Source organism: Protopterus annectens, chromosome 1.part0 (assembly GCF_019279795.1).
Source record: "Protopterus annectens isolate FY-2018-M chromosome 1.part0, PAN1.0, whole genome shotgun sequence".
NCBI lineage: Eukaryota > Metazoa > Chordata > Ceratodontiformes > Protopteridae > Protopterus > Protopterus annectens.
In genome coordinates, this window is record NC_056725.1 from 1,236,993,127 (window position 1) to 1,237,065,215 (window position 72,089).

Here is a 72,089-nt window from a genome sequence, read left to right on the forward strand (position 1 = left end):
TGGAGAGGAATGCTCACTTGGAACAAAAAGGTATACACCCAGAATTTTCAGATGGTTGGTTTTCCCTCTCTCTCTCCAGATGCCCAGTAAGACTCCCCACTGGCACAGCTATAGAGTTGAGTCCTCAGCTGAGTGTCCAAGCTAAGTCCTCCACCACTCTCTTTGTGAAACCAATGCTTTGTCTTCCTGCTGCAAGCAGCTGACACATGCACTCTTTGAGATTTTATTTTCACACACACACACACACACACACACACACACACACACACACACACACACACACACACACCTACCTACCTGGGAAAGGCTGGCACAAATTTACTAGCTATGTCCCTTTTTGCTCAGACTATAAGGTAGCTACACTGCCACCAGACACTCCAAAACCATAAGGGTCTTAAAAGTTAACCCAATTATACTGAGTGAAATTAATAGTAATACAAATGATAGTGTTTGGCCAATGCAATAAGACTTTCAGGAGTGACCACAGTGTCATCAAATAGATATATGTACTCTCAAAGGTTAAAATATTCTCTAAAGACCAGTCATAATGAAAAGTTTAAATATATTTAATAATAAATAAGAAAAGGACATGAAAATACTAAATATCTATTTACAATAAATGTCAGAGTTTCCTTAATAGGAAATATTAAAATTAACACAGGTGGACAGGTTCACACAGTTACAGAAAACCAATACTTAATTAATGTCACTATATTTTCCTGACTGATCTTAATAATTATTATTCCCTGGTTACTTACTAGAGCAAGGCAAGATGAAGTAGGTGAGAGATCCCTTTTTGTCAGGTTACAAAAACAGACTGCTATGAGACTTCAGTCTCAGCTAGTATTAAAACATTATTTTAGTGATGGATTACAGAATGACTTTACATACATCTGATCATCTGACTTCTGGTTCCCGTGCTACCCTCTTGGCTAGAAGCTGTCAGGGTTTAGCACATATGTGCCAGTAATGCACACACACATAGAGCTTGCTAAGATCTGTTGCAGTTTCTGGAAGTCATAAAACCATAAAACAGTTCCATTCTTCCAGAGTAGCAAATAGTTCACCCCAAAGACAATACAGAAAGCTTCCTAGTACAGACTTTTTGTCTCTGGCTGCATTGAGAACTGTAAGATACAATTGTTATGGCCTAGGCCAGGTAATTTAATTTCAAACTATTTTTTAAAATTAGCTGTGATGAACCCCTTCTCTTCCAGTATCCTTTGTTACAATATATACATTTTCGACAGTTACAATAATAGATGTATATTTCTTCCTCTGTCCAACAGGACACACTGTTGATACATTTTTAGCACAAGCAACTTTACAAATACATTTCAACACAAGCATCTATACAAATCAGTTTGATATACAAATGACATATAATTCTTTACAAAATTCCAGCTAGCTTTGTTGGCATATGTGACACATCCACTGCTCTACTTCGCCTGGCATAGCTGGCAATACCTCATATTGTCACATCGTTAAAGATACTAAAATAAGCAAGTGCCTTTTTTCTCTTTTTTAGTTTTAAGAAATGTAGACATTACAGTATAAAAAAGAGAAGAAAGGCTCGACAAAAGCATGTTTAAGTTAATATGCTGTAACCTTGGGTTGTTGAGATGGGGTACAAAAGTACACATTACAATATATGTAGAGTGGATATGATTAAAGCCCTTGGCTTAATCTAATATATATATGTGTGTGTGTGTGTGTGTGTCTCTCTCTCTCTCTCTCTCTATATATATATATATATATATATATATATATATATATATAGTTTCACTTCATAATCTCAAATTACTGAAATCTTGAAATTCAGTAACCTGAGACTATGAAGCTGAAAATCAGAATGCTGAAAGTATATAAGAGCGAATTTGAATATCTCAAATCCGAGTTTATGCATTGCTGGTACATTGCGTGTAGTGTTATGGTGCCTGAAATCACAGGTAAGTGAGTGTTTGTGTGTGTTTTTGTATATTGTGTGTGTGGGTAAGGGTAGGGAGGTGTAAGTGTGAGTGTTGGGTTTGTTGGTGCTTGTGTATGTGTGATGTTCATCGTGTTTCACTGTTGCAGTCATGACTGTAGGGTTCTCCCCTGCCGGCAGGCAGCCCTCGGTCGACCAGAATCCCAAAGTCTGGGTCCGGTGTCGGCTGTTAAACCATGCTCCCTGACATCAGAGTGCCAGGAGTATAAAGCTGTAGTCTTTTTACAGTGATTAATAATGTTTATGGTATTAATTCTATAGCCGAACTTTTGACAGATTTGGATGTCTCTGTGAATAAAATAGAACTCATCAAGGATTTGTTAACATTAGTGCTGGATAACAATGTTTTTTTGGGAGCAGGCTCCACGTATAGGCAAGCACAGGGTGTAGCCATGGGCACACCCTGTGCCAATACCTATGCGAATCTGGTCCTCTCTAAATGGGAAATGATGAACATTCTGGGAAATGCCACCTGGAAGGATTACATTTTGATGTATGTTAGATTTGTAGATGATATTTTTATTCTTTGGAATGGAGAACATGACATGTTTAATAGTTTTCTGTCATATCTACACACTACCACCACCTTCCTTAAGTTTAGTGCGAACATTTCCTATCTATCCATAGATTTCCTAGATGTAAAGGTCACACAACATCAGACAGGTTTTCATCCAGCCTACATAAGAAGGACTGCTGGAAAAACACCTTGCTGTCCTTCGACAGCATGCATCCTCGCCATATTTTCCCAAATATTGTCAGGGGACAAGTGAGTCGTGTCTCCAGGATCAGTACAGATGACAAGCAATTTGAACAAGAGTTAGTGGACCTAACGGGGCATTTTGAGCAAAGAGGCTATGGGAAGAATATGGTAAAGAGAGTCATAGATAATGGTAAGATCCAGAGACAAACCAAATTTAGACCTTGGCTCAATAGGAACCAGCTCCAAACTCCCGTAGTGTCAGTGCAGGATACCCCTACACAGAGAGGTACTAAGCTGCTGTTCACATATGGGAGCAATATCAGTGATATCCGTAAAATTGTTAACAACTGGAACATTCTCACCAGTGACACCAGTTTAAAGGGATTCATTGGCAATAGACCTTACTTTCAATATAGAAGGAATAAGAACTTGAGTGACATATTATGTAAAGAGAATGGTCTTTTTGAGAGCAGGCCATTTAAGAGCAGGGCAGGCACACTTCCATGTGGTACATGTAAAGCTTGTAGCTTTATCAATAAAGAGGTCAACTTTCTACATAGAACCACTGGGAAGATCATCACTTTCAAAGGTAGAGCCACTTGCAGGACTTCAAATGTGGTCTATTTGGCTGAATGCATAAAATGCCCCAGTTTTTATGTGGGCATGACCACAAACATGTTCAAGGTGAGAATCTTACAACATTTAGGAAGTATAAGGAATAAGGATGATAGCAATGCCCTTTACAGGCATACATGCATACATCCAACACATAGTTTTACATTTAGGGTTATTGTCAACATTAGATTGAATAATCGGGGTGGGGATGTCAGGTTGCAGACTGCTTTGGATGGATTATAGACCTAATGGCACACCTACCCCCAGGTTTAAATGATGTTGTTCCTTTAAAGCCCACACTCTTGAGGAGGCGTGTTTTTTATTGAGTTACAATGTTTTTATTGGCTGTGAGTTATTTTAAAAGGAATGTGCACAGAATGTCTATTGTCTGATGAAGGGTGTAACCCGAAAGCGCTAACCTTTTTATTCTGTCTACACTTGGATTACTTCGTTTATTTGTTACTAAAGTTTTTATTAAATATTTTATTGAGCAGCAGCAGTGTCCTGCCATCTTTTTTTCTGTTTTGTATATATTTTGGATTCGCAGGACTTAGGCAAGGCTAAGTGGATTTTTTCTGTTTCTCCACTCAAAGCTAAGTACCCCGTTGGGGAAACTTTTTTCTTGCTCCACTCCGATGTCAGAAAAAGTTAATAATTGTATTTCATGTGGGAAGCAAATACCTCATAAGGATTTTCATTCTTACTGTATTCCTTGCTTAGGCCCTGACCACGACGTAGCTAGTTGTCGGTTTTGTGCTAGATTCAATCAACGTACCATTAAGCAAAGGTACGATTTTGCTTTTCATTACTTCGGTAGGCGCTTTAACTACAAACTGTCGTCGGATACGGTTCCGACTACCGGAGTTCACAAACGTCGCAAGGATAAAGACAGGCCTCCGAGGTCCAAATCTGATGACAGCGCACAAGCGGAGCCAGCTTCAGGTTCGGCCGTCATCAATGAGGTGCTTTTGCAGCCCCTGTCATCGGCCATTTCAGAACTGACGGCTGAAACAGACTCTCATGAGGAGCCAACCAGGCCTTTAAATATTTCTCTTGCAGGACCTTCGGACAATGCTCCTTCGGATGGGTCCGGAGCCGCTGTGCAGGTACCGGCTTCCGAAGGGGTTTTCAGGCCTACTCAGCCTCTAGTAAAGGCAAAGCCAAAGACAAAGGCAAAGACTCCTTCTAAATCAAAGACTTCAACACAGGCCTCTTCTGAACCAGCTCCCAAGTCACAGAAACAGTTACTCAAGATGGCAGAGGATTTACTTACTATGATTAGGGGTTCACATCCCCCTCCAGACAAAAGGCCAAGGCAGGATGTTTATTATGATTCCTCTGATCAGGCTTCTGTTTCCTCTGTTTCTTCTTCTGATCAGGAATATTCTTTCCCTCCTTATGAGGATTCTGATGCTGAAGAATCCATTCCTTCAGCTTCTCCCCCTGAGGATTTCTCTTTTGGGGAAACTTTGCATGAAATGAGGGAACATTTCCACTGGGAAGGACAGGAGTATTCAGAATCCAAGAAAAGACTGAGGGATTTCCTTCTTCTTCCCCAACATAGACCCCTGGCTATTCCTCCTGTTTTAGATATTGTGGATGATGCCTTTTCGGAGGCTAACTTAACCCCTGACTCTTTTCCTCCTGCTCCTGTTAAGCCTGATAGATATTACAGGGTTCCTGATTCCCATCAGTTTTTATACAAGAACCCTGCTGCTGACCCTGAAACCATTTCTCAGGGTCCTAAGGGAGCTAAGGCCGCTTCTGCCAAAAATCCCATTCCTGCTGAAAAGGATTCTCGATCCTTAGAAAGATGGGGCAAAAAGGTGTACACTTCTGCTACTTTGTCCATTAGGGCTTTAAACTGTCAGTTCCATATGCTTAAATACCAGCAATTTATCTTGTCTGTCTTAAAACAAAAGCTTACTTCCATTTCTGCCTGTGCAGATGATAAGGAATTACATGACTTACTGCATGCCACTTAACAGGTTGGCAAACATGGTTTACACTGTGGATTTGATGCCTTGGAGGCTTCTTGTAGGGCTGCGGCCTCTGGCACAGTCATCAGAAGGCATGCATGGCTAAAGGAACAAAATTTACCTGAACAAGTAAAGGCAAAATTATTGGATGCTCCTGTTCAGCATAATGTTTTGTTTGGTTCAAAAGCTGAAGAGGTGATTAAAAAGATGGAGGATAAGGTGAAATCCATGCAAACAGTTAAAGATTTCTTACAAGTACAGCCACTTAGATTTAGCAGGAATTGGCCTTCAAAAAATTGGTCCTTTCCCACTTCAGACAGGCCTCAGAGGGGTAGATATAGACGTTCCAGAGGGAGGCCTCAATCACAAGCTGCTTATAGACCAAGACAGTGGACTGCTTCCACCCCTAGGGGAGGAGAGGACAGGTCACAATCTCAAAGGAAACAAACTCAATGACTCCCTCTGTTGGGCTACAGGAACTTCTTGCCTGGAAGCCCCTCTCGGAGGAAAACTCTCTTTTTTATCAAAATTGAACTCAAATAACCCAAGACAAATGGGTTTTGGATGTGGTTTTAAGAGGTTACAAATTCCATTTTCATACCTTGCCAAGGTCAAGCGGATGGCCAGACCTTCCAAAACATCAGTGGACGGAGGCCTTAAACCAGGTGGAAGCTCTTTTGGCTATGAATGCCATAGAACTGGTTCCTCTTTCAGAGATGGGAAAAGGTTTTTACTCAAGGCTGTTTCTAGTCCCAAGAAAGCAAAACTCATGGAGACCCATTCTGGATCTGTCGGTCTTGAACACCTTTCTAGAGATTCCAAACTTCAAGATGCTTACCCTACAGCAGCTACTTCCAATGCTGTCCAAAGATGCATGGATGGTTACTTTGGATTTAAAGGAGGCATATCTACACATTCCCATCAGGCAAGATCGCAGAAAATACCTCAGGTTCAAGGCTGGATCGAGGCACTTTCAATTCTCTGCGCTGCTCTTTGGATTGTCTACTGCGCCCAGGGTCTTCACCAAATGCCTGGCTCCAGTAGTAGCTTACTGCAGACTCAAGGGAATTCAAATTTACCCTTATCTGGATGATTGTCTAATTCAGGCAGACAGCAAGGATGTCTTACTCCAGCATCTAGAATTTGTACAGAACCTCCTCAAGTTCCTGGGATTCTCTGTAAACATAAAAAAGTCAAATTTGACACCATCACAACAGATAACTTTTCTGGGTGCACTTCTAAACACCACAACCCAGATGGCATTTCTGACATCCGAAAAACAATTACAGCTGGCTTCAACTTTCAAAACCTTGGCAACTCTAACTCAACTATCTGCAAGGAAATTCCTGCAGGCTTTGGGTTACATGGCCTCCTGCATCCTTCTCGTACCATATGCAAGACTACACATGAGGAAAATACAGTGGTACTTAAAAAGTGTATGGTCTCAGCATTGCCACAGTTTAGACATACTGATCTCCATCCTTCCTTGCCTTCAAAAGGAATTTCTTTGGTGGTCCAGGGCATGTGCTCTAAACAAAGGGAAACCCTTTCGTCTGCTTCCTGCCACTCAGATTCTAACCACGGACGCCTCGGATTATGCTTGGGGAGCCCATTTTCAGGGCAATTGTCTGCAGGGCCTTTGGACAAAGGATCAGAAGCACCTGCATATCAACTTAAAGGAAATGTTAGCCATTCAGAAAGCTCTATTGGCCTTCAGGAATCTTTTACAACCAGGACAACTACTAATACGAACAGACAACACTACAGTTATGTGGTACATAAACAAGCAAGGGGGATCTCATTCCTATCCCCTTTGCAGACTAGCCATGGATTTATGGAACACAGCTTTAGCTTGCAATCTGGATCTTCAAACTCAGTTTGTACCAGGAAAACAAAACTTCCTGGCAGACAGTCTGAGCAGAAACCTTTCGGATCCACATGAGTGGATACTGGACACCAAAATATTCAGGATGATAACAGCAGTCTGGGAATGTCCTCACATAGACCTCTTTGCATCCCATCTCAGTCATCAACTACAGAATTTTTGCACCAGGACTTTTCACAGAGAAGCTTGGAAAGTGGATGCCCTATCATTCAGTTGGAGGAACCTCTCGGGATATGCCTTTCCGCCTCTTCCTCTTCTTCCACGGGTTTTATTGAAGATAAAACAGGACAAGCCTAAGATGATAATCTTGCTGGCTCCAAATTGGCCTCAGCAGTTTTGGTATCCAACTCTAAAAAACCTATGCCTGGAGCCCCCTTGGGTTTTACCTCCATCTCCGAACCTTCTGTCCCAGCATCAGGGTCAGGTTCTACACTCTCATGTGAGAACTCTCAGCCTGGCGGCCTGGTTAATCCAGGGCCTTTGATTTCTTCTTTACTGCTCAAGCAGGTTATGGATGTCATTTTAGAAGCCAGACGTCCTAGCACTAGAAAATCTTATGCAGGAAAATGGAAAAGATTTTGTTCCTGGATGCAGGCTCAGGATTCTGATCCTCTTCTTCCTAACATTACTTTAATTTTACTTTACTTGTCAGATCTCTTACATAAGGGTCTCTCTTTTTTTTCCATTAAGATACATGCCTCTGCTATTTCTGCTCATTATAATACAGACCCTCCCATCTTTTCCCACCAGCTCATGAGACAGTTTCTCAGAGGAGCTAAGAACTTAAGACCTCCTAGATCTCCTCCCATTCCTGCTTGGGATCTCAACTACGTTTTGGAAAAACTAACCTTGCCTCCTTTTGAGCCTGCTGCCTCTTCTGACATCAAGTTTTTATCTTGGAAGACAGCTATTCTGTTAGCCCTAACCTCTGCCAGGAGAGTTTCAGAGTTACAAGCTCTTATGGCTGTGGAACCTTATATTATTTTTCATCAAGACAGGGTATCTTTGAGGACTAATCCTACCTTCATGCCTAAGGTGGTTTCCAAAGTGGCTTTAAATCAAACTATCCACTTGCCAACCTTTTTCCCCTCTCCTCAAAATAAAGGGGAAAGGATCTTACATTCCTTGGATGTACACAGACAACTACGTGTTTACCTGAACAGAACCAAGGACATCAGAAAATCAGAACAATTGTTTGTTTCTTATGCTTCAAGTTCCCAAGGTAAAGCCATTTCAAAACAGACCATTTCTAAATGGATTGTTCATGGAATCAGATTTTGTTATTCTCACCATGGAAAGCAAATCCCAGGGAGTATTCGGACTCATTCCACCAGAGCTGCTGCCACTTCTGCGGCCTTCCTCAGGGGAGTTCCTACCAAGGACATTTTGGAAGCTGCAACTTGGAGTTCAGTGCATACTTTTTCTAAGCACTACAATCTACCTCTCTACTCTAAGTCTAGGGCAGGCTTTGCCTCTGCAGTCTTGCAGGGCCTTTTAGCCACCCCTTCCTCTTTATGACCACCTCCCTTTCTTTCAGCTTTGGGATTCTACCCTACAGTCATGACGGCAACAGTGAAACACGATGAACATAGTACAGTTGTGTACACCTACCATAAATGTAGATGTTCGAGTGTCTTCACTGTTGCAGTCTGGGTTTCCCTCCCTCCTGTCCCCTCTTATTTTTACTTTTGTGTATTTCCTTTTTTCACCATTCTTCTGAGGTGTATTTGCAAAGGTTATGGGACCTTTTTCATTTTGGGACTCCTGACATCTGGGGCAAGAAAAACTGGAGAAGATGGCATCGGCTGTCAGCTTTATACTCCTGGGGCTCTGACGTCAGGGAGCATGGTTGAACAGCCGACGCCGGACCCAGACTTTGGGATTCTGGCCAACCGAGGGCTGCCTGCCGGCAGGGGAGAACCCTACAGTCATGACTGCAACAGTGAAGACACTCGAACATCTACATTTATGGTAGGTGTACACAACTGTACTTTTGTGTGCGAGCGAGTGGAGGATGGCGTGGTGTGTGGTTTGTTTTTGTTTATGTTATTTGCGACCTCGGAGTTGGTATAAATTAGTAGGGGGTCTGGGGGGCACAGGGGTGCTTGCCTCCTGCTTATATATAGTGTAGGGTTGTGTGCTTTTGCTTGATGTGGGTGGAATGGTGTGTATGTTAAGTGGTGTATGGGGTATGTATGTTCGTGGTTGTGTGATTCGGGATTGTGAGTTTCGGTGTTGTGAATGGTTCAGCTTCATAGTCTTGGGTTACTGAATTTCGTGATTTTAGTAATTCGAGATTATGAAGTGAAACCGTATATATATATATATAAACTGTGTGTGTGTAGCTAGATAGGTATAGATATATAGGTATATATTTCCATAAGCAAGTGGATAAGAGAGCACTGAATGCAATGAAAAGTTTTTCTTTAACAAATACATTTTCACTGTGAGTTAAGACGTCTCTAGCTGTGAGCAGCTGTACATTTTGTTCTTATGTTTCAATGGATGCAAGTTGAATATAGAAGCAAGTAAGAAAGGCCAGAGCACTTTTTAAGTGTAAAAGTTAGTATTTTTCTGAAAGAATATAAGCTGTTTTTCACATCTGCGAGGGGAATAAAGATAAGACAAGAACAGACAGCAATTGGTGTAAGTAGGAACATAGGCTGTAATGTATCTTAGCATGGATAACCTTAATTTTAGGTTAGGTAATGTTTGTGTGTGCAGCTGTACATTTGGGACAATTGTTCCTATCATGAGGGTTAAATGTCATTATTTGAAGATGTACATAGTTTTATGTGTTTGTTTTAAATTAAGAGGTAATGGGGATTTCCTGGGGTGTGTTTGGGTTTTTCTTTGAGGGGTTTTCATTAAAACAAAAATTCTTCTAAAATGTTGCATAAGTTCAAATGGAGATGACAAGAAACAACTGTATAAAAAATCAACCTACCTAACATTAGTGGGTGTATATAACACAAATGCTGGAAAGAGACATTTAAAAAACTGCCATATATAATAGGTAGGAATAGTAACTTCTTATCAGAATGGCTATACTGTCCATATTATTTTGGAACATGAATGGCCTCACAGGTATAGACAAAAAGGAAAGAGTATTGAATTATATTAAGAAATGCAGAGTGGAAAGAGCAATGTACAGGGTACATTTTTGAAAAAAAAAGTGAGCATATGAATTAGATTAAAAAAAAGGATTTCAGGAGGGATATTCAGCAGAGTGTCAGGGACAAAGGAAATGGAGATTAATTATACTAATTGCCAGAGGAGCTCCAATAGTGATAGAAGAGGAAAAAGGTAATGGTAGATTTGTGTTAGCTAGAAGTACTGGCAAGGGAGGAGGATTACTCTGGCATGTGTTTATATTCCACCTAAACTGCTATTATTGGGTTTAATAAACATTTTGGGAGAAATAACTCAACAGGGAAAATTACTTATAGGTGGGGACTAGAATTTGATTTGCAATAGTGAGGCTGTATCTGGGGGACTTAGAAGTGAAAACATAGCAAATGAGGGTAGATTTCTTAAGAAATTAATTAAAATAATTGGTATGGAAGATGTGAATTCAGTAGTAGGAACTCAGAGAGAATTTACATATTATTCCCAGAGGTACAATAACTGGGCCAGACTGGACAGAAATTATATTTCACAGAAATATGTGCATTGAATTGAAAGCTTCGACACACATCCAATAACTATTTCACATCATGCACAAATAACAACTGAAATAAAAATGCAAGGTAATGAAGTAAAAATGAGACTCTGGCACTTCATCTACATTTTAAAAAGAGGAATTCAAGGAATGGATAGTGGAAAATATTCAAGAGTTATTACGGAAGATAGAATTTTCTTTAGAAGTTATAGCTAGTGAGTGGGATAAAATGAAAGAGGAGTTTAAAAATATGGTAAAAATAAAAGACAAAGAGATATAGTTAAGAAGTGACAGGAATTATTTAGAGGGGCTGAGAAAGGTTAAAGTATTGAAGAATAAGGGGAATCCCACAGAACAAGAAGAGATGCAACTGCAAAGTGCTAAAAAGAAAATAAGGGAGTATCTGGATAATATGCATGGATTTAGAAAAACTGCTGTTAAGAAACTTGTTTTTGATAATAAATCCAGAGAAAAATAAACTTATAGCACAATGACTTAGGCAACAGATAGTAGAAAGGGTTGTTGCTAAACTTAGGGAGTCTATGGTATTAGAGATATTTCAGAAATGTAATGAAAAGTTGTATAAAACAGCGAAATTTGGAAATCAAGGAAGAGTACAAATGGAAATATTTATGGGAGATTTAAGTATGATAAGGTTAGAGGTAAATAAGGCTCAGCAATTAACAGTTAAGATAGATGGAGATGAAATAAAACGGTGTTATGCAATCAGTCTGCATTAAAGTCTCCAGTAATAGATGGCATTCCTGTGAAAGTTTGGAAGCTATGAGGGAAAAAAGTGATAAAGATCTGGAAAGGTTTTTTTTTTTTTAAAGTAATTTAAAAGGAGGGGAAGTAGCAGCATCTTGGTAGAAAGCTGTGGTGGCTGTAAAACCTAACAATGGTAAAGACCCATCAGACCCAGCTTAATTTGGGGCACTCCACCCAGTCCAGTCTCTTTAGCTCATTCTACCTAATACAGAGATCATTTGGGAAGTTCAAACCCCTTAGTCCCTTAACCCTGAATTATCTTCTTTTCCTGCTCTCTCCCTTGTTACTTTATTAAAAAAAGACACTTTATTCACCTGCTTACTGTATATTTTCTAATTTGTGTTTCTTCCTACTATTCTGTTACTTCATCTTGCTTTGCTTTTTCCTGCTACTTGCTGCCTGTTTTCTAAACTGTTCAACTGCATCTTTTATTGTGCATTTATTACTGCTTGTTTATAGCCTGTCTAAATTAAGTGTTATTCTTAAGTGTTATTCTAAGCTCTTAGTTTTGGTTTAAGCACCTGGGCTTTAGGCCCACCCCTTAGCTCTCCCTGGCCTTTCTCCCTCAGATTCTAACAAATATGAATGGACAGTTTCATACAGTTTCTCCTGCCAGTCTGGTTGATATGGGCATCATGAGACAGTGTAGCAAATGCCTCATGTACACAGACAACATCTACTGCTACCACCTAGGAACACAATTTGTGAGAGATGCAATTACATTAGGAACCTACAGTCCAAGCTCCCTCCCCTTCAAGCCAGTATATCTGGCACCAAAAAGGTTGTCAGCACAATTACTACACCTCAGACACCACCCACACCTATGCAATACACACCTACATATGCATAAGTCCTCCACATAAATATACCCAAACAAAGGAGACCTCCAAGGCAAAAACCCATGTGATTTCTGCAGCCCTCCATACCACATACCATGCATAGTCCACACACCTGTGCCTCACAGCCACTAAGGCTTCACCATAAACCCAACATATTAGTCATGGGAGACACCATTGTGAGAAACACAGATGTGCCTCTCACTAGGCTGGATAATGAGAAAGTCATGGTTAGTTGTCTGTCAGGTGCCAGAATCTGCCATATCACATACACACTCAAGTCTCCCAACAACAAGTACTGTTATGACTCTGTCATAGTCCATATTAGTGTGAATGACTTGAGTCGTACTGGACTACATGAAGAGAGATATGATTGAGCTCACTTATTATGTGTCCCAGGGCGGTATGTCCCTAGCTTTAAGCAGCATTCTGCCTTCACCCAGAATGATGCCTCATTACAAACAGAAAATGGTTGACTTTAACAATTGGCTTAGTTTCTGGTGTCATTCCAGGGGGATCCTGTACCTGACAGGCTGGGAAGATATGATTGACAGACCATGATGCTTTGCCAGATGGCCTGCATCTGTTTCACCTGGGCTTCAGGCTTCTGGCAAAGGCTATTGCCTCCCCTATAGTGCCTTTTGTAGGAAAAGTGATGAGGTTAAAACTACCAACATAAAAATTTCAACAAAACAGAAATTAAAGGTCATTCTGCTAAATGCTAGGAGTCTAAACATGAAACTGCACTCATTGCATGCATTCCTAACCCTGGAAAATGCTGTCATCTGTGCAGTCACAGAAACCTGGCTTAAAGCTGCAGAGAGCACCCTAGCATTACCTGGCTACTCATCCTATCATACATTCAGACCCCAAACTGTGGGCAGTAAAGCCAAAGGAGGTGGAGTTACAATATACATTAAAGACATACACACCTCCAGGCTGGTCAAACAGTATGACACACAGGAAACACTTCAGGTGCAGTTAACCATTGACAAGACCCCTATTCAAATCATAGCTAGCTGCCAGCCTCCAAATCTGACTCAAGATGTCCAATCTGCCTATTTGGACCTGTTTGAATATATCAAGATTCAACCCTTTACCCTGATCCTGGGTGACCTTAACTTCCCAAACATAGATTGGATGAACTACCCATGCCAGAACACAAATGCCCAGAGATTCCTTGATTTTGTCAATACAACTGCCTTGGAACAACTAGTTGATACCCCTGCAAGAGGTGATAATATGTTGGACTTGGTATTAACCAACATGAGTAACCACTGCAGCATCCCTGTAGTATCATCCTCCCTGGTAAGATCCGACCACAAAGTGGTCACTTTTGAAGTCATCATCTCCCTCAATCCCCCTCTAGCTAGGATCAGACATAAAAACCTCTCCAAAGCTGATTACAGCCTCCTGAGGGAGGGTATAAATAGCTTCATAGCCCCCTTCCCCTCTGTAGGAACTGACACCAATATCCAAAACTACACAAAAGCACTATACAAGCATTTATATAGATGCATGGAATCAGGAATACCCAACAAGACTAAATCATCCTCTGCAAGGAAGCGTAAACCTGTTTGGTGGACATCTGCAATAAATAAACTCTATAACAAAAGGAAAAAAATTGCTGTCCAAGACCAAGAAGGAGCAGGTGCCTAATTGGAAGCAATGTCTCCTTAGCCTGAACAAGAAAATAAGAACACTAGTGAAATCCTCCAAAGCAAACTTTGAATCCAAATTGGCCACCTCTACTAGAGACAATCATAAAGCCTTCTTCACATATGTCCGCAACATCAAAGGAAGCACCCAGATTTGTTCAGAACTGGTAGCCAAGGACACCACATATACAGATGCTGTAGATATAGCAAACTTGTTGGCTGACAGATTCAGTGAAAACTTTACCCCGCTGTCCCCCCATCAGTAAATCAGGACATCCTCAGTATCTGCCCCCTTCCCCTTATATCTAGGGAACAGGTCATCAATGCTCTCTCAAAGGCAAAAAAATACAGCCTCCATGGGAACCGATAACATCCCAGGCTGCATCCTACATGAACTCAGGCAGGAACTTGCAGCACCATTAGGCACCCAATTCAACCAAAGCTTGAGCACTGGTTTCATCCCAGCTGAGTGGAGGACAGCCACTGTCATTCCTTTACCCAAAGGTGGAGCACCCACTGATCTGGGAAATTATAGACCCGTCAGCTTTACTAGCCTGATATGCAAGGCCATGGAATGGATTATCATGGACCTTATTAACAAGGACATTGGCAACCTCCAAACACTTGATCCCACAAAGTTTGGCTTTGTCAAGGGGAGGTCATATCTGCTAAATTTGGTCGACTTCTTTGAGACAGTCACCAAAGCCATGGATGAGGGGAAGATGGTGCACACCACCTACCTTGACCTGGCCAAAGCCTTTGACACTATTCCCCACTCAGGCATAATAGATAAACTCTTTCAACTAGGCATCAATCCATATGTTACCAGATGGGTAGCAAACTGTCTCACTGATAGAACCCACATAGTCAAAATAGGGGAAGCCACCTCAAACAGTAGACCTGTAACAAGCAGTGTACCCCAGGGTTCGGTCTTGGGGCCTCTGTTATTTGGGATATACTTTTCTGAGGTGCAGGCCAAAACCAGTGGGCTATGGCTATCCAAGTTTGCAGATAACTGCAAGCTGGGTGCTGTCATCAGTTCCCCTAGTGATGTGGGCATCCTCCAAGAGGGTCTCACTCAGACAAATGACTGGTGCCAGAAACATGGCCTCAAGTTGAATATCAAAAAATGCATCATCATCCCCTTTGGGGAGAGTGATGTCCCCACAAATTATCACATTAATAACAATGTCCTAAGCACGCAATCAGTCATGAGAGATTTGGGCATCCAGAATGATAGCAACCTGACTTTTAACCACCATGTTGCTTCTGTTGTACAGAAAGTCTTCTACATGGCCCACCTCATAAGTAAGGATATCTCATCTAGGAACAAGGAGGTCATAACATCCCAGTAGTCTTCCCTTATAAGGTCCATTATTGAGTACAGTGCCCCTTTCAGCATGTACCTCGCAAAGCACATGCAGCAGATAGAGACACCACAGAAGTTCCTCACCAAGAGATTCCAGGCATCAAACATCTACCATACACAGATAGACTAAAAGCCCTATCCCTCTACTCAGTTTCATACAGACTCTTCAGAGGTGACCTCTGTCTGGCATACAAGGCTATCACAGACCCCAACTTGATGGGACTGCTGCATAACCGCAAGTAAAGCTCCACTCGAGTAACCCACACGCTCGGCCTCAACCTGGTCTGTGACATCAACAAGACTTGTTGGTGGGACAGATTTGTGTCCCAGAGACTCCCCCATCTATGGAATAGACTCCCTTTCCACATCAAGCAGAGTACCTGTTTACCCCTTTTTTAAGCGCAATCTGGATAACTGGATGGGAAACAGAAAATATATCCCTGGGATTCCACCTGTGTCCAGGAGCATCAGGTGCTGATTTCTCTAAACATGGGCTAAACTCTTGGCTAGGCTTATAAGGGCCTCAAAGCCAAAAGCCTAGTAATCTCCTATGATCCTATATAGGCCCATTTCAATTTTAACCATGATAATAAAGTGTTTATGTCTATAACAGCAAAAAGAATGGCAAAGATGTTGCCAAAAATGATAGATATGGATCAGTGTGGTTTTGTGGAGGGGAGGCAAATAATTGACAACATATAGAACACTGAAGTTGTGTCTGAGGAGAAGAACCAGGCATGAGTGCCCTCTTTCTGTCTTGCTTTATATTTAGGGCCACTGGCAAAGAAAATAAGAGACTCAGAGATTCAAGGATATCATTGATATGGTAATCAAGAAAAGTTAACTTTATTTGCAGACAATATTATTTTGTACCTAATAAAACCAAAAAAAGTATATCTTAGTGTTGTGGAACACCCTGAGACCATTTCAGGTATTTTTGGGATATAAAATGAATGAAGAAAAGCTATAACTGTAAACTATGTACCCACACTTGAATTGCTCCAGCAATACCTATATTTATAGGGACACAGTAAAATGAAGTATTTAGGAGTATGGATTTAAAAGGATTCTGTTATGGCAGCTAAGCATGTGTGGAAAGAGATTAAAGAAAAGATAATTCAAAAACTAAGAAACCTGAATCTATTGTTTATGGATATGGACAGCAAGCTACAAGCAGTGAAAATATTTTTACTTCCTTTAGTTTAGTTAATATACAAATCAGGCACATTTTTATCAACCAGAGGAGAAGTCGTGGACTATAATTAATAAAGAGTTGAAGGAATTTATCTGTTAGGGGAAGACGGCAAAGATCAAGTGGGATAGGCTGATCATTCCAACAGAACAAAGTGGTTTAGGATTACTTGATTTGAAGGGATATTTTAGAACTACACAGTTAAGGCTTCCAAATGGAAATGCATGATGATAAAATGGGAGAGAATTCAAGAAAGAAGGGGATATTGTGATTCTGAATGCAAATCCTTAAGGAGAATAACAACAGACATGCATAATATTATATTCATAAAGTAGCAAAAAGTATTCTAAGAACTAAGCCAACATGAGAATGGAGAAAGGAGATTTTGCCAATAAGGATGACTGCAAGTAGGGGTACAGAGAATAGGTAAGAGGGGGTTGTAATTTATGGGAGAAAATGGCAAAAGGACCAAGGTATTGGGGGCAAATAACTAGAGTGGGGAAATGAATATAATGGGAAAAAACCAAGAAGACATTTGGATGTAGGCTAGAGATTGCCTTCCCTATCAGGGATTGATATCAGTGTATAGTCAAAGAGAAAGGGATATGGGAATCTTAAGTGAAAGACCTGCTTTGGTAGAGTTTTTTGTTCACTCTAGAATAGAAGTTGTTGTTAAAATTGGATAATTAATAGGGTGTATAAAATATTGCACAATAACTATATGAATCAATCAGAAGAGGTTAGAAAAGATTGGGAAGAGAGACTGGATAAGCAATTTACAAAGAAATAATGGGAGGACATATGCATGGCTCCTAAATATGCAAAAAATCTAGAAGATTTAGGATTTTTGCTTGGAAGGGTTTGCATAAGTATTTTTATACTGCAAGCAGACTGCAACAAATTATTCCACAGGTAGATGGCAAATGTTGTAGGTGTGATGGAGGAGAAAGAGGTGATTGGGGCCATATGTTTTGGAGTGCAAACAGCTGGTACCCTTCAAAAATTCTGTACAGAGTACTCTATCAAAAATATTGAGTTAGTAAATGGTTGTATCTAAGGAAATCAAAGGGACAATACATGCAGAATAATGTTTTAAAAGAGGAGTGAGATTTAGGGGAAGTCAGGAATTGAGCAACTTATATAATGTGGGACTGATGACAGTTATAAAAAACATATGTCATGTATAATGTTTGTAACTAGAAATGTGGAAATATAGTTTGTTTTCTTTGATATAAATGTATGTTTGTATATGTCTTAAGTGATAATTCAATAAAGGTGTAAAAAAACAGAGTTGTAGAACTTTTTCTCTGATGTTATTGGATACTCCAGTACTCAACCAGGGTTCAAATCTATGTATATCTCACCTGTGGAATGCTGATAACTAACATTATGCAGTAATAGTGCCATGTAAGCATAACACTGTAGTAGTGTGCTATTCCATCTGACTGATTTCATTCCTCACTATGACCTTGCAGTGATTTATACATTGTTGGCTTTCATTCTCCACCTATGTTATGCATATTTTCCCTGTGCATTTTATTTTCTGCTACATTAATTCTAACTATACAACTATTGTGTATTCACACCTCTTCTGAACACCTTCTGTTATGGCATATAATAGTTGTGCTCATGGATTTCCATTATCAGTGTCAAGGTAATGGTTTTGAACACATGTAAGTACATTGTCTTTGACTGAAATGTTGTCTATTATCCTGAACCTTATTTGCCAGCCACCTCGCTCTTGAGTGTTCTCTTAGCATGCCTTGCTAATATCCTATACTTGTGAATGTATCCTTCCACAAAGTCAGATGTTCAGTCCCTGCCAGTTGCATTTTTTACTGTTATCAGGTTATCTTTTTCTCTGAAATGTATTTGACAGCCACCTCTCTCTTGAGTACTCTGTTAGCATGCCTTTCTAATAATCTATTCTTGCGACTATATTATTTAACAAAGTCAGGGATGGGTTCAAATACAGTCATATGCATTTTGTTTGCTGATAGCAACTGTTGTGTACCCTTGAAATATGTTATTCCACTCACCTCTGCTCCCAGTACTTCTGTAGCATATCCTCCTGCTCCAGTGGTCTGGCACATGTTGGTGACATTGATAGAGGTTCAACGTCATCTCTAATTTTGTCTCTTTTACTGCTCTCACGTGTTATCTTTTCCACATTGTTAGCTATCTTCTCATGATTGTGTCCAATATGTGGATTACATTGGCATTGTCTTAACATAATTTATTTATGTGGATTATTATTCCAGTGTTGTGATGGCCATTTGGGTGAAATGTGTTATTAATGGCTATGTAACTGATCCTTGTATAGCTATGAGGACATATAATATGCTGTGGAGGGCGTACATAATGACAGATTTATGGGTAACCTTGTTAAGGTGTATGTATGGTCAATTTGTTGTGAGGTAGTTTTGGGTACTTACTTCCCTTGGGGTATGATACTTGCTCTGTTTTATTGCAATCATCCTGCAAATGTGAAACATGTCTTTATTTGTGTTGCTATGACCCCTTGGTTTAATTTCTTTAAATGCTTAGGTTTTTATATGCCTTGATGGGAATGGACCCCATTACTGAATCAGGGTATAATTAAAGTTCATTAAAGCTGTTTTGCTTCAGTCTTTGATATTTGATATGACTGCTCTTCTCAGCATCCACAATGTACCTAGAATTACATGTTTTCCAGTTCACAGGGGATTACTTTTATTGGAAGCATATCTAAATATTTTTTGAAGATCCTTTTTTATTAGCCCAAATGCTTCTACCACAACTGGAACTATCCATGCTGTCATTATTCCATGTTGCTTTAGTGTCTGTTTCAAGCCTTGATATTTTTACAAATTTATGTCTTTCAGATTACAGGACACTGTAGTCACTGGATGTAGCTATTTCAATAATCAATGCTATGTCTGTCCTTTTCTCATGAACTGCATTCACTTGTCTGCTTCTGTCTTCTAAGCTGCTGACATGGAATAATTCCATGTAATCATCAATTTATCATTTTTAACAATCCTTTGCAGTTTATATTTTCCAATGTTTCTCAGCTGCCTCTATGTTGTAATGTTTACACAGTCTGAAGGGTAGCAACCTTGCTACATTATTATAACTTTTTGTATACAAACATTATTATTAGGAGATACTTCAGATAGAGTTAGTTAACTAGGTAGTTCAGACTGATAAGCAGAAAATCATTGCAGTGCAGCCTTCAGAAGTTTGGTACAGACATCCAACAGTGAGTGCAGAAGTCAGGCCAAATATCCAGGATTCCAGTATATTTATTATATTATTCAGGAGGAAAGAAATATGAGTGCAGAAGCTACTGTACATACACAGTAATTCAGTCTATTTCAGTTTATCAGCACTGTTATTGGAAGCAGTAAGATTTGATTTGGATATTGTTGACATCTGCCTCAACTGTATATAATAAAACATTCTTAACTGAACTACAGTATATGCAGATTTTTATTCTGAAAGGTACAAGAAGACTTTGCACATAAAGGAGAGATTGGCACCTGTTCAGCACTGTTCTGGGTAATTAAAAGCTAAAGATATTCATTCCAGTCTCATTCCAGTTTCTTTCAGTTATTTTCAGTTTATTCCAGTATTCTACAGTTCTATCAATTTTTTTCAATTGCAAGCCACCATTGACTTGGGGAGGGGGCAATAGTTATAGTTAAAATAAGTCCCAAAACCCATAGCAACCTTGCAAATCAATCAGCACAGATCACATATATTTCACAGAGCAGTAGTGCTCTTTGAAAATATTATACTTCAGAAAATCTACAATAAAGTCTCAAAGAACTTCAGACTCTCCATGGTACCAGTGTAGAGGACATTATCCACTTAACAGAACTGCATCAGAAAACTTCACCATCTCCAAAACAGACAACAGACTTTCAAGTTTTCCAATGTGATGTCCCAGAGCCAAGGGAATCTTTACAAGAAAGAGTTTGACAAAGTTATGAGATGCCTGGCCACCTTCTTAAATCAACTTCAACTTTCCTTTTGTGAGCATTCACTTTTTATTACAATGAACTTTCTAGTTAAATCAGACAGTAAATCAAAGAAAAGTTTAAATATATCAGTAAATGTAAATTGTACAGATATGTCAAACAATACTTCTACATTAAAGGCACCAGTAAATGTATGATTTAAAGTTAAAAATTGGGTGAAGCAGTCTAAAAAAACTGTGTTCCAGAAATGTTCACTTAAATTTCATAGTTATTAGTTTAGGAATGTTAAATCTTTCTAGGCACAAAAGGTTTAAAACACAAAAGCACACTGTGATGAGTGAAGTAACAGACATAGTTTCTCATAATTTGCAGTATGATTCGGCTTCTAATGTCAGAATGGTTCCGGACTTAAACATGAAAATCAGGGCCAGATTAAGAGCTTTAAAGGCCCTAAGCAATTAAAAGATTTTGGTGCCCCTATATATGTATATATATATATATATATATATATATATGTGTGCGTGTGTGTGTGTGTGTATATATATATATATATATATATATATATATATATATATATATATATATTCAAAATATAAACAATAATAAACCGTAAAATAAAATTTTATTTTTGAAATGTAACAAAATTTACAGTAAAATGGAAAATAATATTTATTTTGTATATTTTCACTTAACTTATATTTGAAAAGTTTTCTCCTACTTTTAGCTAATTGCAAAGTGTCTGGTCAGACCCTCAAAACTAATCTTATGTAACACATCTGCTTTTATACTTAGTAGAGATAAGGCATCCAGCCTGCCTTGTTGAGTAGTTGCTCTGTTGGGATTTGTAGTATACTTCAAATGAGAAAATTAATGGTCAGCTGAGCAATTTGTGACCATTAATGTTAAAAATATATGAAAGTAAATGTCTACATTTGGAAAGGCATAATCAATATTGTCTTCTACAATTATGTTATAAATTCAACAGGATTGAATCTTGTTTTTACATTTTTTGTTGCACTGAACTTATGATGCACATATGAAGGAAACTGCTGAAGCTCAGCTGAGAAATTACTGCTCACATCCTCTGGGTAAGCATCAATCAGCTTTTGACAACGCTGAAAACACAAAATAATTGTAGAAGACAATACTGAGTATACAAATTGTACAAATTCTAGTTTACAGTCTTCAGAAATCAGTGTAAATGCTACAGCACATATAATTAAAAATATGGAGTTAAGTTGCAGTATTGCAGATACAGACATAAAACAGTCAGTGTACCTAACATGCAGATTTCCAGACAAAACCCAAAGCAAACATTTGCAATGTCTCAAGTTCACATTATTTCAAATACAGATGTTCAGAATATAATAAATTGTAGTTTATTGTTTTCAGAAGCCGAGAGAGAGAGAGACAACAATATGTCATTGTTAACAGAAATAAAGTTAAGGAATAATGTACTGTTAAATAAAGACACATCAGTTTCAGTTGCAAATAGACCTCTACTGGAGGATACAGACGCAGCTCTGTCAGTATTTGAAGGATGAAATGTTACAGCAGTGAGTAGTTCTGAGTGTAACATTAATGTACTAGGTATGGACATGTCTTCAGAGTTGCATGTTGTTTTAGACTTCAGCAACAAGATTTTATGGAAAAATGAAAATGCTACAGAATGTACACTAGTACACACAGATGACACCCGTAAGAATTTATGTGCAGTAGGTTGTGAAATAATGTACAGAAGTTGAAAAATTGGTTATGACAGGAACACACAGATTCATGAGTTAAAGATAAAATAAATTCCCGTTCCATTGCTACAGATGAAGTGGGGGTACTTAAGTTACTGCATTTTCAGAAAGAGTATATTATTCTTAGAAAAGCAAAGACAGACTGGAAAGTAAATTTCAATTCACTTTTATGACCAGTAAGAAAAAAAGTAACAGTTTCAGGCTAGTACTAGATTTAAAATTGGTATACATATTTACCATTCTGGAGGCATGTGTGGCATATGGTATACCAGAAATGACAGTCAGGTTAATTCACAGAATAAATGGTTTACAGTTACAGATCTGGCAAATATTTTTGTGTTACTGTTTTTAACACACATTGTTAATACCTTTGAATTATGGTAGTAAAGTGCTGCAATGCATAGATAATGGGCCAGATTCAGGAAGCCTCCGTGTAAGAGTTATAACTCTTACACGGAGGCTGCAGTGAAACTGTGTGATGTCAGCATGTCATGCATATGCATGAGGTGCATAAGGCATGCTGAATCACACTAGTAACTCTTACACGGTCCGTGTAAGAGAGTAGGGGGCGTGTCTGTAGGCTAAGCCCTGCAAGCGGACACGCCCCCGGAAGACTAGAATGGCTGAAAGTAAACAGCCACGAGAGAGGCCATGGAAATGTGCATAAACACACTACACAACACATGCCTCGATAGACCATCACTGTATAAAGTGAAGAGATGTAATAAAATTAAATTAAAACCTTTTTTTTTTAAAACCCCGTAAATGTTTGCTACTGTGTGCGCGTGGTGTGCTACTAAGCGCAATCACAGTTAGCAATCAGTGGAAAAGGATATAAGAACTAAATATGCAAAGTAAGCCAAGAAGTAATAGCTTAGCGGTAGAGTTGCCGGCCTAAGAGTAGGCAGGCAGGGTTCGAGCCCCCACAACAACCTTTTTTTTTTTGTAAATAAGCACTAAAAGCCCCTGACAGTATTGTACACATGTAAATGTATTCCCTTTTGTAAAATGGAATGAAATGGAGCATATATTCTGAAGTAACACAATAACAAAAATAGTCAGAAATGTACTGATAGGTAAGCTGCTGTGAGACGGAGTGCCCGTAGCTGAGTAGTGTTTAAAAGCTGTAAACTGCGTGCCTGTTGCTAGGCATCGGTTTAACAGAGTGAAACTGTTTGCAACTAGCTGTGCTTAGCTGAACATGTGTGTCACTAGCCAATTAAGGTTTATCCCAGCACACACCGTTTGCGCGGCGCTCCCACAAGCTAACTGCCAGTGCGCATGCGTTAGCTCCGCGCAAACGAGCGCAGACCTGGTTTTAAGTGCTTAAAAGTGCTTTTGGCATGTTTGATTGACAGGTCTCAACTCATTTCTGTCAGGAAAATCAAAAATCAGTTGCCAGATTCGAACCCAGGATACCATGCACTAGAGTCAAGGTACTAAACCACTAAGCCATGACAGCAATACCTAGAAATGCAGAAATAGCATATATATGGGATAAAATCCAGAATGGAGCATGATAAAGCATTTTCAGTGAAGTAGATACAATTCCAAAACGGCCAATCAGAGAAATGTGCGGGAAAATCAGCATATATAAGCCCCATAGGCGGGAATACACAGCAGAAACGATTGTAGATCAGAGCTGCAGTCAGAATGAGTGGAGTAGGTGAGGGACGTTGCTTTCGAAAGCACAGCGTTGGGGCGTTGAGGAGTCCAGATACATGGTCTGGCTCCTTGTCCACCATCACGAGGCCCAACTCATGCAGGGCCAGGTCTCATGGGGAGCATATAGGGCAGAGGCATGGGACCAGTTGGCTCGTGATCTGACCAGTGCTACTGGCATTCCACGCACTGGTGAGCAGGTCCGTCACCACCATGCGGACTTGAAACGACGCAAGCAAGACCAGTTGTCCGAATGGATCCAGGAGGCCCGGATATGCCCAACGCCCCACTACTGAGTAAGTTACATTTTACTTATGTATGTAAGGATTTCAACTAGCTGATACCATGGAGATGTGTAGTCCAATATTACTTCTTTTGTATTACAGCTGCAGGTGTCCGCTCTACGAATCGCGAGATGCATGCCCGTAGGCTGGTGCGGATGCGCCACCGTGCAGGTTAGTAACCCCACCCAGTACTTGTAAATAAATATTATACTGTAGCATGTATCAGAACACTGCAGTGTGTTGATTAAAAGTAATATAATGTGCAAGCAAGATTTGAAAGTCTGCAGGTATGGCTGCAACAAGTTCATCAGTATGCAAGTGTAACTGGAAATATAATTGATAGAATTAAACAGTGCTGTCATACAGATGTCCCACCATTAATTAAATATAGTGTAACCTGCAGTAGTCTCAAGAGTACAGCTTCAGAATCTGAGGTAGTCACATGTGAGATATATCCCCTGTTGAAATGCTGAATCATGACAGAAGTGAGGCTGTTGGAAAGTGTTTGAATCACCACTAGTCTAACATGTGAACAAAGCCTAGAAGTAGCAACCTGAACTGTGAATTTGCAGGAAGTGTGAGACTGACAGAAAGGGTCATGTATGAATAAATAAAGTAGTAATAACCCCGGAATATATTAGCCCCAGTGTGTTTCTACAGAACTAAATGCATGTGGGAAGTACAACTTAATATACCAAACTGATTTCAGTGTGTCAGAATCTGGAATGTCTAGCCAAATGCTGTATATGGTGATCACAGTAAACAATTTGCAGATAGAATGAATGATTATCTGACAGACTAAACAGCCATAGTTGTCCCCTGTCCTGTCATCAAAGTGTAGCAGGATGATGTATCTGATCAGATTCAAAATAAGTAGGATAGTGATGTATTTGTAACAGGTGTAGCTTGACAGTCAAATAAAATTTATTTTGAAACATCAGCCTCAACTTAATTGTGTACCTATTATAAATGTAAATCAATGTGTAACATATGAATGTGTCATCACTTTCTATCTCCGCCCAACCCTATAATTCCATATAACAACACCCACTAAATAATGGTATGTGAACATTTCATTAATCATGGACATTTGTCCGTTTCAAAAATATATGCATGTCTGTTCGTGCATGTGCCCTGTTCATACCTGCAAATCTGATGGCCTGTTGCCATTAATCAACCCTGCATGTTGTTTGACTGTGTATTTCTGTTCAAATAATGCATGTGATATTGATATGCCCCTTGTTCAATGGTGTTAATATCTGGGTGTTTGTTTGATGGGAATACCAATGCATGCTGTTACAACTAATCTGAATGGAATACAATGCCACTAACCCAAACTAACATAACTACTCACAAACCTAGAACGCTTGGGAAGGCAGGTCCCAGCGGACCCACCTCTCCCACCTCAGCTGGTGACTGCACCTGGCACTAGTGCCCAGGCGGACCCTCCGGTGGCCCTGTGCCACCTTCGGGTGGAAGCGCTGCAGGGGATGGGGCCCGTCCCCTCTGCAAGTGTGGCCGGAGGGGCTCGGCCACCCACCCTCCACGGTGTCCGGTCTGTGGTGCGAAGGGAGACCCAAGACACTGTTCTTGGGCCCCTACGCCAGCTCGAGGCTCATGTGGCACAGCTAACGGCCCCGGCCGTTGCCCCGCCTACACAGCCCCCAACACAGCCCCGTCCTGGGCTGTGAAGGAACAGTGGCAACTGCCTATGGGTGGGGATATCAGTTCCACTGTTGCCATCTGTGGGCTCATGCATCTTGGAAATCCCAACCTCCGTCCCGTCAATTGTGTAACCCCCACGTGTGTCATACACCGCCCCTGTATGCATCTTGTCTGTCTTGTCTGTTAACCTACCCAACCTACCTCCCCAGCTATACCGACTTCCTTCACCTGACATACCACTCTCACCTGAAAAAAAAAAAAAAGGGCACTCTGTACCCACAAAAATATTACGCCCCATACATAGCTGTCCATGTCGCACACATGTCTGCTTGACATTGAAACAGTTAATTACAATTGGCTCTACAACAACTATTAATGTTGTCCTGACACCTCTCTCAGGGGTGAAAGGTTTCTAATGTCTCACCAAAATACATGGAAATGCACAGCTGTTGCTGCCAAAGACATGGGCATCTATGGGCCTTACCTACATCCCTCCTGCAAATCCCACGCTTGTTTCCCTACTGTCTTACCCTCTTTGTGACCCCTTTTTCACCACTTTCCTGTCACCCCTTTTTCTTTTCTTTCAAAGAAATTAGCGCGGGTGTGCGCTTGTGTTAGCGGAGCTCACCGCCAGTGCGCATGCGTGAGCTCCGCGCAAACGAGCGCAGACCTGGTTTAAAGTGCTTAAAAGTGCCTTTATGGCACTTTGATTGACAGGTCCTGTACTCAGTTTGAAAGTTTGCTAAGAAAAATAAATTCCCACTGTCAGTCTCGAACCCAGGACCTTGGTAACATTAGTCTGTATGACCTACCACTAAGCCATGCCTGCTTTACAAGAACACACTGCTAAAATAAATATAACATGTAATAGTAGGAATCAGTATAAAGGCAATATAGGAGATGTACTATCTAAAGCATGTCAGGTAGGGTTTTAATGGCCAAATTACTGGATTCCCATACTAGTTCAGTGTGAACAGAAACAGCCCTGCTACCTGTTAGCTTGTACATAATAATGTAAGGTAATGTACATATGTGAAGGTATGTATATCTACACATACATATATATAAATATATATTAATACATATGAAATATAGTTGTAGGTCTCAGTAGCCATACACACTCACTACAGGAAATAGTGAAGATATATGCAGCAACCAGAATCTGCAACACAGCCTGGCTCCTGTGAGACCTACTAAGCCCTTTAACTGCTTAAAGGTGCCTCCAGCACTTTGATTGATAGGCCCTATACTCAACTCAAAAGCAGAATATGAGCATACTAGTAGGCCCTACCACAAGACCATTGTAACACTAGTCTGTATGACCTACCACTAAGCCATGACTCTCATACAGGAATATAGTGCTAAATAAGTGGAACACGTAATAGTATGAATGAAGATAAAGGCAATATAGTATGTCTACTACCCAAAGCATGTCATGCAGACTTTTATAGTCCCAATTACTGGGTTCCCATACTAGTGTAGTGTTAACAGAAACAGCCCTGCTAATTGTTAGCTTGTACCCAATAATGTCAACTAATGTACATATATGAAAGTATGTATATGTACACAGATATATATATATATATATATATTTATATAGCAATACATATGACATATAGTTGTAGGTGTCAGTATGCATACACACTCACTATAGGGAACAGGCAAGATAAATGCAGCAACCTGAATCTACAACACAGCATGAAGCATGGTAGATGTACTAACCTTCACACTCACAAAACACTGTCAACAGCATACCAGCATGGTCCACGCCCTACAATCTGAAAGGGCAACGCCTATCTCACATACCCTTTTATAGCAGTGTCCTGAAATCACAGTGAGACATGCAATCAGTACACACCCAGCTGCATGCAATTAGCAAATGCTGCCTTACAATTGGTGCAGAGGCCATCACATGGACCTATGCAGATACCTACAAAAGCAATGAGTACCCACACTACACTCATGCAATACATTCATTGCACAAAACCGACAGAGAAAGAGAGAGAGAGACAGAGAGAGAACAAAACAGAACAAAACAGAAATAAAGACAGCCAGCAGCAAAACCAGCAGCAGCAGCAGCAGCAAACTTCAAGCAGCACCAGTGACACACCAACAGCTGCCACAAACACAGGTAATGCAAAGTAGCAGGTTAATCCTGTGTATACTGTGACACCTCCAAATGTATCATAGTTCACTATCTATAGGTATGTCCATGAGATAGGTTGTGTGTACATAGTCATGAAATATAAACATATGTAATATTGTTGTACATGTGGGCCATAACTAACACTTCCATAGCTTAGAACACAAGGCCAGTTGTGCATATGATGCAGTAGTTCCCAGGGTCAGTAGAGGTTCCTCCTCATTGGTGTGGGACCACTGTGTATGTATGGCACTGTTCAGGTACATATCCTGTAGTATGGCCAGGGATTAATATCAGTCTGTCATGTGGTGCTATGTCCTCCAGGGGTGAATGTAGCACACATCCAGGGATACCATTTCGTAACAGTGATGATATGTGTTCTGCAATGATGAGGGTGGCTCTCACCTGGACATGTGAGAGGATAGGGAGGTTACAGTCATCTGGGATAACTAATAACACGTGTGTAGGACAATGGGGGGGTACCTGCACCTAAACTGTCTGCAACAATGTTGGCAATATCTGTGCATTTGGTGAATGTGAAGCATCTTAACACTGCAGACAACAGATGCCTTCCTGTCATGTGAATCTGCCCTGTGCTGCAGTAGCCTCCTACTATTGTTATACAATATGCCTGTATCTGTAGTCCACTGGACAGGATTAATAAGTGGTGTGCAGTTGTTCTGGGTTAGATAACTGTGTGCACAGTACATGCAGTATGTGGGATGTCTGTGGTACGCATATGCAAAGGTGCTGGCGGTGTGTGTTGTGGCTTCCACTGGCCCAGTGGGCTGCATGGATAGCATCACTGTCATAACTACTGAATAACTGTGTAATAACATGCATACATAGCAAGGTAGTGTACTGTGCTTGTGGTGTTGTTCAGATATGTATATCCAGGCTGAGTAATGTGTGTCCACATCACAGGGTTGGATGGCAGCACACATCCAGTATGTATGGATGAACACCCAGAATGTGTCAGACGTGTCACCTGTGCAGAAGTATCTGGCCATTACCTGTGCATCCCCCACAACACACACACATGCAACATATGGCAGATGTACTATAGCAGTACACACATGTTCATAGGTTCATACTAGGCTATCTGCCCGAGGGCATTTACAAGCCTAGCCCATCGCTTTGTGGCTTACGCCACCCCTTTAGTATGGGGAACCATACCCATTATTTTGCTGTGCCTCTGTCGAGCAGTGACACGGAGGTAATCCCTGGGGTATATCTGCGATCTCCCATCCATTGGTCAAGATTTCTCTTGAACAAGGCTAGCGAGGTGCTCTGCCTCACATATACCGTGATTTTGTTCCACAGCATAGGAGTCTTTGGGTGATGAATCTATCCCTCCAGCATGTCCTATTAATAGCCGTGTCGAGGTTTAAGTCTCCGCCCTTGTGGCTCTGATGGATCTAGGTTTTTAGGTGAAGCATATTCATCAAATCTGGGTTTGACATGGCCTTGTATGTTGGGCAAAGGTCACCTCTGAGCAAGCGGTAAGCGACTGAATAGAACATACATGGACATGCTGGAGGGCAAATTCCTAACTGAGAGGCTCCCTTCACTCTGTAATGAGCTCGAACAGTTGAGAATGAACAGTTCATAGGTTCATACTAGGCTATTTGCCCTAGGGCATTGGTAAGCCTAGTAGAATGTGTTTGTCTTTGCCACCCAATCACATCTTATGCTGCTATGCCCTTGTCCGACTTTAGTATACTTTGCCTCTGTCTAACAGCGACATAGAAGTGATACCTGGGGTACAACTATGATCTCCATCCACTCATCCAGATTCCTATGGAAGAGAGTCAATGAGGGACTCTGCCTAACCAGTAGTGTGAGCTCATTACAGAGTGAAGGGAGCCTCTCGGTTAGGAATATGCCCTCCAGCATGCCCATGTATGTCAGTGCTGAGGCCCAGCTCTCCTGGGGATGTGGCTGTATGGGACTCTGATTGCGTGAGGTGCATCACGCTCATTACTGCTAGGTAGGACATGGCTGTATATGGCATGCACAGATTGCCTCTGAACAGGCAGTATGCCACTGAGTCCAGCTGGATTCACTTTACCTGGGCAGCATATGACATCTGTGTGAGCCATTGCATCCCCTTGATGATGTACTGTTGTCCTGTACCAGTTGCTGTAGGTGTCTGGTTAGGTACATCCCAAAAGGTGCATTGTACGCAATTATAGGCCTGATGATGGATGAGTACAGAGGCACAATGACCTCCCCTGCCATACATGTGAATCAGTCATGATTAGCTGGGCTATATAACATGTCTGTCAATCCACGTTGGCCATGTGGTAGACAAATGACAGACCGCTACCATGTTTCTTCCCCAGGTCCCCAACTACGCCTTCTGTACTCAATGGCCTAACACCTATGTTGTACTGTGCCACCAATGTCGAGGCGTGGGAATCTGCATTGAATACTGATACTCCCCTCCCTTGTTCAAGTGTTGTGGCCGACAAGAATGGTAACAGCTATAACGTGGTAGTACTGGTGTGCTCCTGTGAAACCTGAAACAGGTTCATGTTACTGCACAGATATCGATGTCCAGAATGCTAGGTAGGGTTTTGGGTGCGTGCATCCTTGGGTCTAGACGTCCAGTGTTGAGTAGCATCACTCTTACTTCCTCATCCTTTGTGATACAAATGGATGTGGGTTTGCCTTATGAGCCTTGCCTAATACAGGCACTATGGGTGTAGCAGGAGGCTCCGCCAAATGTCAATAGGACTGTGGTGACAGGTGCAAGCTGTCCCTAGCAAAGCATACCACCCCAAGATGGCAGGCATTGGCACACCTGTGAATGACACCAGTATGTCAGTCAATTGTTGGAAGGGATCATCGTGCCTTGATATTGTGGCATTGTTCTAGGTGAGGGTAGGATGCTACTCAAGGTCAGGGTCAAACTGTCTCAGGCTACGTGCTCAGAGAGCTCTGTAATGTCTCATGTCATGTAGTCCAGGGAGGAATGTGTCAGGCCATTCACAGCAGCATGGACATTGACTGAGTCATACCTGTACCTGCCTTGGGGTTACCTGACTGTTTGTGTTATGTGGCAGTTCATAGTGCCTGACAGGCTGCACACCGTGACCCTCACCTCGTTAAGCCTGGTGAACGTGATGTGAGTGTGCCTGATGATAGAGGCACCTAGTACAGGTGTATGAGGTGTGTTGTTAACTGTTAATGGCTGTGAGTGTTCAGCACATTGGCTTTGTGTGATATGTGTTGCACATGTTCGTTTATGTGGTAGTGGTTGCCTGGATGTCTGCTTAGGAGGTCTCTGCTGCATAGGCAGAGCTGTGGTCTGAGCCTACAAGTATGATCATGTGTGATCATGTGTTAGGTCCGCTGTTGTGGTAGGTCTACATGAGACTGGAAGTGTAGTGAGTGATCCACTTTGCCACGTGACTGGTTATGGCGGTATTGACTAGACAGAGCCTAGCCTCCAGTCTGGTATATGGTTGCATCACTCACATGAGTTTGAATTTGTTGTTAGGAGGGGGGGGTTGTCTGTGTACATGCATCTGTTCTAACATTGTCTCTGGAGTACCACACTCACCAGCTGGACTGAGGAGGGAACTGACAACTGACCTCTGGACATGCTAGAATACTATTGTGAACTCTGTAATCACTAATGATTGAAAACAAGGTCCAGTGGGGAGTGAGGGTGTACTGACATTACCTACAACTGCTGACTGATATAAAAGCGTCAGTGAGCAAATGCCAGGTAACCTAAGTGCAATGTGTCACAATGAAGTAAATGCAACAATGACAAGCAGTCACTTGCTGTCATGTGTAACATGGAAGTACGTACAGTAAGCAATGCAGATAACAGTAGTGAGTCACAGATGTGTTGCAAAGATGTGTACTATGTGGATGTAGCATACCAGTGAAATAACAAGCTAACAGATAACAAGCATATAAACAAAGGTAGATGCAGGAGGCCTGGATGTAGTGTTTGCTACAACAAACAAGGTGTAGCAATGTCAGTAAGATACAGCTCAGATATGCAGGCACTATAAACCTGAAACCAGATGTCCCCAGCTATGAATGGCAGAGTACAGCCTATTGTCACACATGGGTGCAGACCACAAACCTCGTTAATGTTAAATAACTGGCCTGAAGGCCAACTGCCCATACCAGAAGTAATACACTTGTACACTGGGCCCACAATCAGCAGTTCCCAACTTCAATGGATGAAAGATATGTGTCCTGCCACCACAGTGCTTGCCACCAACCTCCCTAATGTAAAACAACTGGTCTGAAGGCCAAGTACTTAGTACAAATGACATAGAATGATAGCTACACTGTAATCAGGTTTTAACCAATCAGTAATAAGTAGAAGTTAACACTACCTGTATAGAATGTGTACCATGTATTGTTGAGATACTATGCTGATAACCTGTTTGTGTACCTTTCCAGATAGACATGGCACCTAAACGGAATCCTGCCTACTCTGCTGCAGAGGATGACGTGATCCACCAGAGCCTGGTGCGTGACTATGCCATCCTGTTCTCACGCACCACCCAGAATCAGCAGGAGAGGTCTGCACTGTGGCAAAACCTTGTTAGCAGGATAAATGATGTTGGCATGCATGATAGGACATATGAGCAGGTGAGACATCACTGCAGTGATTTGATAAGAAATGTCCGCCAGCGTGCTGCAGATATCCACAGGCAACAGGCTGCCACAGGTGGGGGGGTGGCCACACATCCCCCCCTCACCAGACAGGAGGGGCTACTGCTAAGTGTTGTGGATCCAGCCCCAGAACAACAGCAACCATCATGCATCCTGATGGAGGTTGGATCCACACAGCAGCAAGACAGCGAGCGTGCAGGTAAGATGCCATATTCATTTATTGTTATTACTTTTACATTTGTTGACCCAGATAGTCTAGCTGGATATAAGTTCATTTTCAGTAGAGGCCTGTGGAGAAAAGCTCCACACATAACGTAATAAAGGCAGACAGACAAGTTGTCATTACAGACAGCCAACATAATAGAATTGTACACCAGCCTGTTAATTAAATCAACATACATGTAAGGAAGTCAAACAGTTTAGAGTCATACACAATGTACCGTTGGTTTCAAAGCAATCCTACCTAAAGCATAATGGTTATGCAATAAGGCAAAAGCCATATACATAATAGTTAGGGCTCAGAAGGGTAGAGAAGTAGAAGGAGTATGACAGATACAATGATATGGAAGAGGCAGGAGTCAAGAAGGGAAGTGAGGAAAAGAAGGAAGACAGTCAAGAGGAGGTGGGAGGGATGGGAGAAGTAGGTCAGAGCATAGAAGGACATCAAGGTGAAAGAAACAGGGTAGAAGCTAGTTTCTATGCACAATGAGGGGTTAAAGGTGAAGAGAGGGTAGGGAGAGGGACGTTAGCCTGGACTCCAAGAAGAACAAAGCCAGTGGGTTTGGAAGTACAGTTTGAGTTGACGTTTGAAGAGAGGTAAGGGTGAGATTAGAGTTAACTCCTGGTATGTACATATGACTGTTCTGTACGCTGTTACTTCATGCACGCATAAGGTGTGCATGTGGTATGTATCTGTCATCATGATATATATACAGACATGATGTGCAGCTGATGTGTATAAGGGAACTAGTGTACTACTGTACTGTATCATGTGCAAAATGAATGGCACACATGTGCCCACTGACATTACTCTCTTCACACTTCCAGGTCCCTCCCATGTAGCAATGAGGCAGGCCATACATGCTGGTGAGTCTTTTAAAATTATCTGTAAAACAATTTATAAAACTAGGAAGAGTAGTGTAACTCTGTAGTAGACATGCTGGTGACTGTGTTCACAATAACTGTAATTGACAGGTAGTAAATTGAGTAGTGTAACACGGTACTGATGTGTGTGTTTACTGTGGGGTGTGCATGTGTGCAAGTGTGCCTGTGCCCAAGTGTGCATGTGTGTTAGTGTCCATGAGTGCATGTGTCCATTTCTGAATGTGTGCATTAGTATTGAAGTGCATCTCTTTGAAATATGTATTGAGACTGTAATCTGTGTTCCATGTTTTCCTCCCGTAGGTTCTGGTGCTGCTCTGGTGACCTGCAGCAGGGAACCTGAATCTTGTGCCCCAGGTACTGATGATGATGAAATGTCTGTAATGGTGCAGGAAGGTGTGTCTGGGTCCGCCATTGGTCAGCCAATTGACAGTACACAGCTTTCAACCCGTCAATGCGCACAGTCATCCTGCCGTTACATCCTTTGTCACCATTGTCCCTAGGTGATGGACAGTCAGCAGTGGGCATAGATCAGGGTAATGTGGTACCTGTGGTACATGCATCCTCACAAGGCAGCCATGTGCAGAGGCCTCCAATGGTACCACGCAGACAGTCGCCCATGGGTTCTCGTGGGGCATCCGTGGCCGTACTGCCTCTGGCCGACGTGCCCAAGGAGGTATGTCAACCTCCACTATGTTTAGAACTGTCATGCAGGCACAGGCACGTATGGAAAGGTACACCAGACAGGGTCTGAGGGAGCTGAGAGCATGTCGCATAGCCATGACAGACGGCATGCATGATGTTGCGAATGCTATCCGTAACTTCACAGATGTCGTTGACAGACGTTGTGGGGGCATAGAACAGCTGCTCCACAACCAGATGTCCATGGGCCAGGGCGATGGTGTGCGTTTGCGGCGTCGACGTGGCCGTATGCCAGCAAGAGCACCAGCTGGCAGTGGCCATGCGACAACAGGCCCATTCTCGCGCCTCAAGTGCCAGCACCAGCCCCAGCAATGCTGGGTCTGTGCTGTCATCCAGACGCCCCAGGAGACCACGTGCACGTGGCTCTGGACAGTCCCAACAGGGAACTGTGTCCAGTCAACACACCCCTGCTTCCGATGACAGTACCCAGTCTGGGTTAGTACCGGATACGGCCCGTAGCACCCCTGCCAGGCACAGGTACCGTGTCCGTGCCCACAGACACTGATCTGGATGACCTGACAGGTGCAGTCTGTGGCTGTCCACAAAACCCTGTACATGGCAGCCATTATGTGGGACTGTGTGCGTGCTTACACACATGCAGAAACCTGGAAACCTAACACCTAGGGCAAACACATACACACACACACTGCACCAACAACGGTCCACCCTGTACTGCTGCCCCTCACAAACACACATACACACACATGTCAATTGGTGTTACCAGTGGCGGCTTGGGCATACCTAACCCACACCCTGTGCATATGATGACACTGTGCCACCTCCTGCATACTACAACATCGGTGCAGGTAAAGGTAAACACGTTGCTGATGCACAGGGTGACTACATAGATGTGTATAAGTAGTAACATGTTGGTAACTGTTGACTGTTGCAGTATAAATGTGTGTATATCCCAGCAGTCCTGCTGCAGTAACTGTATGAATGTCCTCAATTGTTATCTGCACCCATACTACTTAACAAAGTGTACCAGCTGCACACCATCACATGCTAACATTGACTATGGCAATGCGCATATTGTGCTGTTATGTAGATTCAGCTACATGTATCTGTTCTGTCACACATGCATCTATACACACCCTGCTACCCACACAGATGCACACACTCACCTGCCATTCCCATTATTTATCACCCTACATGAGTAGCTGTTGATACATGACAGGTACACATTTCAGAAGTGCACTATGTTGTTTACTACTGGCATCCCCTTCTCTACCTGTACTCACAGGGTTCAGGCAACCTCATCAGTTGGAAGATGTAATGTGCATCAGGTACTGTAGTACCCTGATTGCCACAGCAAACATGTTTCCCATACGGAAATGCACACACAGACACATCCCACATCCACACACTTGCCACATTCAGGCTTCAGAACACTATCTAGGTATATTCGGTACATGTGCGTGTTACAGTAGCATGTAACACTATACTGAGTACTGGCAGTTACTTGTCTGTTGTCATGTTGTCTGTATAGAATAAAAGAATTGTTTGATTATCCTACTCCGCTTTGTGGACATTACTTGAAGAAGTGTTACCTTACATGTGTTATCAGTACCACCACCTTCTGTTTTGTAGTTTTGTTTGTATAGGGTGCTATCAACATCACTGCTTGTTAAGGGTAATGACCACCCTGCAGTGCATAGCCCCATGTGGCAAAAGCCACATCCCACCCCATCATTGTGCACACACACTAACCCCACCAACAGTAAAACACATACTTTCCATTTGCAAGATTCAAACCCATACCTAACTGTGCAATGACAGTAGAAACAGACACATTAGCAGAGTGTGCTATTTGCAGTAGTTGGAGAAATCCTTACTAATGCTGTACTTAGAGGGTGCTGACATCATCTGTGTGTAGGAGGAGGGATGTGCACCCTGTAGTGTGTTCTCCCAGTTGGCAAAAGGCAGTTAACCCTCCCAGCATAGTGCACACTCATACTAACACACATACATTCCCTTTGCAGGATTCAAACCCCTACCTAGCTATGTTAAGACACTACAGACGGACGCATTAGCACAGCGAGCTATTCGCATTACTGGGGGATTTCTTTTCCCCTGATATACTTATAGGGTGCTGACATCATCAGAGTCTAGAAAGTTGTGGTGTGTTTTCCCAGTTGCCAAAAGGGATGTTTCTTTCATACACACACACTTACCCCCCTTCACACACACTTGCCACCTGCTGGATTCAAACCCCTACCTAACTATGTTATGACACTAGAGACGGACGCATTAGCACAGCGCTATTCGCATTACTGGGGAATTTCCTTTCCCCTGATATACTTATAGGGTGCTGACATCATCAGAGTTTAGAAAGTGGAATGATCATCCTGTGGTGTGTTTTCCCAGTTGCCAAAAGGGATGTTTCTTTCATACACACTTACCCCCTTCACACACACTTGCCACCTGCTGGATTCAAACCCCTACCTAACTATGTTATGACACTAGAGACGGACGCATTAGCACAGCGCACTATTCGGATTACTGAGAGAAATCTTTTCTCCAATATACTTATAGGGTGCTGACATCATCAGAGTCTAGAAAGTGGAATGATCATCCTGTGGTGTGTTTTCCCAGTTGCCAAAAGGGATGTTTCTTTCATACACACACACACACTTACCCCCTTCACACACACTTGCCACCTGCTGGATTCAAACCCCTACCTAACTATGTTATGACACTAGAGACAGACGCATTAGCACGGCGTGCTATTTGGATTACTGAGAGAATCCTTTTCTCCAATATACTTATACGGTGCTTACATGATCAGTGTCTAGAAAGGGGGATGAGCATCCTCTGGTGTGTTTTCACATTTGCTAGGGGTAACATTTGGACCAAGTGTGTGAGCATGCCCAGTTCAGCCTTCCTGTGGCATGTTGTGTGAAAGATGTCTCATTTATCTAAGTGTGTGAGCATGCCCAGTGTGGGCTTTACATATGTTGAACTCTGCAGCCCATCACATTTGTGGATGAGTGTGACCTTCAACAAATACCTGAAGTTTATGGTTGTGTGTTCTGTGCCATGTTGTGTAGTTACTGTCCGAATGCTTTATGTGTGAACAAAACAGGGAGTATACTGTGCCTGCAGGTTTTGCATGGGATACTTTGCACACAATTGTCAACATCCGTTCATACTGACCTAACACTGTAGCACTGTCTAGTGTAGTGTTTCAGTACTTTCACTGTGGTGGTCAGTATCCTGGCCTTTAGTCCTATCACTGCTTTACATTTCCATAGTGTGCACAACAGCCTGGTTAGGGTCCAGTTGTGCACATCTGCACAAAGGCAGTGCCTCTACAGACCCTGTTAATTGCTGCCCCATAAGCTTAACAAGTGTAGTCTGCAAATCTATGGAGAGGATCATAATTGAGCTCATAAACAAAGATATAGGGGACATGCAGACATTGTACCCATCCCATTTTGGCTTGGTCAGGGGCAGATCATGCCTTTTGTACTGGGTTGACATCTTCAAATTGGTCACTTAGGCCATTGTTGGGGAAAGGCAGTCCATACAGCCTACCTTGGCCTTGCAAACACTTTCAACACAATACCCCACTCAGGTATTGTGGAAAACCCTAACAACTGAAATGTAAACCCATATGTCACAAGATGGGTTGCAAACTGGCTTAAGGACGGGACCCACAGGGTTAGAGTTGCTGGCACTATGTTAGACTCCAGGCTGGTCACAGGTGGTGTCACACAGGGCTCAGTCCTTGGCCCCCATTGTTTGTCATGTACTTCCCAGAAGTACAGGCCAACATGGGAGGACTTTGGATGACAATGTTAGCAGATGACTGCACACTGGGCACCATAGTGGACAGTGCATCACACACAGATATCCTTCAGAAGGGACTCACAGTAACTGATAGCTGGTGCCAGGGCCATGGCCTGAAGTCAGAGTGCACAACATGTGTAGACATACCCTTCAGGAAAAGCAAGGTGACCCCAAGCTACCATATAGGTGGCAATCCTCTAAGCACAGAGGAGGTTATCATGGACCTGGGGACCCAGGTTAACAGTCGCCATTCTTCTGAGACTCACATTGCTAAAGTGGCTAGGAAGACCTTCTACATTGCCCACCTGATCAGGCTGGGATTCACATCCAGATCTAGTGGGTCATTGTTCCCCTGTACTCTTCACTTATCAGACCGGTGATCGAGTTGAATGCCCTATTCTGGCTGTATCTCACACAACATCTGCAGCAATTGGAGACACCCTGACTGTCCCTCACCTAAAGGATCAAGGAACCCCAACAGCTGTCATATGCTGCCAGATTGACGACACTCACACTCTATTCACTCACATACCGTCTGCTTAGAGGTGACATGTGCCTGACATGCGAGGCCATGTCCAAACAGAGATTAATGGGCATGCTCCACCTCAGACTCAGAAGATCCACCTGAACCACTAGTGCAGGTGACTTACACCTTAGCAGGGATGTATGTTGGACATGTTGGAGGGATGGAGTTATCACTCGGAGACTCCTATGCTGTGGAATACAATCCTGGTCCATTTGAGGCAGAGCACCTTGCTGGCTGTGTTCAAGAGGTATCTTGACCTAATGCTAGTCGGAGAATGTGTTTGTCCATCAACACATTGTAAGCGTAGTTCGACATGTCATATGTCTTGTTTAGTATACTGTGCCTCTGTCTACCTGTGACATAACATTGATACCCAGGGTAAACCTCCCATCTCCCATCCACTCATTAGGATTCCTGTTGAGGGACTCAACCAGTGTCTCTATGGACAACCTGTACTGGTAGTTTACTCATGTGTGGGGTGGCTTCTGTGTTTTGGATAATGCAGTACAGCCTGTCCTATATATGTCAGTGCTGGGGTTCAGGTCCCTCATGTGCATAGCTCCCTGCCATTCAGATTGTACAAGGTGCAGCATGTGCATTGATTCCAGCTTGGACATGGCTTTCTACATCAGGCACAGCTTGCATCTGGGTGGACAGCATGGCAGTGTGTGGAGCTGCACTCTGTTTAATCAGACTACACATTACATGTGTTCCAGCTCTGTCATACTCCTGGTGAGGTACTGTTGTGGACTTTACAGGTGCTGGATGTGTGTGCATGAGGTACACCCACAGGGGCTGTTGTGGTCATTTCTAATGCTGATGAAAGATAACTGCAGAACCAGAATGACCTCCCCTTAGCTAGATGTCAGACAGCATGGACCATACAATCACAACTGAAAACAGGACCCTCTCCACAAAGGGAAAGTGTCCTGTCTGGTGGACCCCAGCCATAAACAAACTGTATGACAGATGAGGGTTACTAATGCAAGACAGAGCTACATCTCCAAAAGGGAAGACAGCTGTGATCAGCACTAGTAGAAAGCTACATTATCTCATAAAGACATGCAAGGTCAACTTGGGGACATAAATCACCAAAGACAATGAAGGTAACCACACTGCTTTCTTCAGTTATGTCAGACACCTGGTTGTGAACCCTCGGATATGCTCAGAGTTGGTACACAACAACATATATTCCAGTGACCTGACAGATATTGGCAACATTCCGGACAGCTTCAGTGCGATTTACCCTCCCTCACCCCCAAAACAAGATAGTTATCACTGCTGTATGTAACCTCACTGTCATCTTGGATGTCCATGTGAGAGCCACACTCAGCAAAGACAAGTACACAGCATCCATGGGACCTGCTGGTATCTCCAGTTGCATGCTATGTGAACTCCAGAAGGGCTGGACCCATATATACAACTGCTATTTAACCTTAGTCTTGCTACAGGATATGTACCTGAACACTGGCATACGGCAACAGTGGTCCCACTCCACAAGGGGATGCCTCCACAGACCATGGCAACTACCACCACACAGGCTTAACCAGCCTTGTCTGCAAAGATATGGGAGGAGTCATGGAGCTCTTACACAGACACATTACTGACCTACGGACCCTTGTTCCCACCTAGTTCAGCTTTGTACAGGGCAGATCCTGCCTTTTGCACCTTTGCACCCGAAAAGTACCTACCATGAAGATCAGGGTTCTTCAACACATGTCATATGCTTCCAGAATAGAGGAAGTCCAGCTTTGTTCAGTGTCATACCGCATACTTACAGGTGACCTATGCCTGACATACAAGACCATGTCCAATCAGGATTTGGTGGACATACTCCACTGCAAGCAATCCAAATCCACCAGAGCCATGAGAGCTGAGTATTTGAACCTCAGCACATACATGTATAGGACATGCTGGAGGGACAGAGTCATAACTCAGAGGCATCTCACACTCTAGCAGAGTATCCCAGTTCATGTTTGACAGAGTCCCTCACTGACTCTCTTCAGGAGACATCTGGACAACTGCATATGAGACAGAGGCACAGACTAGACAGAGACACAGTCATGTTATTCAATTACGTAAGGGGTCATAATGTGTCACTACTAAGTCAGAGGCACAATATTCAGAATCTATTCTGTACACTTATTACCACTATAAGGGGTGGCAATAGCCACATCACTATGGCTAGGCTTATACATGCACTAGGGCAGATAGCCTAGTAGTACACTATGACACTATGAAACACCGGTGTATGTGTAGCTATTGTCAATCAAACAGTATGATGTGGCTTGGGGGCTTGATATCTCCCTGTATTCCAACATTGTTTTGTCTATTCCTTCTAGCATGTCTAGGGATCAGTTGCTAGTGTCCTCTCCTGCTCAGCTGGTGAACCTGGGAATATTGAGGCACTGTTACAGTTGCCTCATGTACACTGACAACCCTCTCCTTCTGCCATAAAACACACATACATGTGAGAGATGCAACTATATAGCCAAAGTGGAGGCTGAGCTCTCTCAACATAGGACTAGCAAGACCAGAGAGAGGGTGAAGGTAACCACACACACATCTTTAATCCAGTCTCACATGGCACTGTCACAACTTAAGATCATACACATAGACACACAGAGACACTCTCGGAGGCTCTGATCAGAAGTCTACCAGAATGGCGGTGGCCACCACAGCAGACACTCACACAACTGCCTCCACAGGGCACAGCACATGCAACACATTGACCACAGAGTTGGTGTGCCAAACAGTCACAGCCCTTAAGGCCAAACACAATGCCGGACACACTTGTCATAGGTGACTCCATAGTCAGACACACTGATGTCCCACTCACCAGATCAGGTACAGAGGAGGTCACAGTAAGCTGCCTATCGGGCACTGGAATCCACCACATAATGCAAGCACTCAGGTCACTAAACTGCAAGTACAGGTCTGACCCAGTCATAATCCATGCTGGTGTGAACGACCTGAGATGTACCTCCCTGGACTACATGGAAAGAGACATAGAGGATCCCTCTGATTATGTAGGCCAGGCAGGTATGACCCTGACCTTCGGCAGTATCCTACCTTCACCAAGTATGATGCCACATAAACAGAGACAAGATGATCAGCTGTAGTATTTTGCTTAGACTATGGTGTCATTCTAAGGGGTCCAATGTCTGTCTGCCTGGGATGACATGCTGGACAGGCCACGGTGATTTGCAAGGGACGGCTTGCACCTGTCACCCCTGGGCTTCCGGATTTCAGATGATGCTCTTGCCACCCCATTGTGCCTTTTTATGCAAGACTCAGATTCTACACCTACCACCCTAGAACACAGTAAAGGAAAGACACTAAGGGTAATGCTGCTCAATGCCCAAGGTCTCAACCTCAAGCTGCACACACTCTATGCCCTTCTCAGTATGTAGCACATTGATGTCTGTGCTGTGCCTGAAACCTGGTTCACAGCTTCTGACAGCACCCGGCACTATCGGGTGTTACCTCATATCATGCATTCTGGCACCAGCATCCCGACAACACCAAGAAGGATGGTGGGTGTCCATATTCATCAAGGACACCCTCACCTCATGGTTGGTGGCAACACACGATGCATCAGAGACCATCCAGGTGCCAGTGACCGTAGGCAAGACTGCTCTGCAGTTTGTAGCATGTTACATGCCACCCGCTCAAACTCAGGTACCTCACACAGCTATCCTGCAAACACTGAAGGGGATAAATGTATCTCAAAACACCATCCTACTGGGTGATTCCAACTATCCACATATAGACTGGGATCACTAATCATGCCACAACACTCTAACACAAAGGTTCCAAGAGTTCATACACTGAAATGCCATGGAACAACTGGTCCCAATGCCTCAAGTGGAGGCAACATACTAGAACACATCATCACGAACATGGGGTCACACTGTTCAACACCAGACATATACCCATCATTGGTGAGATCAGATCATGGACTATTCTCAGTGGGAGTCCACATCCCACCCACACCCCAGATGGGAAATGAAACGGTGAAGACCTTCTCAAATGCCGACTTCACATTTCTGAGGACTGGTGTGGTCTCTTTCAAGGCCCCCAGGCCAGCAGACACCATTACCCAAGCCACTGTATCACTTAGAAATGCCTTCTACCAGCACCTCCAGGACTGCATGGTTCAGGCAATCCCAAATAATAATGACTCTTTGTACCACAGGCAAGCATCCAGTCTGGTGGACCCTAGCCATAAACAAGCTGTACAACACAAGGAAGGAGCTACTACAAGATAGAGCGTAATCCGTGGGGAAGGCACCCTGCTCATTGTGAGTAAAACACTGGGTTCCCCATACAATCATCCGAGGCATGTTTTGAGAGTAAACCCACCCAGGACTCCAGGGACAATCATGAGGCCTTTTTACCTATGTTTGAAACCTGGGAGGAAACTCCCAGATATGCTCAGACTTAGTTCAGAATAATGTTGATATCACTGCACCTACAGACATTGGCAACATACTGACTGACAGGTTCAGTGCAGATTTCTCCCCTCCCCAACTGGGGGTATGTACACCAGAGGATTGTAGCCCCCAAACATCTCCACTGCTGGGGTGGGAACTGCTCAATCCAAGGCAGAAAACACTTTATCCATGGGACCAGATGGTGTCCCCAGTTGTGTGCTCCATGAACTCAATGAGTAATTACACCCACAGTTAGGGCAGCTGTTTAATCTTAGCCTCACCTCAGGATATGTTCCCAAGGAGTGGCATACAGCAATGGTGGACCCACTTCACAAAGGAGGTGCCTCCACCAACCCCAGAAACTACCATCCCATCAGCTTGACAAGCCTGTTCTGCTAAGCTATGGAGAGGATCATAATGGGAATTCTAAATGAAGACATAGGGGACTTGCAGACATTGGATCCAATCCAGTTTGGCTTTGTCAAGGGCAGATCATGCCTTTTAAACTTGGTTGACTTTTTCAAAACACTCACCCAGGCCATTGACGTGGGCAAGGCAGTCCACACAGCCTACCTTGACCTGGCAAAGGCTTTCGACACAATACCCCACTCAGGTATCATTGAAAACATCACCAGCTTAATTGTGAACCCATACATCACAGCATGGGTTGCAAATTGGCTAAGTGACGGAACACACAGGGTCAAAGTTGCTGGTGCCAGTTCACACTCCAGAGCTGTCACAAGTGGTGTCCCACAGGGCTCAGTCCTGGGCCCACATTTGTTCAGTATCTACTTTTCAGAAGTCCGAGCAAACACAGGAGGATTATGGCTGACAAAGTTTGAAGATGACTGCAAACTGGGAAGCATAGCTGGAAACCCATCTGACACAGACATCCTTCAGAAGGGTCTCATAGACACAGATAACTGGTGCCACGGCCATGGCCTTACATTAAACACTAAACAATGCATAGCCATACCCTTCAGGAAGAACAAGGTTACCACTACTTCCCATCTAGGTGGCAATCCTCTAAGCACAACGTAGGTTATCAGGGACCTGGGCACCCAGGTTGACAGTGACCTTTGCTTGACACTCACATTGCCAGGGTAGTTTGGAAGGCCTTCTACATTGGCCACCTCATCATGCAGTGATTCACATCCAGATCAAGGGAGGTCATCGTTCCCTGTACTCATCACACCAATGATTGCATACACTGCCCCATTCAGATTGGATGGGCCCACAAATTCCTCGACAGGAGGTGAAAGGGTCTCAAACATATTTCTTATGCTGCCCGACTGAAGGAATTCCAGCTGTATTCAGTCACTTACTGACTGCTCAGAGGTGATCTGTGCCTGACATACAAGGCTATGTCCAACCCAGACTTTATGAACATGCTTCACCTCAAGACCTCTACATCCATCAGAACTACAAGGGCAGGAGACCTAAACCTCAACACAGATATTAATAGGATGTGCTGGAGGGACAGATTCATCACCCAGAGAGTCCATATGCTGTGGAACAACATCCTGGTACATGTGGGGCTGAGCACCTCACTGGCTTTGTTCAAGTGAGATCTTGACCAATGGATGGGAGATTGCAGGTATACCCCAGGGATAACCTCAGTATCACTGCTTGACAGAGGCACAGCAAAATAATGGGCATATCCATCAACTTGCAGGGGTGGCAGACGCCACAAAACTCTGGCCTAGGCTTATTAATGCCCTAGGGCAGATAGCCTAGTATGAACCTATGGACATAGGCCTGGGGCAGTTCCTGCTATTAGGACAGTGGTCTGCAGCAGGCTATATAGTAGTAGTCAGTTTTAGCCATTGTTTTTTGACCATGGCTATTCCATGTTGCTTCTTGTTGTGGTACAAACATGGGTGTGTGGTTATCCATGCTATTTATTGCTAGACACCCTCATTTTGTATCTTGTTCCATGTTTTTGCACATGTACATCACTGTATGACGTGCAGCTGTTTCCACAGGGTCATATGCATGGATATGGATGTTAGTTGGGGTCCTCAGGTGTGCATATTGTACATGATATTACATTACTTAACACATGGCATTCATGCCTCAGGTGGTGCTGCAGGGCCACCTCTGTCGGATACACATACTACACTCCCTGTACATTTGGAAGCAGGTTGTGTCATGTTAGGCATCCCTGTTACTGTATGAGTGAGTCAGAGTGGGTATCAGTCCCAGTGTTCCTACTGACCAAGCGTATGTGCTATCGTTGCCTCTTTGCCAAGGCCAGGGCATACTGGGCACGCCTCCTTCTGCCTACTGGGACAAGGTCAGGTTGTTCCTCCTCCGAGTCACCCCTGCCTGTGGTGGCCTTGGCAATGGTGGGGGATGTTTGGCCCAGCCCTGTGCTGGTCCTGCTGCAGCTGTCATCGCAGGATCATATTATGTAGCATAGCACATATCATGATCATTTGGGTACATGTAGTTGGTGTGTACTGCAAAGCTCCACCAGATGTGTCCAGACACCGGAACCGTGACTTGAGCAGCCCAAACACACGCTCTATGATATTACGTGTTTGTGCGTGTGCCTCATTATGGCGTTCCTGTTCAAGTGTGTGTGCATTTCTGATGGGTGTCATCAGCCACGGCTCAAGTGCATAACCTGCATCCCCACTAGGTGTCCGTGTGGGAAGTCCCCATTGGCAAATGATTGGTACAGCTGTGTCAGATGCCAGATGTGGGAATCGTGGTAGCTCCCAGGGCAGCCAGCACACACATTCATTATTATGCCCTGGGCATCACACACGACCTGGCAGTTGATGGAGGGGTATCCCTTGCGGTTAATGTAGACTCTACCCTGCTCACCGGCTGGTGCTTTGATGCGTATGCGTGCAGTCTATTGCACCCAGCACCTCAGGGTATCCCGCTATTTGCTGGAAGAGACGCATATTGCTGGCCACAACTTCACAGTCATTAGGGACATATATATGATCACTGACATGTGGTGACATGGCATCCAGGAACTGGTGCAGTACCCTGGAGGCTGATGCCTGTGATATCCCCATCATATCACCAGTTGGTCTCTGGAAGGTACCTGTTGCTAGTATTCTTAGGCCAACACATACCTTGGTTTCCACTGGGATGGGTTCCCTCTGTTGGTTCTGTGTGTGAGGTGTGGCCTGCACAGCTCAACAATCTGCTGCAGGAGCTCTCTGTCCACTCTATAGCTCTACTATCTCCAGCTCATGTAACCCATGGTAGGTGACCCTGGGCCTGTATACTCTTCTCCTTCTCCTCACTCTGGGTTGTCTGTCAGCATCTGCATTGTCACCACCCTCAGCAATTCGCCTATGCCTGATTATAATAGCCATGGCAGCCCCTAGCATTTCTGCTCTGAGTTCAGCTTTATTTCAGTTTTCAATTCTGATAGCTTAGCTTCTGGCAGTATCTCTTGTGAGAAACAGCCTTCACTGCTCGTTGTTGTGTTTTAAGTGCTGGGCTGGGCTTCTAGTCTGCCTGTGTAATTGCCTGCTTGTAATTGTTTCCACCAATTAACTCCAGCAGTATTCCCTGGCAGTTTCCCTGTATTTTGGTTGTTTCCTGTTTCCTCTCTGTTTCCTGAGGGGGAGCAATGTGCACACCAGCTAAAACACGCTCACAGTCACTTAAACGCGCGCACACATCCCTACACAGTGTTACACGCGTGCACACATCCTTACACAGTGTTAGCTAGGCTGATTCATGCTAAAACGCGCGCACACTGCCTTACACGCGTGCACGCCAAGAAACCGTTGTAAACAGTTTGCAACACGCTCCCACATGTTGAACCTGCCTTACACGCGCGCACACGCGCGCATACACGTATATCAAGAAACTTTGAGTGTAGGGATAGCGTATACCCTCAATTTCTTGACTTTCCTAGTGTTCTGTTGGGACACACCTCCCCCCCTGATGTCTGTCTGTCATCTGTTACCTTACATTGCCCTCCAATCTGGGACATTTCTTTCTATCCTTCCCCTCCGTGATGTCACCTACCTCTTACTCTGTTCCTCCCCCTTCTCTAACTCTTACACTACTCAGAAAGTGCTCATTACCTATGTGGCAGTGTGATTCAGTATTGTAACCCTCATTTACATAGGATTGCCTAGTAATGCTTAGTTACATATCTTACACGGAGCTTCCCCCCCTTGACAACCACTAAACGGAGGCCATATTGTTTTTAGTCTGCAAGTCCCTCCATTGACATTCCATGTAATACATAAATCCCACAATTGTGGGCTTATAAGCTTCGGTTTTCAGTTTTAGGTAGCGCACCCGTTTGCTGGTGTGCGCAGCAGTTAAACACAATAATCCTGTGAAAAAAAAAAGTTAAATAACTTATTTTTGCAACACTTTTCCATGCCAATGGCCACATATTTGGCCATTGGCATGCTTAATGACACATATGCACCCTTTATTTGGAGCTGACATAGCTCCGTTTTTGATTTTGCAGAAATGTACTCAGTTGTCAGCTGAGTACATTTCTGCAGCTAACACGTCCGTTACATGGACTGGTTTCTGCTTTGTGGATCGCTCAAATACCTCATTTGCATATCTTGGAGCTGCAAATGAGGTATTGAGCATTTCCACGCCCAGTCCATGTAAGAGACGTGTTAGCTGTCTCTTACACGGAGGTTTGGCCTGTACCTGAATCGGGAGGCTTACACGGAGGCTTACACTACTCTTGAACTCCGTGTAAGCCTTCCTGAATCTGGCCCAATATCTTGATACAGACAGAGACAGGAGAACATTTACAGATATTAAATGCTGTTTTGCAAGTTTTACAGAATGTAGAATTTAAAGTCAGTGTTACATTTTAAAAGTGACAGTACAGTCAAAAGTTCATATCCCTTGTAAGACAAGAGTGCAGCATAAATATTATGTGTCATTAAAGCCACAGGTTCAAATCTCATGTCAGGAAAAGAATGCAATGCAATTTTACTATATGAGGAAACTTAACATACTTGTAAAGAACAGACAAGTAAAGTTCCAGAATCAAATCAGTTCAGTTCTAGTAATAAATATGTATATGTAAACGGTTCAATATTTTATATATTTTATACAGAAATTATATTTTATCAGACCACACCAGAGGTACGGACTTATGTAACAGAGATATTAGATTACAGGCCAGCTCAGTGAGCTGAATTAAAGACAGTACTGTATGCCATAAACAGCATGGTAAAGATCAGTTAAATATTATTAGTGACAGTTTATGCAATAAAACTACTTACTATTTCTCCAAGAAAATGGTAGACAGTAATGATAAATCCTTGCAGCATTCAGTAGTACTGAAAGAGTTAAATGACATTAGCTAAAATATCATCTAAGTGTAAGGTAGTGGACAGAGACCTGCACACTGAAGAAATTCATTTTTAAATTATGACCTGTGGATCACAAAGTAAGATTAAATATATAAAGGTGCAGAAATAAAAAAAAGTGCTGAAAAATTAGTAGAATATCAGATTACTAATTTAGTTTCATTTGAGTTTATGAATGGGAAAAACAATGCCACTGAGGTGTCTGATTTAATAATGAAATTAGAGCCTTCCATTTCACTGTAGTACATTATCAGGTCAGTTACAGACTTACAATAATTTATTTATTAGTAACATAGGGCTATTTCACTATAGTATATTATCAGTTTGCTTAGAAACTTACAAGAATTTATTTATTAGTAACATAGGTTTATTTCATGCAGAAACATTTAATTAAAGTCAGGTCAACAAGCAATGCTATCAGTTTATAATTGGTAAAGCTGCAAATGTTATTTTAAGGACCTGATACTGCTTGTTTACGCTTTGTAGATATTGCTACAAAAAGACAGGCTGTCAGGTTTGGATACTTGAATAATTTCCAGTTTGATATTCCAGAATGCATGTTTTTTCATTATATATGTCATACAGACTTGCACCAAAGATGGGTGATTGGGGGATTGGAGAGCCTAATTATACAAAAGACACATCAAGGGACCCTTGGACATTTAGGAGGCTCTTCCAATACTTCAGCAGTGACTGGGACAATGCAGAGTAAGGTCTAAACTTGGCAAGAGCGTTGCACAAGTCAGTACTGACAGTAGAACAAGACCACCAAAGCCAGAAGTAAAGATTATTGATTTTTCTTCAGTGTTTGTTTACTCACAACATGTGTAGTAAACATGTTTCTGTTATCTAAAAAAGTATTATTTACAGTTAAAAGGTGTATTCAACAGATGTGTAGTCATGCAGATTAGAGTTAAAACAAATATACAGAATTTCAATGTATGTTTCCAGACAACCATATAACAGTACTAGTTTTCAGTTTATGTTTACATCTGTTTAAATGATACTGACCGAAAAAGGTATTCCTTTACAATAGCTATTTTAGATGTCAAGTATAAATATGTAACACTTTAGTGTAAATTTCATTCATGTTTCAGAATATGATATTCATACTCAGTTATGAGTTCAGTATAGTACATATCAGTCAGATTTCAGAATATAACATTCAAATACATTTCTCACAGCATTACTAGGGAGTTTGCAGCACTCAGTTACATCACATCTGACATTATTCAGTCATCAGTTTTAAGGGTAACGTGATAGAATTATTTGTAACAGGCTTATTAAGATTAGTTATCTAAAGAATAAATAGTAATAGTTAATTAATATACTCAAGACATGACAGATCAGGCTTAATATGCTACTTAATTTACAGAATACAGTGCACATTACATACTTATTGCACATTAGACAAAAAGTTAAAAAAGACACTGATGGTGTATGCAAAGGTATAGATCTGAAATGCAGAAAGCATAGGTTTTAGTAAATGTAATTCTACTATTACAGCACATAGATATTTACAGGATATATAAGGCACAAATTTAGAAGGCAGGCATTTATTACTGCACATAGAAATTAAAAAGGTAACTAGGATTATTAGTAACAAATCTACTGAAGATTTACTAAAACAAATTAATACAGTATATGGTAATTATTCTTCAAGATACCTAAAATTAAGATACTTCAATCCAGAAGATTTTCAAATAATGAACAGACCATAAATGTTCAAGTGACACCTAGTGGTCAAAATTAAAACTGCAAGTTTATTTACCAGATAAAGAAAAATTATTTTATATTACTTCTAGTGATTATTATAGTATCCTTTACAGCCTATATTAATAGATTTATAAAGTAATTACAGAAGTAAATCCAATTTCAGTAATTTCAGAGACAATTGTTACAGAATAAATCCTACATGAATACAATTAGTGGAACAGACCTTGCATAGGCCTGAAAATGTAAGGTCAGGCCCTATGTCTTCATTTTAAAAGTAACTACAGAAATAGATACCTGTTTAGGTAGCTCAGGAGGAATTTTAAGATCAGTTTTCATTTAAATGTAGTTTGTTAGACAAAAATACAGTATTCTTTTTGCATAAGTCTAGAAATGTAGTAATATTAATGCAGACATATAATCTTCATTTTACATGCAGATTCAATAAGCAAGGAATGTTTTGTTAACCTTCATTAAAGAATACTGATAATAATAAAATGTGCTAATAGAATGTGTAGTAAATTAAGTACACACAGGCTTGAGAAAATAGGTTAAAGAGGTGTGTAGAAATTTACAGTTTTTTTTTTATTATTATTAGGAGATACTTCACACACAGTTAGTTCAGATTGATAAGCAGAAAGTCATTGCAGTGCAGAAGTTTGATACAGACACTCAAGAGTGAGTGCAGACATCAGGTCAAATACCCAGCATGCCAGAATATTAATTATATTATTCAGGAGGAAAGGAATATGAGTGCAGAAGCTACATACGTAGTAATTCAGTGTATTTCAGATTATCAGCACTGTTATTGGAGACCGTAAGATTTGACTTGGGTATTGTTGACTTCTACCAACACTGTATATAATAAAACATTCTTCACCAAACTACAGTGTATGCAGACTTTTATTCTGAAAGGTACAAGAAGACTTGACACAAAGGAGAAATTGGCACATGTTCAGCACAGTTCTGCATAATTAAAAGATAAAGGCATTCATTCCAGTCTCATTCCAGTTTATTTCAGTTATTTTCAGTTTATTCCAGTATTCTCCAGTCCTATCAATTCTTACAATAGTCATATGCAGTTCCTCCTGGTATTTGTGGTTGTCTGGCATATTCTTGAGGATTGCAGTTATTAATGACAGACGTTTGAGTTTCTTACTTCATACCTTTCAGAAAATGCATGCCAATGTCATAACTGTTATTCAGTCAACTTCCACAATGTATAGGAGTGCACTTTACAAATTGTCCCTAATTATGTGCCTATGTGCCCACGTTATTTGTGTGTTTGGTTAAATTGCTTGTATTGATCAGTGGAGAGGTGTGCCCATGAGTATTTCAAAATATCTTACAGGGCTGTATTTTCCTACAACTGTTTTTAATGCTTAATATTCCCATGACTGTTTGTTTATGCAAATCACATTGCAAATAATTATCAGCATCTCCATAATTTTGGTTAATGAAATATACACCATCATGCTTCATTGTTTGCTTGTTGTTAGGCTTTCCATTGCTCATGGTTTCTTGTTTTAATTACCTGATGCTGCTGAGTGTATGTGCGCTTGCTTTTGCATCTGCAGATTGTCATGCCCACTTGTTTGTTTACATCTTGTGTGGACATATGGCCGAGCAGTTGCTTACATGACATGGCCATGAACCTGTGCTGTGGGCTTGAGTTAATGCTCCTATTCATGCTATGTGCCTTGGCTTCTTACCTATTTGATTAGCACTGCTGCTTATTGCACTAACATGTTCAATTGTGTTAGCTTGGGTGCAACAAGGATATGATGTTAATGGATCCCTAGGTGAGTCTTTAGAAAAGTACTAATTAAACATGAATCTTTGCTTAAAGAAGAATTGTGTATATTAAGGTGAACCACAGCTACTATATATGTTCCAGCATGCATAAAATTTAGGTTACAGTGGTATCAAAACCTGATGGAAATATTAGGCTGACTGGAGATAAGTTGTTACGTTTTAAGTGGCAGGCATTTTTCTTTTTTGGAACAATGTTCCATACCTTGAACATTTTTTGGAACAATGTCCCATTGCCTATATACTATCAGCATTCTTTTTTATTTTTTAAACAGTGTTCCATACAGTGAGCATTTTGGCTATGAGAGGCAGAGGTTTTCAAAATTAGATATGAGCCATGTTTATCAGCAAGTGGTTTTAGATCATCAGTCTAAGAAATATCATATTGCAAATACTCTATATAAAGGAATGTTTATGTGCAATCATTTAATATTTGAAGTGTTTTCTGCAGCTGTAGCATTCAAAGAGACTATTTAAAGTTTGTTGCAAGTAGTTTACATATGCTGCAATTTATCTGGCCGACATGCTAGTTACTGGGGTCACACCAAAGGAACAATGTCTACTGCAGCCATTTGCCCTGTACTACAAAACCTATTGGAATATAGCCACAGAAACTACACTGGAAAGAAAGAACGTTAGGGGCTGCTACTGCTGTTATTCATGTGTATATGCAGCAGGCTCAAGTCTACGCTGCTGCTGATAGACTTTGGGCAAGGAGGAAAAGGGTATTTCAACCCCGTTTAACTTTTTCATGGTTTGCACGAAGTGGAAATAGTAGAGTGTCACAGGGTGGATAGAGACACATTCCAGGAACTCTGCAACCTCTAATATCCTCACCTGAGACCAAGGGCAAACTTAGGGAAAACAATACCTGTGGAGACCAAGGCATGTGTAGCACTTAGAATTTCAGCCACATGAACCTTTCAGAGACCCACAGGAGACATTCTGGGTGCATCACAGACATCAGCATCTAAGATTCTACACCAATGCCTAAATGCTATGCTACAGCATGCTGATGACTAAATATATTTCCCCAGTACCCACAAGGACAGGGCTAGCACTATGCAGGAAAACTACCCTGTAGCATACTTCCCTGAAGTTTTGGGTGTGATGGATTTGCACCCACACTGAGATCAAATCACCACCAAGGGTCTACATCAACAGAAGGGGTTCCAGTCCATTACCTGCCAGATCATGTGCAATGCTAGGGGAATCATCCTGAATGTGTTTGCTGACAACCGTGGTAGTTACCACAACTCCCATATTTGGTGGCACTCCTCACAGCTCTACCAGAGGTTTTCCAGGGGTGATGTCCCATAAGGCCATTTACTGGGGAATGCAGGGTATGAATAGGAACCATGGGTGATGACAACCCATCAAAAATGCACCCACACCCACTGAGGAATCCTATAATATGGCACACTCTCAAACCAGAAACATCACAGAGTGGTGTGTTTGGGCTGCTAATGTCACAGTTTCAGTGCTTATATACATTGGAGGGCCCTGCAATATGATCCCAATACTTGTGCCTTAGCAAAATATGTGCTTTTTTGCAGAAAAATCTTCTTCAAAGAAATAGCAGTCACAATCTTCTCATCTTAAGACAGTCTCCTCACCTTCAGGTTCCCTAGATAAATAGTCAGCCTTTTAAAATGTAGATTCTGCCCTCTTAGCAGCCTAAAGATGCAAATGAGGTATGAACTCATTAGAATTGCTGAATACCAAACTTTTGACTTTGTGTATCAGATGTAAACATAGTGTGGCCTCTACATCACTGTTAGGTGTTAATGGCTTGAAACTGTCAATGATTAGTCTGACTGAAGAAAAACACAGTAATTCTCAGACATCCTTCCCTGAAGTGGGTGCATCAATAAGGATAAACTTACAAAGTGTGGAACCAACTGCAATGAGCTTTTAAACAATCAAACACTCCAAATGTATATTTCTTTGGTGTAATAGCACAGTTTCCTGCCATTGCTGAAAACTTGTTCACTGTCATGCATTTGTATCATACTTTGAAAGAAAAATGATCGGATGTGCACTAGAGATTGCATATCTGATAGTAAAGCAGAGATAAGGGACAATTCCCAGGCTACACAGAGAAGGCAAAGCTACAGTTTTGCAAACATATTCACAAATATTGCATGATCACTCATTCCACTAAATATGTTCTCTACATATGTACAATCAACTGAGAATGTCCAACTATATGAACTGTTTAATACTGGATATGAAACGTGAATTGCTTGTATGCACATTATTTGACTGCTATTGCAAAACTGTCTTTGTGACAAAGAGAGATAACCCACTACAAATGTGATATGTTATGTGCAATAGCCTGATGACTCAAATCCAAATTTTTATCTTTTTTATTTTTTTATTTATTCATTTTTTTGCCTTTACCATGAGTGCACCATGTGACATAGTGCAAACTTGGTTCACTGCTTAAGGAAAGAGTGAAAAAAATTAATTTGGCATGCCTTCCTCCATGCAAACAGGCTCAATGGTGATGCTCGATTGTCAGCACTCTGGACAGTACACCTACTGCCTACCTTTCCCTGTGGCACCAGGTGTAAATGCAGTGAGCTCATAGTCAGAACGCAGGTGAGCCAGGGTTCGAATCCAGTCAACTAAATTTTAGTAAGGGGTCATACTGTCATTGCTCCCAAAACTTTGATTATATAGGTAATGCATACTAATAGCTATGTATCCAAGGTTGATTGACAGAAAGATATTACTGCTTGTATACACGTACACATACTTTTGTAGGTATCATAGCTCAGTGATGATTATGTAGCAAAAAATGCAGTTGCATATCTACGATGGACACAGTTGTTTACTGACAATCAACTAGACCCTTCCCATAACCCATTATAAGTGTAAAACAATATATTTTGAGGTATGTATCACAGCTCCAAACTCTATTAAAGTCATGCAAGTCTACCCATTTCCAATAAAGAGAGACAAAAGGAGTAAGTATAATTTTTCTGCATTTTCTTGCTGCCTTTAGCTAATTCCACCTAAAACGCCAATTTTCTAGAGTTTCTGTGATTTAAAAAGCTTGTTTCAGCTACATATTGTACTTATTTTACTGCCTGCACTTTAAAAAAGTTGTTTTTGTGTTTAAATTACCCGTTTAACTGTTGTAGGCTACACACTCAAGTGTGATAGCCATTTCTGTGCATTTAAAGTGTTTTTTTGATTGTATCTGCTTTATTTTCTGAAAAAAACAACTTCTTTTCCCACCTTTCTAAGCTAGTTTAGTCCAGTTTTCAGGTTAGTGCTGAATTCAGGGCTGTGTTACAAGTTTCTGTGTTTGCCCATACCTTACTTGGATAGAAGGAAGTTTCTCTGTTCACTGTGAGAGAGGGAGCTTTGAGCAGCCTATCTGTCCCTGTAGGAGTGGTTTCAGCCCAGAAATTAGTAGTTTATTGGCCATTTTGTGGTAAGTTCTATCTCTTTCATTTCCCTGCTATAAAACTAGCATTTGCGCGGTTTTGCACGGCAGCCAGCGCCGGTTAGCTAGGGTATAACTATTCCCGGCTCCACAAAGTCTACTCTTCAATTTTTCCCTTGGAACTAGACAAACTTTCAACTTAAGCACTCAAATCATTCACTTCTCATCCCGGCACTTGCCCAAAACTCATACCAAGCACTAATAAACCTTAGCGCTAGACCCCCCCCCCATACTGTAGAGAAGAACAAGGCTGTCTATTCGACCTTACCAGCCAATCAGTAAAACAGTTCACTGTACCTATACAGGCATGTCCAAAGGGCAGTTTCAGGTCTACTCTCCAGTCCAACTGGTGAATCTGGGCATTCTGAGGCAATGTTACAATTGCCTCATGTACACAGACAACCCTCTCCTCCGGCCACCAAACACTAATACATACGAGAGATGCAATTATACAGCCAAACTGGAGGTTAAGCTCTCTCAACCCAAGACTGGACCAGGCAGTCAAGAGAATAAGGGACTTACTTGCATCACACCACCAGTCTCACATAGACCTATGAAACCAGCACTGGCAAAAAACACACATAAATACACAAAAACATACTCGGAGGCTCTAAATAAAAATCTGCAAAAGCAAAAGAGACCTCCAAAGCAGACATCCAAGCAACCTCCACCCCCCCCAACACAAACCATGAAACACATACTTCACAAAACCAGTGTGCCACACAATCACAGCCCTTAAGGCAAAATAACATACCCAACACACTAGTAATAGGTGACTCTATAGTCGGGCACACTGACGTCCCACTCACTAGGCTGAACAAGGAGAAGGTTACTGTTAGTTGCCTGTCGGGTGCCAAGATCCACCACATAACACAAGCACTCCAGAGCAAGTACAAAAATGACTCTGTCATTGTCCATGTTAGTGTGAATGACCTGAGCCGTAGCTCCCTGGACTACATGAAAAGAGACATGGAGGAGCTCTCTGATCACATAGCCCAGGCCGGTATGACCCTGACCCTGAGCAGCATCCTGCCCTCACCAAGAATGATACAACAGTATAGAGAAAAAATGATCAGTTTCAACAATTGGCTATGCTTCTGGTGTCATTCAAAGGGGATCCAGTGTCTGTCAGCCTGGGATGACATGCTTGACAAGCTACGCTGCTTTGCTAGAGACGGCTTGCATGTGTCACCCTTAGACTTTCGAATACTGGCCAAGGCTCTTGCCACTCCCATAGTGCTTTTTTAGGCAAGGCTCAAAAGACAAACCTACCAACGTAAACAGCACAAGTAACAAAAACCTGAGAGTAATGCTGCTCAATGCCAGAAGTTTAAACCTCAAAATGCACGCACTGGAGGCACTCCTCAATATGGAGAAAATCAATGTATGTGCAGTAACAGAAACCTGGTTTAAGGCTCCAGAGAGCATCCCAGCACTACCAGGCTACTACTCATACCATACATTTTGGCCACAAAACCCGGACCGAAATACAAAAGGCTGGGGAGTATCCATATTCATCAAGGATACCCACACCTCCAGGTTAGTGGCACAGCACGATGCTTCAGAGATCATCCACATGCAACTAACAATGGGCAAAACTGCTATTCAAATTATAGCTTGCTACAGATCACCCACCATTTCCCAGGACCCCCAGTCCGCATTCCTGGAAACACTGGGAAACATAAAGGTCCTACCAAACACCCTGATATTGGATGATTTCAATTACCCAAATGTTAACTGGGAGAACTACTCAAGTACGAACTCCCTTGCCCAACATTTCCTAGAATTTATAAACTCAAACACCCTGGATCAACTGGTCAACACCCCCACCAGAGGTGACAACATATTGGACCTGGTCATCACCAACATGAGCGACCGGTTGTTCCACACTGGAGGTCAACCCCTCACTGGTTAGATCTGACCATAAACTAATCACTCTGGATATCCACATTCCACCACCACCCCCAGTCAAAGAAACCACCATGAAAAATTTTCAAAAGCAAACTTCACGTTACTTAAGACCGAGGTGGGAAGTTTCAAAGCTCCCATGCTAAAGGATAACGCTGTCCAAGCTGCAAAATCCTTTACTAATGCACTCTATGGGCACCTACAAGAATGCATGGATCATGATATCCCAGACTAAACCAAGACTCACTCCTCCAAGAAAAGGAAACCAGTCTGGTGGACCCCTGCCATAAACAAGCTATACAATAGGAAGAAACTAGTACAGAAAAGAGTAAAATCCCAAGAAGGGAAGACATCCCTGATCAGTATCAGCAAGAAACTACGTTCCCTCATAAAATCATCCAAGGCTAGCTTCGAAAGAAAAATTGCCATGGACTCCAAAGATAACCACAAGGCATTCTTTAGTTATGTCAAGAATCTAAGTGGCAATTCTCAGATCTGCTCGGAGTTAGTGCAGAATGGCACAAAATACACTGAACCGACCGATATAGGCAACATCTTGGCAGACAGGTTCAGTGCAAACTTCACCCCCAAAAGGGCCCATAACTGTACCAGAAGAATGTAGTGCCCATGAAATCACAGACACTCAGGTTAAAACAGCCCTCTCCAATGCCAAAAACACGGCATCAATGGAACCAGATGGTGTCCCAGGCTGCGTCCTACATGAGCTCAAAGATGAACTAACCCCTCACCTAAACACACTGTTTAAACTCAGCCTCTCCACAGGCTACATGCCCACAGAGTGACACACAGCAATGGTTATTCCGCTCCACAAAGGTGGACCCACAACAGACCCCAGGAACTATCGCCCTATAAGCCTGACTAGCTTGGTCTGCAAAGCTATGGAGCGCATCATCATGGATCTCATTAATAGAGACACTGGAAACCTCCAAACACAGGACCCTACCCAGTTTGGCTTTGTTAAGGGTAGATCATGCCTCCTAAACCTGGTGGACATCTTTGAGACAGTTACCAAGGCTATAGATGAGGGAAAGGTGGTCCACACAGCCTACCTAGACCTCGCAAAGGCCTTCAACACCATTCCCCACTCAGGTATTATAGACAAGCTCACCAGCCTGAAGATAAACCCCTACGTCATGAGATGGGTTGCCAACTGGCCCATGGACAGAGCCCACATGGTAAGAGTTGCAGGAGCTAGGTCTGACTCTAAACCGGTTACAAGTGGCATTCCTCGGGGCTCAGTCCTAGGACCCCTCCTGTTCAGCATATACTTCTCAGAGGTACAGGCAAGCACAGGAGGACTATGGCTGACCAAGTTCACAGACAACTGCAAACTAGGTGCTATAATTGACTCCCCGGCTGACACAGACATCCTCCAAAAGGGTCTCACTGAGACAGATACCTAGTGTCAAAACTGTGGCCTCAAGCTAAATGCCAAAAAGTGCATAGTCATCCCCTTTGGAAAAAACAAAGTACCCACAAACTTCCACATAGGTTGTATCCCCCTAAATACGGAAGATGTAATAAGGGATCTGGGGACCCAAGTAGACAGTAACCTCTCCTTTGATAACCCCATTGCCAAAGTGGTTAGAAAATCCATCTACGTGGCCCACCTAATCACAAAAGGGTTTGCATCCAGATCGAAAGAGGTCATTCGGCCCCTCTGCGCATCACTCATCAGACCCATCATAGAGTACAATGCCCCATTTGGGATGTACCTTAAAAGACAACTGCAACAACTGGAAAGACCACAGAAGTTCCTCACCAAGAGGATCTTTGGCCCCAAGCAGATGCCCTATGCAGCTCGACTGAAGAAACTCCAGCTGTATTAGGTTGCATACCGCCTACTCAGAGGTGATCTCTGCCTGACATACAAGGCCATGTCCAACCCAAAATTGATGGACATGCTCCACCTAAAGAAAACCATATCCCCTCGAGCCACATGCTCCAGGGATCTAAACCTCACCACAACAATAAATAGGACGTGTTGGAGGGATAGATTCCTGTCCCAGAGACTTCTCATGCTCTGGAACAAGATTCCAATCTACATTAGGCAGAGCTCTTCGCTAACCCTCTTGAAGAGAAACTTTGACGAGTGGATGGGAAACAGAAAGTTTATCCCAGGGATCACTTCAATGTTTCTGCTGGACAGAGGCACAGGGAACTAATCTAAGGGGGTGGCAAAAGCCAACACATTCCGGCTAGGCTTATAAATGCCTTCGGGCAGATAGCCTAGTACCTACCTAAATTGTCAGACATTAGCCCTGCATTACAATTGAGAATGCATGAGCCAGGATTTTTTAATGTCATGCGCATATAGGTCTAACTGAAGTATAGTACAAGTCACTCTTTAAGCTGTATATTGTTAATGATGATGGTTGACAAATACTTCGTCTATGGCAATGAGGAATAATCACCTATGTGAAAATTAATACATCCTCTTTTACATAGGTATGAATCCCACCTTGTACAAAGTACTTTTTAACAATGTGTAAATCCCAAACAATATGTGCAAAGTCATTACTGAAACATCCAGAGTATGGTATGCCAGTCGCACTGGACTGCTTAAAAGCCAAGCATTGAGCATTTCAGTATTGACCATTGGACAAGGTGTGACCAAGTATAGCATCACCCATGCCAAAGTTCACTGCCAAGTTTCACATCATCATTGCTTTTTATAAACTCCCTACTCTTTGTTTGGCAATGTTTCTCTTTGCTTACCATCACACAAATGCAGTTGGCATGGGTCTGCATGTTTGCACACTGGTCATAAAACATGAGATCACAATTTGGCTCCAAACCATTTCTACTATTGTTGGACAATCTCTGCAGACATGGCAGGTGATAGAGATGATGGTTCCAAATTCAGGGCACAGAGGTGGGGTGTGGGGTAGTTCAAAATCTTTGTTGCACTCCTCATCAAGCACTACAGCCAGAGGCTGCAGCAGGAGGACTATATTTGGTCTCAGCACTAGACTGAGGCGTGGAACAACCTAGCCAAGGCTGTCTCCAGTGTGACTGGCATACCACACACTGGGGAGTGTGTAGGCACCACTACACTGACCTTATGAGGCACAAGCAGGAACAACATGACCAGTGCTGGAAGAGTTTAGAACTGCTAACACCACCCCAGTTGTATAGATATACAGATCAAGCTACTTGAAATGATATGGAATGGTGTAGATAGCCAAGACTGGTATGCATAATACCTCCATGTCTCTTCTTCTCTCATTATCTATTTTACAGCTGCAGAGGAAATTTTGGTGAACAAGGAGGCTCATGCCAAGAGATTGGTGAGATTCAGTGAGGCAAGACATATGTCAGCAGAACAACTGACCCTGATTGCATTAATTATTGTGATTCCATGGATCACTACAACTTCAGCATGCATACTGTAGGTATAACAGCAAGTGTGCTTGCTTTCTCCTGCAACTGTTGGTGATTGTATTAGGCAAGTGTAGTAGTGTATTCAGATTATGTGGGTTCAATACCCACAACTAACCTATAGATTCACATTCAACAAGTATTATTTGTGCAGTTGAAATGCAGCAACATTAGATTTAATGCCATGCTGTTAACTTACACTGTAGTATCTTTGAAAGCATCTATGTAATATGTATATATTCCAAGGATTACTTGTAACAATTCACAATAATATTTGGGAGTGTGAAAGCTCTATAGCTAGGTAATAATAAATGGCTATTTATTGTAATAAAGAATGAATGTGACATATTATGGTTATACACATCTCTTTTTTTTTTGTCTCACCCCTCCCCATATTTCTCTTTCTTTTGGGTTACCTGAAATCACATAATTTTGATGTCATACCTTTCTGCCAACAAAACAAAAGCATTTCAGCACAGAGAGGTGGGCCAACCACTGTGGCTTAGATTGCTAGTCCTCCACCGGCAACTGCACCAAGACCCAACACTTCTGGTACACAACCTGGCACTACTGTCTCAACAATCCCTGCCTTACCTTATCTATCCTCATCAGGTAGCAGTGCCCCAGTTGGTGGTGCAGTGGTACCTTCTGGGAGTACTGGTGGAGGCGGTGATTATGTGAACTGCCAGGAGCTGCCAGGAGTGGTGTGAGATCTTATAGAGTGTGGTCTTGGGGCCCACATCAGCCGAATGGAGAAGATGCTCCTAAAAATTGAAAAAAAACCCTCCCACATCAAGCAGTCTCACAGGCAACTGAGGAAGGGAACAGTGGTGACAGTTCTGAGGATGAGGACTAGATTCTCACTCTTCCCACACTTGATGGGCATGTGCCTTTGATGTCCCCTTCCCATTCCCAGTCATGCTGTCCCTGAACATTTTTGTGTCCATCACCATCCCTATGTCTGTATTGTATTTCCTGCTTGTCTGCACCTGCTTCCTCATGTACCCTACCTACCCGACCCTCACATTCCTAGGTCCCTTCCCAACATTCCTCTCCTATAAAAAAGAAATGTGCACCTGTTCCCCCCCCCCAAAAAAAAAAGAAAAAAGAAAAAATGTCCCACACATAGCTCTCCACTTTGTATATGTGTCTTCTAAACACTCTTGATTTGGTCCAACTAGCTATAAAACATCATTGCATTGTTGTCATCCATCTGTGTTGTGGTGACAGTCCAAAGTCATCAGATTTTGTTTACCTGCTTACATTACTATTGTGAAGTAGTGGATATCTATGGTTCTTTCCCAGTCCCGTCCTGCAAATACATGTGTTGCTTTTCCTTTGTTCTTCCCTCTGCTTGTCTCCCCATTTCACCACTTTTCTATCAACCCCATATTCACACATTTAATCTGGTCAAAAAATAGAATTGCACACAACCAACATGGCCAGAAATGGCTCATAAAAAAGCCTTCACATTTTGTCCTTTGTATTTGCACAGCATTTGGAATCATGCACCAGTGCTGAAACATGGTGAAAGGCTGTTCACGTTCTATGGCAAAACCTGGTTATCTCTGTGCAGCACTGCTTAAAACACTCTGAGCTAGAGGAAAACAGAGTTAAAGCAGAGTAAAGACAGTACTTTGAAACAGTTATTCTGGTAGTTCTTAGACTACTGGATGTAATAAAGTGCAACTTTCTACATGGCATGCTGACATAAATCACTTGACTGAGTTTTTGCCAATTGCATCAAGGGTTCAATTCCAGATGCATCACACATCATTTCATAGTATGATGTTATTATGTTTATGATATGTTTAATCATCCATATCTTAACATTTGCCACAGTTATGAGTTCTCATGGAGCTAAATTAAATACTGGCCAAAAAAAAAAAAGAGTATTAGAAGTGACATCCATCCCCACAACTATGAGATATTTATCCATCCCTTTCTGCTTGTCATAAGCCTGTTGTCCCTCTCCCAACCCTTCTGTACCCGTGTCAGTCACTTCATGCTGCAGAGCATGGCAGGTTAATACTGAGAACACACCAAACACATGTCCATGAATGTTCAACTACAAAGACATTGTTATGTGTATGTCCCTCTCCTTGTATTCACCCCTTCACTCCCACCCCTCTTTACATGTGTGTATCTATTAGGCTGATGGACATAAAGGTCATATCATGGTTTCTGCATACTGTTATGACTCTGCTGAATGGATAATACCAACATGTTAGCTTGATTCAGTAGGTTATCAGTGCTCCTGTAGTGTGCAAGGTTTCAAAATCTGCTGTATGATTCCCTTTGTGTTATGTTCAGGTGATGATTAGATGTATAATGTATGTTTGAATCTTGTCAAGACTTATAACCCAGCAGTAGGGGATGCTCTTAAGGACTGTTTTCAGAAGTCTTGTTCCTGTGTATCTGCTGCCTATCCATCTGTCAACCTCTTCTCCTACATAAGCATGACACGCCTGCCTATCAAGTGAACTGTAAGGTGGGCCACAACTGATATGACTGTCCAAAATCAATTCCCAAATGGCATCATTATATTTCAGATGTCCCACATCTCCATTCAAACAGATGTATATGGATGTATTAATTATTGTCACTCTGTATCTCCTCTGTCCTTATCTCATGCAATTCATGCTACAGAGCAAGACATATTCTGACTGAGAAGACACTTTATACCAGCACACCATTAGGATGCTCATGAATATGCCAAGACTTATGTCCTCTACAACCCTGTGTCTGTCATCACCTCTGTCACCTCAAAATATACTGTAGCATCTCTAGTAGGATTGTGTGTGAAATGTAATTTAATCTAATGTGATGTACAAAATGCCCTTACTATGAAGAATCATACTGCACACACTTTTCAAGATATCCAGCCCTAAACAAGCAGTTAGCATATATGCTGAGCCATACTAATCATTTCAAAAGATGTACCACCTCATGTCATTTGTAGCAAGCTGTACACAATTAATTTGTGATTTATAGTGAGGCCTGTAAAACTGCTACTAGCTGTAGAAGTGTATTGAGGTAGGTATTACTGATACAGTTTGGAGAAGACACATACTTTGGTGTAGTCATTCATAGTCATATTTGTAATCCTGATCACATTTATTTAGCTAATGACATCCCCACACCATTTGTAAAAAAAAAAAAAAAAAAAAAAGAATCTTGTGGATTTGAACCCTGGCTCACATGTGTTCTGACCAGAAGCTCACCGCTCTTCATACCTCTCAACCTCTTAGCACATAAAATCAGGACAAAGCCAAAAATAACGGGGAGACAAAGCCCCAAAAATAGGGACACATTTTAAATATTGCTTTCATAAACTTAGAAAGTTGCTCAAATAAAAGGTATTGCATTATCATGCATTTTCTGAAGAATATGAAGTCTGAAACTCATTATTTAGTGAATTAAATCCTCACTGATTTGTCACATAAATCCATAAAACACAAATTTTATGAGAAACAGACCAAATGTATGAGGCAAAAATCTGGACATTGTGTGAAAATCTGGACAGTTGCAAGGTATGCTGCTCTTACACCCTGTGTCACAGAGAAAGCTAAACAGCAGATGTATTTTCCACACTTAGTACAGTCCAGTGTGCTGATAGTCATGCATTACCACTGAGCCTGTCTGAGCAAAGGAAGGCATACTACATTAAATTTTCACTGTTTTCCTTAAGTAGAGAATCGTGCCTACTCGGCACTTAACATATTGCAAATGGTGAAAGCTAAGCTAACCGTTACTTTTGTAATAAAAATTTGGCCCAAACATTCCAAAGACAGACAACAGCATGCACATCATACTAGCTGCCAGCAATTTCTCCCATAACATATCTTGCAAGCTAAACACATGAAACATCAATAACAAACAGAAGTATTTTTGCAGTTAACGCCAATCAGGTCAGTAGTCCAAGTTGAATTTCTAAAATTCAAATCACGCATGCGCTAATACTTTGCCATCATTTGCGTAAATCAGCTTCTTGACTGTGCACTTTGTGAAGAGGTCTAACTCTGGTTACTGGGCTGTCATCCTCCAATACATGGAAATGCATTCATAAACACAAGAGAAGGGCAGTGACATGTGTTTGACTGAACACATACTTTCTGATATTGATATGCTAGAGTCATCCCTCTCCATAAAGGGGGAGTGACTACAGACCCCAGGAATTATCACCCCATTAACCTGATGAGTCTGATATGCAAGGATATGGAGTGCATCATCATGGACTTAATTAACAAGGATGTAGGGAATCTCCAAACTCTAGATCCCATGCAATTTGGTTTTGTGAAAGGTAGATCATGCCTGCTCAACCTGGCTGACTTATTTGAGTCTGTCATCAGAGCTGTGGATGAGGGCAAGGCAGTTCATACAATCTACCTCGATCTGGCCAAGGCCTTTGATACCATTTCCCACTCAGGAATTATTGATAAACTCACCAAACTAGGCATCAACCCCTATATCACTAGGTGGGTTGCAAATTGGCTCACAGAACCCACAGTGTGAAAGTAGCGGACTCCAAGTCAGACTGCCAACCAGTCATGGGTGGAGTCCCACAGGGATCGGTCCTGGGTCCTCTCCTGTTTGGCATCTACTTCTCAGAAGTCCAGGCCAACATGGAGGGACTCTGTCTGACCAAGTTTGCAGACGACTGCAAGCTGGGAGCCATTACTAACTCCCCAAGTGATGTAGGTATCCTACAGAAAGGCCTCACTGAGACCAATGATTGGTGTCAAAACCATGGCCTTAAGCTTAATGCCAAAAAATATGTCGTCATCCCCTTTGGAAAAAACTCATCTTCCACTAATTACCACATTGATGATAGCCCACTGAACACTGATGACGTTATAAGAGATCAGGGGAGACAGGTTGACAGCAGCCTCTCCTTTGACCACCACATTGCCACTGTGGTCAGAAAGTCTTTCTATGTGGCACATCTCATTACAAAGGGTTTTGCATCCAGGAAGAAAGAGGTCATCATCTCTCTCTACTCTTCCCTCATTAGGCCAATCATAGAGTATAATTCCCCATTTGGCATGTACCTCACTAGACACATGCAACAGCTGGAAAGGCCACAAAAATACCTCACGAAGATGATCCTAGGCCTTAAACAGATGTCCTACATGGGCAGACTCAAATAACTTCAGCTATTCTCCATCTCATATCGTCTACTAAGAGGTGATCTCTGCTTGACTTACAATGCCATGTCTGACTCAGCTTTGTTAGAAATGCCACATCTAAAGAAATTCAAATCCTTCCACACCACACACTCCAGAATCCTTGACCTCATTACCACAATCAACAGAACATACTGGAGGGACAGGTTCATAACCCAGAGACTGCCCATGTTCTGGAATAGACTTCCCATACATGTCAAGCAGAGCACCTCACTGGCCCTCTTCAAGAGAAATCTTGATGAGTGGATGGGAAATAGAAAGTTCACCCCGGGGATCACTGCAGTGGCTCTACTTGATAGAGGCACTGGGAACTAATGTCAGGTGGCACGATGCCAGGGCACCTCAATGGGCTAGGCTTGTAAAGACTCCAAGACCATTACCCTGGTACACACGTATGAATTTGAACCTATGTGTGCCCTGTAGCAATGAACTTCAAATGATATATAAGTACTTGGGCCATTGTCAAACAGACTTCAGAATTACAAAAACTGCTTTCAAACAAGTCAGACCAAAAAGTACACAATGAGGAACCTTGTTTGCAGACAGAAACGCCTCCGAGTCAAAAAGCTTCTTAACGCTTTTATTTTGAACAAACCAAAAGAGCGTTTTCGCCACAGACCACTGCAGCTTCTTCAGAGAAACAAGTTAGACAAAAAACACTCACTTTAAAAATACTACATCAGGAAATGACATATTCCTGTTTCCTGTCACCAAACAGTTGTATTTAAAAACACATACAAAGTGCTAAAAAGTTAAAGGCATCCCACATTTAGAATCATTTTTAAAAGTAGCACACAACAATAAGAAATGGATTCAATTATATGAAAAAGATCTCAGCGACTTAACAATAATATGGATGACAAAAAACAGATGTCATTACTATTTACAATAAACTACTATACAAAATATGTAAGTAGATCTATCGAAAAATATACTCTAATACTCACTTAAAACATTAAAACAAGTTTGCCTTATATGAGGTGTGTGTATAAGGGATAAATACTACTCATATTTGCTCAGGCTTAGTTTATTAAACATTCTATTTGTGCTGTAACCATGCAGGACTAAGGAAGAAAGAAAGAAGAAGGGGGGGGGAAGAAAAGGAAAGGGAGAAGTATCCTTTGCCCTGCGGAAAACACGTGCGACCTAAAAGATTCAGCACGTGAGAATCCATTGTGTCTTCCTACTAAGACCACTAAGACTAGGTTATAAACCTAACTGTTAGGTTAGGTAAGCCCTGAATAGTAGACGGTCAAGTCAACTAGCTAGACCTAATGTGTTAGTGCAAGGTGCTGATAACACACAACACTGCCAAATCATCCAATATGTGTTGCCTGATATACGGGTCAGACCTAAAGTCAGAGAAAACTATATAGTAACAGTAGGTTTTACCTAAAATAACTTTTTAATTTAAGAACTGGGGCAATGTTGCAGTTAGTGTTAAGGCCAGGAAGACAGAAAGCGTCCAAGCGCAACTGCCAATCCAGCTCACAATTTTCTAGTATTAAAGATACAGGGCCCCTCTGATTTTTAAGGGTACATGGTCTATAGCCATAAAGCTAAAACTATGTCCTGGGAACAATGCAATATGTTTGGCCAGTGCGTTGTCATCTTTACATGTCCTAATTGCATACAAGTGCTCATACATCCTATCTCGCAGTCTCCTGTCGGTTTTCCGATGTAGAACCCAGAGCAGCAGTTGCACATAGCAATGTATATAACTGATTTGCTCTCACAATTAAGTGCATGCTTGATGACAAACTTCCTGTCCCTAACAAGGAATGTCTCCTGTTCGGACATTGTTACAGAAATTACAGAATCCACATCTGGACATTCCTTTCCTTTTATAAAAACTATGCTGTTGGATATCCCTTTGTAATAGTTCCTTCAAATTTTTAGATCGTTTAAAAATAAATCTGGGTTCGTCTCCCAATTTTCCTGCTAGTGATGGGTTTGAGGATATCAACCTCCAATTCTTACGGATGATATCCAGAATTGCTTCTGAATTAGTACTAAAAATAGTGACGAAGCTCAAAGATAAATCTGTGTTTGATTCTCTACGGTCAACATTGCTACCTATTAGACCACTTATAGGCACCTCATCTGTGAAACTACTAACTACACTAGAGGAGACCTTTTGTTTAGTCAATAAAGGGGTGTAGAAGCCTCTAGTTCTTTTAAGAGTAACTTCCTCAATAAGTTCACAAACCATTTTCTCAGGATAGCCACGGTTAGTGAACATTTCCTTCAGAAATGAACATTCCTTAACAAAATCCACAAGGGTGCTGCACATTCTTCCTGCCCTCACCAGCTGTCCCTTCACTATAGATCTTTTCTGTTTGTGAGGGTGAAAGCTGGTGAAGTGCAGGAAAGAATTGCAGTATGTGGCTTTCCTAAAGACGGTGGACCTGAAGCACTGATGACAAATATCCTTCGTAAGTTTGACATCTAAATAATCCAGCTCGGTGGTAGAAAATTTAAAAGTGAACTTCAGGAACTCAGTGGAATTACTGATATTATCCACCAAGTTTTTCGCTTCCAATTCTGACCCCTGAACAGGAGGAACATGTCGTCAAGGTAGCGGGTGTAGAAGGTAACAGGGGCCATAATACCAGGGAGATCAGCCAAGATGTTTGCTTCCCAGTACCCCATTACATAGTTTGCCACACCTGCTCCACATGGGAGCCCATCACCACCCCGTTTCTGTAAATAGAAGTCACCGTCAAATAGGAAGTAGTTACTGGTTAGTACTATTTCAAGTAATTCCATAACCAGTTCGACCTCCAATCTGGGCGCCAAACTTTTGTAACATTGACCCTGTCCATTCAACCGCCTCTAAGTGCGGTATGCACGTATAGAGGTCAATGACATCAATAGTTAACAAGTTGTCATCTTCATTGAATGGCAGTTTGTTTATGTTGTCCAAAAATGTCCATGAGTCCTTACACACACTTGGAATGTACTTAACGTATTTGTCCAAGATGTGTGTGATTAGTTGGAACATGGGTAAGTAATAGAGGATCTACTGTCAATTAAAGCTCTCATAGGGGTCAGTAACACTTTTATGGATTTTAGGGATCCCAAACATAACGGGATCTTAGAAGACATGATGTCAATATAATTATATGTCTTGATATCAATTTTCCCGTTAAGAAAAGGTCCCTAAAATATCCCCTGATCCTTTGTGTGGTACCGTTAACTTCATTTCTTGAAGCTTTTGTGTAGGCATCACTGTCAAGGAGGAAGTCATTTTCTCATTATAGGTGACATTATGAAAAATCACCAGGCCTCCTCCCTTATCCGGTTTTAACACCGTATAGGTAACTGACTAAGTTCATCCAGTAATAGGCGTTGTTCTTTAGAAATATTGGGAGTTGTAGTCCTATTATATTCATTATATTTGTTACCCAAAATCTAAAATCAAATTCACACATGTTCTCAAACAATTCCAACGTAGAATGTAATGGAGGATTAAAAACACTGGACAGTTTTGGAAGTCCTACCTTGGGGATGGCGTTTACTTCACCATCATTCACAGCCTCTGTTTCATGATTGAACAGTAACTTAAGATTCATTTTCTTACAAAACACTTTAGTTCAATAATTTCTTTAGCAACATTCCCATAGGAAGTTGGAACAAAAGTGTTTCCAAAAGCTAACAATTCTATCAATTGTTGGTCCAAAATGATGTCAGAAAAATTGTAAATGGTGAAGTCGCCATTCGTGTTAGTGAGAATGACAGGGGCCCACCGTAAGAAGGTGAGCTAGAGACAACAGCGTCGACTATACTAGAACTATCTGCCACCAAGAAGTTAGGTATGCGGTCAAGCATGGGCAAGTTTTTTACTTCGTTCTGTTCCTGTAAGACTTCTTGCTGCGTTGCCCTAAAAAATTTTTGTTGTTACTATTCCCTGCATTATAAGTGTTGTGCCCCTATTATCATTGTAACCTTTGTCACTTCTCTCGTGACTTCCCTTATCTTTAGCAAAGCCCTTAATTCTGTTACTCCTTCTAGGTGTTGGGGTGGCATGGACATTCCCAGAGTCTTCTTCATCAAGGTCTTCTACCCGTCCTCATCCTCACCTAGTGTTTGGACAGGATATTCATTATTACTACTTATACGAACATGTCTGGTCCCTTTAAGGTTAGGGTAAGCAACATTTTTACCATAAGCCTCTCTGTCCCTACTCAATTTTTACTCTTGTTTCCCTTTAGTTTAAGTAGCAGGGTATCAATACTGGACAAGATCCGTCCGTGTCGAACTGGTATCTATTAAAATCTAAATGTTGCTTAATTTCATTGTCTAAATCATTAATTTCTTTTAATACAACATCAACATTTGCACCATAGTGCTTAATAATAACATTCATTAACTCAGCACCATGTTTTTGAAAAGAGCCTCCAGGTCAATCAAAAGTCATGGTCTGAAATTAAACCAGAAGGCGTAAAATTATTCCAAGCCTTTTGGTACAATATTTTCATTGATGCATTGCTTAAAGTAAGCAGACTCAAGCTGCAGTTTTTTTAATTTTAATAATTTAGAGTCAAAAATCTTAAGCTTTTCTGATAAGCATAAGCCATCATTATTTGCGACAGTACCTGTGTTTATTCCTTGCTCGGTGAACAGCAAGTTAGTAGTGTCCAATAGCCAGCCACCGAGGTCTGGAATTCTGTTATTAGACCCTGTAGGTATATTGTCATTACTGGAACCAGCAACTGCTCCATTCCGAGCAGTTGTTTGGACGGTGGTACGTTCGTTAGAGGCTACTGCAGCGTACGAACCAGTCCGTCTTATTGCTGCCAGGCCACTCGGACTTAAACCGGAAAGCTGTAATCCAGGTCCTTGGCTCATTCCTGTGCCAAGAACATCGGCAGGTGACATAGTCCGAGGGTTAGGTTGCGCTGCTGGGATCCAATCTTCATTTGGGCCCTGGCTGTGCTCTATTGTCAAACCATTCCGGCTCGGACCATTTCTCAGTGCATGGAAGGAAGCTTGCATCGTATCCATCCTCGAGTTCATGTCATCCAGTCTAGCTGATAGACCTGCTATCAGCGAAGTTAAGTCAGTGTCCATAGCAGTGCTGCCAGTTGCCATTAACTCAACTGTTAGACAACTGCTAACAACTACCGGTAAACAAGGTAAAACACGGAAGGCTGCAAAGCTGTAAACCAACAGGAATCCTCCTACGAAAAACCACAAAAACTGCTTTCAAACAAGTCAGACCAAAAAGTACACAATGAGGAACCTTGTTTGCAGACAGAACGCCTCGAGTCCAAAAGCTTCCTAACGCTTTTACTTTGAACAAACCCAAAGAGCGTTTTCGCCACAGACCACTGCAGCTTCTTCAGAGAAACAAGTTAGACAAAAAACACTCACTTTAAAAATACTACATCAGGAAATGACATATTCCTGTTTCCTGTCACCAAACAGTTGTATTTAAAAACACATACAAAGTGCTAAAAAGTTAAAGGCATCCCACATTTAGAATCATTTTTAAAAGTAGCACACAACAATAAGAAATGGATTCAATTATATGAAAAAAGATCTCAGCGACTTAACAATAATATGGATGACAAAAAACAGATGTCATTACTATTTACAATAAACTACTATACAAAATATGTAAGTAGATCTATCGAAAAATATACTCTAATACTCACTTAAAACATTAAAAACAAGTTTGCCTTATATGAGGTGTGTGTATAAGGGATAAATATCTATAGTGAAGGGACAGCTGGTGAGGGCAGGAAGAATGTGCAGCACCCTTGTGGATTTTGTTAAGGAATGTTCATTTCTGAAGGAAATGTTCACTAACCGTGGCTATCCTGAGAAAATGGTTTGTGAACTTATTGAGGAAGTTACTCTTAAAAGAACTAGAGGCTTCTACACCCCTTTATTGACTAAACAAAAGGTCTCCTCTAGTGTAGTTAGTAGTTTCACAGATGAGGTGCCTATAAGTGGTCTAATAG